At 41.1% G+C, this 71377-nt stretch overlaps 5 protein-coding genes across 8 annotated transcripts in view; 3 read left to right on the top strand and 2 right to left on the bottom strand.

Annotated features, from left to right (window-relative positions):
* itpr2 (inositol 1,4,5-trisphosphate receptor, type 2) overlaps nucleotides 1–2728 on the top strand; it is a 66226-nt gene extending 63498 nt beyond the window's left edge. For both annotated transcript variants that reach the window (XM_088297990.1, XM_088297989.1), the window contains exon 57: nucleotides 1785–2728. In XM_088297990.1, coding sequence (XP_088154116.1) covers nucleotides 1785–1865 — 81 coding nt within the window. In that variant the 3' untranslated portion in view covers nucleotides 1866–2728. The remainder of the gene's footprint in view (nucleotides 1–1784) is intronic.
* Nucleotides 2729–7985: 5257 nt separating this feature from the next.
* Nucleotides 7986–18720, bottom strand: sspn (sarcospan (Kras oncogene-associated gene)). Its single transcript, XM_088298971.1, has 3 exons — nucleotides 18403–18720; nucleotides 14162–14248; nucleotides 7986–8905 (listed from the first exon to the last, which is right to left on the bottom strand). The coding sequence occupies exons 1-3, from the start codon at nucleotides 18622–18624 to the stop codon at nucleotides 8552–8554; spliced, it is 663 nt and encodes a 220-aa protein (XP_088155097.1). The 5' UTR covers nucleotides 18625–18720; the 3' UTR covers nucleotides 7986–8551.
* Nucleotides 18721–23276: 4556 nt separating this feature from the next.
* bhlhe41 (basic helix-loop-helix family, member e41) lies at nucleotides 23277–29457 on the top strand. Its single transcript, XM_088299287.1, has 5 exons — nucleotides 23277–23480; nucleotides 23576–23642; nucleotides 23749–23856; nucleotides 23977–24088; nucleotides 25943–29457. Exons 1-5 carry the CDS (start codon nucleotides 23419–23421, stop codon nucleotides 26875–26877), a joined length of 1284 nt encoding a protein of 427 aa, XP_088155413.1. The 5' UTR covers nucleotides 23277–23418; the 3' UTR covers nucleotides 26878–29457.
* A 1504-nt stretch (nucleotides 29458–30961) lies between these two features.
* On the bottom strand, nucleotides 30962–48599 carry rassf8a (Ras association domain family member 8a). Of its 2 annotated transcripts, none has more exons than XM_088299507.1 (6): nucleotides 48283–48599; nucleotides 40969–41169; nucleotides 36074–36867; nucleotides 35761–35958; nucleotides 34255–34399; nucleotides 30962–31631 (listed from the first exon to the last, which is right to left on the bottom strand). In XM_088299507.1, the coding sequence occupies exons 2-6, from the start codon at nucleotides 41069–41071 to the stop codon at nucleotides 31510–31512; spliced, it is 1362 nt and encodes a 453-aa protein (XP_088155633.1). In that variant the 5' UTR covers nucleotides 41072–41169; nucleotides 48283–48599; the 3' UTR covers nucleotides 30962–31509. The 2 variants fall into 2 exon arrangements, with proteins under 2 accessions (XP_088155633.1, XP_088155634.1); XM_088299508.1 differs by having other exon boundaries at nucleotides 40969–41166.
* Nucleotides 48600–54982: 6383 nt separating this feature from the next.
* On the top strand, nucleotides 54983–68442 carry kras (KRas proto-oncogene, GTPase). 2 transcript variants are annotated; one of them, XM_088297513.1, is made up of 6 exons: nucleotides 54983–55332; nucleotides 56772–56889; nucleotides 60224–60402; nucleotides 60672–60831; nucleotides 62024–62148; nucleotides 66448–68442. In XM_088297513.1, the coding sequence occupies exons 2-5, from the start codon at nucleotides 56779–56781 to the stop codon at nucleotides 62141–62143; spliced, it is 570 nt and encodes a 189-aa protein (XP_088153639.1). In that variant the 5' UTR covers nucleotides 54983–55332; nucleotides 56772–56778; the 3' UTR covers nucleotides 62144–62148; nucleotides 66448–68442. The 2 variants fall into 2 exon arrangements, with proteins under 2 accessions (XP_088153639.1, XP_088153640.1); XM_088297514.1 differs by lacking the exon at nucleotides 62024–62148 and having other exon boundaries at nucleotides 55011–55332.
* Nucleotides 68443–71377: the final 2935 nt, after the last annotated feature.

Here is a 71377-nt window from a genome sequence, read left to right as displayed (position 1 = left end):
AGAATGCGATTTTAATGGTACTGTTGCTGCGTTGCTGTGATTTAATTTTCTCTTAAGGCCCCGCCCACCTTCTGGCATGGTTTACTTCAGTGGTTTGCAACCTTTTTTCAAACGCCCCCCCCGTCAAGTAGTTTTTCAGCTATGTACCCCCTAGCCAGCACAAAGCAGCGTTTGCTGAAAAAGAAAATACTTTAAACCGAGTGCTGTTCCATCAGAGTCTGTTTTATTAAACTTTCAAACTCCATTTGTCGTGGAATCTCAAGCATTATTTGGAAATAAAAAGATATAGCTAAATCATTCACTCAATGATTAATAAAGATTTGTGGTGAAAAAAATTATCCCATATGAATCTTAAAAATATATTTAATATTTGATAACCTTACCAACTGTCACCGACACCAACTATTGCATTGTTACACTGAGCTGAGTGTTTTTGCATTTTGTGAGAGTCTTTGACTTGTGCCCTCGTGGCCCCCGAAGTGCCTTCATGTGGTATGTGTACCCTCATTTGAGAACCACTGGTCTAACTTCACAGACTTTGCAGTCTTAGGCAATGTCGATTAAATCACGTAGCACCAATGAAATACTGGCAATTCACCGTATACCCAGATACTCCCCCCGCCACCTCTTTAGTCCTGACGCTGGTCTGTCTACAATATGTGGCCAAACATTAACAACAAAGGCTTTCTATTCTCTTTCATGCTCTATTTGTAACACACAGCATCACTGACTTTAGGCACGTCACAAGTTCAGAAAACGACAAATTAAAATCTTAATCCTTCCAAATAAAGTAATCACACATAATACAAATTATAAAGGATGAAAAAATACATTAAATTCGGCAAGCTAATCGTTTTCCCGAAGTGAGATTCTGCCGAGCAACAAACCCGGAAGTGTGACGTCATTCCAAGGCCAGTCAGAAATGGACTCGCAAAGTGAAATATCAAACGCATCTGAGGGGATTCACATACTGAAGAGTTGGAGGAAGAGGAGCTTGTCTGAATTATGTTCATTGGACCATATTTGTGCGAGCCAGATGCTCGGGAGACCGAAAATATTGTGTTGCTGTCAAATCATCTCTGGTAGGACGATTCGCACGGGCAGAACACCGAAAATGGAGTGAAGATTAGACTCATCGAGATTGGAAGAATAGTAAAACAAATAGGCTGGGATTATTATCTTTGCGTCAATTGAGAAGCATTGCCTTACAATGGCGACTGGCAGCTCGTGGTTCTTCATGTGACGCCATTCCCGAAGAATATCGGCGATTGCCGAACAAAAGCATTGGTGTTGCTATGAGTCCAATTTTGAATCTCGGACGTTTGCATTGAAAATATTCTTAAAATGGATTTATTAGTCAAAATCCGATGGGTCGATCTTACTTCACACTTGCTCTTTAAATTCAAACGTTAAAATTCTTTGTTGCTATACCAGCACCCACCAACCAAATGCCCCAAATATAACCCCAACTTCTCCATCCAGATTTCAGACCTTTGACAGGTTAAAAGTTAGCCTCGGGCCGTGCAGATGACTACACTGACGCAAGTGTGACTGATCGCTCCCGTCACCTGCCTCCGTGGCATGTGATCCCGGTCACAGGATTGTCCTTGTTCCTCTTGCGACAGATATGTCGGCGGAGCCTGGCGCTTCAAATAAACAACAACAACAACCTCCGTATGGCGTCATGGCTGTCACATCAAGCAGCTGATCCCTGCTATTGTTTTTATCACGTCAACTTTGTGTAAAAAGTAACGCGCCACCACATGCTTGTGTGTCCTCCACAGATGACCGAGCAGAGGAAGCACAAGCAGAGGCTAGGATTATTGGGTCCTCCGCAGAATAACCATCACATTTCAAATCACTGAGGGTCCTACAACCCGAACACGACGCAATGGATGGACTGCGAGGAAAAATGCATACGTGCACACCTAGAGTTCCTTCGACGTTGGCTGACGGATGATTAGTCACAAAGTGCCTTTTGTACGACAGCGCTGTCGTACTTCCCGATGTTAGCAATCTCGGGCAAACGAAACGGGTTGCCTGCACACTTGCATCCAGAGTGGGTCGACTCTGTGAATGGGTGAGTGGACTTGGCACGCATCAGCCCGTGTGGTGTTAGTGTGGCCAACAGAGGGTGAAGGGAATTGTTATGGTGAGATTAGTTCTTTGCTGTCTCAGCCCGAATGCCTTCGTTTTCTTAATGTCGTCCGATCTGAAAGTCTGCTACTGGTACCGAGGTCCGTGCTTCGCTGTGAGCTGGGAGGTGTCCTTATTCCTTTTAGATTTTTGGTAAGAACTTTTTTAATAACTGGAGTATTCGGAATTGTTTGTTTGTTTTTTTTTTAATTTTTGAGTTGCAAACTTTGCTGCCTTACTCATTTTTTAAAACTGGATTTGTTTGTTTAAAATGCACTTTTTCCATAAGAAAGGGAGAAACCTGGCCAGTTTGGGGATATTGCCTTTGACTAGGATGCATTTATTGCACCACATCTTTTTCTGATTCAGTCAGATTTCCACAGAGTAACAATTAAATGTGAATAAAATTGATAGCTCTCACTTGAAAATGGTTTTACTTCTAAATTGTACATGGGTATAACATGTAGTAATGACTGGAGACAATAAGGACACATTTTTATTGGCGTGTCAAAAAGTTATATACTATAAGTTTGTGTCCTCGTCTACTCTTTCTTAAACTGTGTGTCTGGTTAAATAAAGTATTTGAAATTTATATATATATAAATGTGGTGATGGCTTGTGTGACTTTTCCCCCAGTTGGTTTCCAAAACACAACGGAGCCTTCTTCATTTTGGCATGACTTCATTTTAACTCCAGCATTCGGTTACTTCTCTAATATTAGAAGTGAAACTCTCATGTTGTCTTGTGAGCCGTTTCTTTCACGCTGCCAAACAGACTCGCAAGAACTCTTGACCGGTCCAGACTCTTGAAGTCACTTGCCAGGTGTGTTTAAATGCGGAAAGTCATTTAATGCGCCTCATTGTTGCCCTGCGATTACCAGTCAACCAGTACAAGATTGTGTTGACCACATGTTCCCTTTTGTTCATTCATAAGCTTAATGAAGCACTAAGTTTTCCCAATATGAAGCCTGAATGTAGATGTTTGCCACCATTGATAGCAAAAAGTAAATGTGCAATATAATGATGAGCATATCGGCCCAAATATGGAGAAAGCGCCGCACACTTCTGACCTGGCTGCTTACAAGTGTGTCTTAGTTCAGCTTGGTTTTGTCTTTATTTCAAGCACCTCACCAGCAGTTATCTTTTCCTCTTCACTTGCCTCTACACTTCCCTTTTTTTGCCCATGGTAACTTATTTTTAACTGTTGTTAGACAGTTGATAATGTCCAAATGTGAAAGACATTCATGAATTTCTCATCAGAGTTAAAGGTGTTCATATATGTTTTAATGCCTGCATATGATTTAAAATGAAACATTCTTTTTACACTTACATGACAATTTAGACTATATCGATGTTATCAAAAATATTTCCGCTCTGCTATTAAGAATTTTGACCCTAGATAATAGTAATCCAATTGCCATTATTTAATAATAAGACTAAATAGGAGGTTGGCTGCGTCGAAGAGTGGATTGTGTCCACTTTAGCGATTCCTCTCAACCCATTTTCCTCCAATAGTGAAAAACAACTCAATGTAATTACATTTGAAACAGAACATGAGGCACGTTGTACTTTCTACCATTACAAAAACAATTTTTCACTGAAGGAAAAACATGGGACTATGCTGTCTATTTAGGATTTGACCACAGCAGAAAGAGTTTATTAAATTGTAAATGCAGTATTGAGATAGAGTATTCGAATTAGTTTTAGCACAGACTTGTGTCGCCGTTCAGAAGAATTGCACACTGCAGCTTGTTAATTAGCATCTGCATCTACAATATGAAATACTTGCGATGCTAACGCAAAGCTCTTAATGCGTCACCATCTTCACGTTTGTCCTTGTGTAACCCAGAAGATGAATGCATCCCACCACCGTGTCCTGCCGCTTTCCTTCTGCAGGGATCCCCTCCCCTCCCCTCCTGGCTTCGGTTTGCTGTTTACACCAGCAGGCCTGCGTCTGCTCCTGCTGCCCGTGACAGCCATTAAATTTAGCCCACGCCGAGACACTTTGGTGAGCAGCTGTTACTGCGTAGACGAGACGGTTAAAGTGCGGCAATCATTGAATAAGGTGGTGTAGAAAGAAAAAGCATGCCAGGTGATGTAGCAGTCAAGGACGTCATTCCGGATTACCTCACACAACGACTACCTTTTTTCCCCCTCATATAAACCACTGAAATGCCCTCTCACACATTGCTAAAACAATTTTGCGCACTTGTGAAATCTTTCACTCAAATGCAGTATTGAAATGCTGAAACACTGCATGTAATTTTTCACATTCATACGTGACTGAAATGTGCTCACAGGTATAACTGAAATACTCAAACACACTGCTTCATCACGTTTGAAATATATGAACGTGATTCTCTATGATGTGTGAGAGATTAATTTCAGGAGTGTGTGAGAGGAAAAGAAATCTGTGGTGAATGAAAGCGTTTTAGTGAAAAGGCAAAAAAAAAAAAAAAAAAGGCTCATTTCTGTGTGACCTAACACACGGTGTTAGAAGTGTTCTATAATTCTTTAGCCTTGGGATATTTTGATCAAAACATCATAGTCACCCAAGAACAATTTTTAATTGTTAAAAAAAAATAAGAATAATATTGATTAATGCATTTGATTTTATGTATTGATGATGTCCTCCTTAGCTACATGAGAGGATACCGTGCAATTGTGAACTGCTCCTTTACTGAATATACGAGTCGGTATGGTTTGATAGCACAAGTGTGCCTAATTTCGTGAAAACGACAATTGAATTTATAGAAAATGGAAAATGACTCTTTGGGATAAAACTAGGGAAGAAAATTATTTCCAAACAATGTGATTCAATGTTTTTTTTTTCTTTTCACATTTTTTGCAAAGTATAACAATAACGATTATTATTAAATATTTTTTTCACATACTGTATATCTTGAATTGACTTGTTAGACTGCACATGTATATATTTTTTATAGTCCATGCAAATTAATTGTCTATAGCACATGAGTGAGCTATAGCTTTATAATAATTTTGACTCTCCGATGAACCTAACGAATGTTTTTGGCATGAGGGTGGAAGCCGTGCCACCGTTGTAGCCAATGAATAATAAATAAAATATCCAAAGTGAGGAAGTCCAGTGCAGCAACTCCAGAAATGACGGCCGAGGTCAGTGGTTTAACATTTCAAAATGACGTATTTTGTTAAATTGTGCAACAGAAATCTTTTTCTGTTGAAAGGTTCACCGCTGTATAATCACCGGTCCCCGCAGCAACATTCTGCAGTGTTTTTGTGCGAAAAGATCAAATAACCTCACATATGATTGTTAAAGGGGGCAGAAGCTTCCTCCTCGGTGTCTTTTATAAATAAGCATGCCCCCGTGATGACAGACATGTGACTTGCTGTGTCTAAGCCTTTTGTAGTCACATGATGAGTCATGACCACAAAACAACACAAGCACAAAGGTGCCAGCCCTTGCAGCGACAACCGGAATGCACTTTTTATTATTTCCTTGTAAACCACTTTTGTTGGAGGTATCTCCCCTCCTCCCAACGACGACCTGGGTAACCAGACTTATTTCCAATGCGCCACAGTTGAAATGACGCTGAATTACCACGACAAGACAATCTTTGAGGAAACATTAGTGTGCATTTGGCCCTAGAAGTCAGACTTGTCGCTTCTCAAATAGCGATAACGATCACAGTGAAATACATGTGAGTTTGAACAAAGATCACATTGTCTCTCGCTCATGTCACACGTTAGTCATACGTTTGCGTTCAGGCTTTGAAAGCAGTGCTGATAATGAAGAAAACCACGAGGCTCTCTTTGCACTAAGTTTTGGTTTGCACGTCGGAGTTGTTAGCTACCGTACATGCAGGGCCGCTGCTCGCTAACCAAAGAACGCGCGTAATTCGCAATGCCTTGATTGGCAATGATTGCTGCATGGACTCCAGCATGCCTGCGACCCTTGTGAGCGGCTCAGATAATGGATGGATGGATATTGATTAACGTAAGAACATTAATTAGTCCATCAATTTATGGCCTGTCAATCTATTGCAGGCATAACTGACACTTTTGAAAGTGCGAGCTACTTCTTGGGGACTGCTCCATCTGACCACCTTGAGACACACTTGTGAAATAACGAATTTGCTCGAATTACCTTTAATAATATTTTCATTATGTTATTAGTAAGTGTTAATGATCACCGATCATTTTATTGATTTGCTGCAATGATCGGGACACATACCAATCATCACTTAGGAAATCACATATCAATCAATAACACTTCCAGTAAATCTTTTTTCATGATCACTATAGCATTCCTAGGAATTCGCAATGTTCCGTCACTGATAAGCTATTTTCAGAATAAGGCTGCAGGCTATTCATGTCATACATTTACTCTATTTTAGTTTCATGTATTTTTTTTGAATTATCATTTATTTAATTCAGGTTGAGTTTATTTTGATTCATGACTGCTATTAACCTTTTACTATTATTAAGGTTGTCACGTGGCTGTTGTGATACAGTTATTTTTCATCTATGATATATTTGGACTGGAGCGAGGCTGAGTTGAGGAGGGCCTCCATTTTTGGTCTGGGGCGGGCTACATATTTGGTAACAATAACATATTTCATGTTTACATTATTCACACCTCTTGTTAGGTTGTGCTAAAAGCATTAAAATAAATTACTTACATTTTTATTGCAGAAGCCTACTTTCATTCTGAAAACTGTAGACCTGACACATACTCAAACTCTTCACATAGCTATCTCAGTCCCCAGACCTAAACCCCTTTGAAAATCTGTGGAGTGAACGAAAGAGGAGAGTGCAAAGGACAGGAGGAGAGTGTTGTCCAGAAGTGGACACACCGGTCCGTCAGCCATTTTTCCATCATTATTAAAGGCCGGCCCATTGCGTCGGCGGCGGTGACATCCAATTGGTTTTGAGAATGTATTTACTATGCCTCAGGCACACAAAAATAAAAAACACACAAACACAAAGTATGGTGATTGGTGAAATAAAATCAATATTGGACAATGTCATTGTGGTCTTTAGGACCGAAAGGTAAACAACACCATTTATTTTATTTGATTAAACTCTGGTCTGCTTGTGTTGCGCATGCGTATAACGTAGTAAGTTCCGAATGTTGTCGTACGCCAATTGGCTGTTGACGACGACAACTGAATAATGATGGAAGGACGACTGACGGACTGACGTGCCCACCTCTGGTGGTGTCATGGCGTATGCATGTATCGTTGCCAGTGGAATTGGATCACTTATATTTATTAATGATGTGACTACTGTCAACAGCAGCAACATGGATTCTGAAGTGTTTCGGGCAATACTATCCGCCGACATTCAGCCAAATGCTTCAAAACATATTGGACAGCACTCATCCGAAAGAAGCCAAAGAGTTTTTAAAGGCAAAGAATTATATCTCAAATCAAGCACCTGACTTGAATCCGATTGAACAAAGTCAATTCTGAACCTTGCACAAAGAGAATTCATTGTTGCTGATGTTGCTCATGTTGTACTTATTCTACACATTCCGTTTCATGATGGCCATTATAAATTAGTAAGTATCAAAATACTACCAAATAATACCTTTGATTGAAAATAATAAAACACGGTTTATTGTGGTTGTGTTTGCACTGGTTTAACACGGACAAACCTTGACTCGCTAGTGTAGTTAAATAAGCAATTTAAGTATAATGTTTAATTTAAATTAAAATGTGAATGAATATCTCTGCCTGAAAATGAAAGCTCTTTTCTCTTGTTGAAACTCATTATATTGCAGAAGCCTTCACAATGTTATGGTCTGTTGGAGCATTCAAAAACTTTCAAGATCACAGCACTGCACGTAACAAACGAAAACTATGCAAGTCAGTGGGAGACTATATTTTGAAATGTTTCCTTTTTGCTGTTTGATCGGTTTGCGTCAACATCACACACATAGACGATGAAAAACATGTCACTGAAAACAACACCAAAATGTGACTTTCTCTCTGTGCAACTATAAATTAAAAGAAAGTCATTGATTTCCATGCATGTTTTGACCTTGGTGTGCCGAGACTAGAAATACTTTCACCATAGCATGAAAATAGTAACAGCTATGTGCCTACAGAGATGGCAATTAAACCAAAGAAAGTCAAGACCAAAATTAATATATCACAAGGTTAAACACACTACATGCCGTCTTGATGTTCTGCATCATGCTCTGTAATGCAAACACATTTAGAGCATTTACATCTGGCGATGGAATTGCACAGAGGTCAAAATCGCTTTCAGAACGCACGCTTGCTGGTGAAATTTTGCGACACCAGCTGCAACATACAAAAGTGGTACAAAAATGCATTTTTTATATAATACAATTCCCACACAAGATGGCTAAGACATCACGCTAAAGAGCCAAAGTTGGCGTGTCCGCTGCGATCCGCTGAGTCATCCTGTTAAACCTTGTTCCACCGCTGGAACGACCCGATTTGAAGGCCAGAGAAGAAAACTTGGTAGCGGTGCTTCCACATGATGAAGGCGCCCACAGCACAGAAGAAGGCTTGCACCAGGTTTAGCACAATCTCGATCAAATGGTAGAGCACGAGTGTCTCGGTGATGTCCTGACAGTCGAGGACGCCCTCGTAGGTGAAAGTGCGAGCGATGGGGTCACGTGGGTCCGACGTGCACGCGCAGCCCTCGGCGGTCGGCAGGCAGCTGAGGCTGCTGGTCTGCGCGTGGTGATATCCGGCAAAGGCCACAACCAATGTGGAGATGACCACCCCGATTACACACAAGGTAAAGTACAGCAGCTGTGGGCAAGACCAGAAGCGCATTAGTCATATTGTTAGGGTGTGAATGCTGAGAAACGTGCCGAGTCGAAAAATGTTTTCTTTCTTGCGGCACTCTGCTCTGATGCTCCTCAGAAAAAGTAAGTCATATTGGGCTTTCGGGTGGAATTGCAGGATTCCCCTATTAATCTTTAAATGTCAACTTAATCTGATCTTGATCCAACTGTTTAGTGTTGCCTTGCTTGCTGTTCTATAGCAAGAAGCTGGAAAGCGTAATTCACAACAGGTGTGTGACCCATACGACCAATACGATTCCAAGGTCGTTTCTATGGCTCTCAGCTGCAACCTGCAGATGACACTCTGTGAGACGAAGCGCAGTGGCAAGTTCCCTCTGAGAGTGTTACAAATCTAATTGAGAGCATCACAAATGTAATTGAGCCACGAAATGTATTTGTCAATTCATGGAGAGTTTAGAGAAGGTCAAATGAAAAGAGAAGAAGTCAAAACTGTTCTTTACAATAATATGTTCCATGGGCCCTGTTAGTTTCAACACGTATTCTGGTTAATATTGCGTTTTAAGCCACAAAAACAATGCATTTTTATCCAGCTCATGGGGCGACCATTTTGCTACTTGAAAATGACATCACAGTGACTAAGGGCCTAAGCTTGCAAACAACACATGACCAATCCTTGAAAATAGGTGATCCATGACGGTCGTTACCTGAGCTATTAGGCACTGTGATGTCATTTTCAGTCGACAGCCAATTGGCTGCCCCCCCGAGATCGAGTTTTTTTTTGGAGTAATTTACACAAACACAATGTTCATTAGAATGGCGTGTTTATACAAGTGGGAGCACAAAGAACTTGTGATTGCGAGTTTTCTTTTTTTTTTTTTTATCCACAACTTCCCCTTTAAGTTAGTCCTCAAAGGTTATACTGCAATTTTTAGTTTATTCTGAAATTCCAGCCAAAATCACTTATTGTTTCAAGGTGTCCCATTACTTAACTGAAGCGGGGTTCACACTTTCTGATATAATTAGGCTAAATCTGACCTTTGTGTTTTTTTCCCTCGCTTCTGATGTCAGTGAAGGCCTGATTCCTCTAAACGATTTTCCTAAGCAATTAACCTTTGGTGTGTGTTGTGTCTTATTTTTTTCTTTGTCATGCTTGCGGTCCCTCACATTTCAAAAATCACTTATGATGTTAAAAGTCAGTTTGGGTGTACCTTGCTTAACAGAACTAAATGTGCAACTGGTTTGGAATAAATGAGTGATTATTTTTTACAAACAGTTGTTGGTTTTAGAAGAACGGATTTTTTTTCTAGAAGGAGCCTTTTTTTTTTTTTTTTTTTTGCAAGACAGAAAAGCAATGAGCTCAAAGCGCTTGCCTCAAATTTTATTGCCGTCATGTTGAGAGCCCATGACAACAGTACTTCTGGGATAATATGCAGTCATGTGTCAATAAGGGTTGCATGCATTCTTTTCTTTCATAGTTTAGCCCCGAAGAAATCTGCATACATTTTAAAAGGATCGCAATTTTAAGTTAGCGTCGCTGCTCCACTTTTGTATTTGCATCGTAACTCAACGCAATTTTTATTTATTTTTTTATTACCGCCGCAAACCAGAGCTTTTATACGCTACTGAAACAAATGGTCAACTTTTTCTTCAAGAACACTTTCTCGTGCAAAGTGAAACCATCATGACTGGGGATGTTATGATAAATTATGACTTCTCAGCCATGTTGTTAGCTTGCTATGGTGTGAAAGGAAAGTTTTTTTTTTCATTTTTTTAAACTTGTAGTTGGCTTTAAGAATCGCATGTTCTTTAAAGTTAGCATTCAGATAAATTATAATTTTTTCTTTAAATATGCAGTTATTTTACAGGAAATAACTTAGTAGTAGAATATCAAGGGGTCTAAGAATACTGCACCCATGTAAAAATGGCAGAAAAGTCACTTGTATCAAAATTTTCCCTGAGATCTGATGGTGGCCAGGGAGGATGGCCAGAAAGTGACAAGGGGTGACCATGGCCGCCTCTGACCCCCACGTAGTGCTGCCCCTGGACAAATGTTTTATAGGCCTGTAATACAGTTCTGTGGTTTGGGCCCAAATCTCGCCTTTTTTTTCTGACATCTTCCCCAAAGCATGCATGAAAGGTTACTTGAAGACTGGAGATGACCAATAGTGCGAGCGGTTGTTTGTCTATATGTGTCATTTGATTGGTTGTCTAGTCCAGTCTGTCCGGTCTAGGCTGTAATCCACCTTGTCCAAAGTCATCTGCCATAGGCTTCAGCTCACCTACAACCCTAGTGGGAAAACGCGCCATAGAAAATGCTCGGATGGACTTTTTACTGCAAGACCAATGGCATAATCCTGGCCAAAAATAAAAAAAAAACCTCAAGCAGAGCCTCCTAATATTTCATTACATGGCTGTAATTTCCCTGTTAAGTGATCTACCCATCCGAGCATTTCTTTGTTTGGCATTTCAGATCAGATGGCAATTTGGAGTTTTTATTATTATTCCACGTTTATTACAGCGTTATAACATATTTATTACAGCATTATAACACATTTTAAATTGATCAACAAGCACAATTTGTGGTAACAATCGTGTTATTACGTCTCCGAACGTGTTTTTTTTTTCTAGAAGACCAAAAGAACTCTAATAACAGAAAAAATACGGTGTTCTCCATTTCCTTAAATAATTTACAAAGTATCTCTTGGCTGTGATGCTACTGAATTCACAATTTAAATGGACTCTGTTGACTCCTTCAAGCTGTATGTATGTATTAACCAGCTTCACGGTCTAGATGATTTCTGCATTCATCCATCTTACTGCATCCATTCACATGACTTGTGCGAGGGAATTGCAATTTGTAGCTGTCAGGAATCGCCGGACGGCGAGGTGGGGCAGGACCCAAAATGCGAGGAAGCAGGGAAAAGGGGTAACTTAAAGGAACTTTATTAAATCAAACAAAGACAAACAACGTGGCAGGGTGCAAAAAATAACAAAGGCAAACTAAAACGTGACTAAACTGGATCAAGGACGAGGAACAAAGATAGCGACAAATACTGAGGAACGTGAACGAGAGCAAGAACGAGATCGGTGAGCGGCCGTGACAGTCCTTAATGTAGCAATGTTCCGACCATAAGTTGTTGGAGTGAGGTGTTCATATAGTCCAGTAGTTATGGGAGCAAATGGGAGTCAGGTGTGCGAGGCTAACGGGGAACAGGTGCGTGGCTGGTGGAGACGGAGTGCTGAGGGGAAACGCCCCTACTCAGCTGACAGAAACCAAAACAACAACAAAAGGCATGGGAGACGCGAAAACAACAACAAAAACCCTGCCATGACCGACACGGGTCATGACAGTAGCCTCTAGTTTGTTGTTGTTTGCAAGCTGTGTCAGGCCCAAATCGCATGATCTCGAGTCTAAAGAATGTCTGGAGAGATTTTTATTGCGTGAGGCCCACCGAGGTCCTCTTAAGATAAAAGGTGAATGATTAGAATTTAGTGGCCAAAGAGATCCTCTTCACTGTGACCTCAAAAGTCATGATTTGGGGCATGTTATAAATTGACACATGAACCAAGCTGACCCAAAAAAATGACCATCTTGTGTTATGTCACAATGGACTTAAGCATATAGACTTAAATTACTGTGTGTTTTCTCTGTTTTCAGTCCTCTCTTTGTCTCATGATTAACTACAACTCATAAGCAGGCGTGCTGGCTCAGTGCCTGTTGCAGGTTCATTTCAAAGAGATTACCCACAATTCTACAGGGCAAAACCTGACCCCTGGCCTGTCTCCTGCTGTGGGTGTGCGCGTGTGTGCGCGTGCTTTGAGCGACCGCCAGTATCTAAAAATACGGCTGTAAAATGCGACAATGCCTTTATGATGTTTCATGCAATTTCTCAAGAGCAATAACACTTAAATTTGATCTTAATCCATCGTTTACGTAACTGCAGCCTTCATTCGCTGGCGTGTTTGCTGTCATTTCCGTCCTTCTTATGGAATTATGCAAGATGATGATTGCCGCCAAATGCCATTCATGCTAATTTTGGAACAGCCGTGAAATCTGAAGTATGGTCGGATAGAAGGGGGTGCGGTCACAGCAAATGAATCAACAACTGTTTCAATGGGCGTTCAAGCTTGACTTAGTATTTGGCGACATTTCTGAAGCATTTTCTTCGGGTTACGTCCCTTCACTGCATGCACATTTCAACATTCACGCGCAATGATATATCATCAATTTAAAAAAGACATTTTCGAATCACTCCGAATTATTTTTATTTAATTATTATTTTCATAGGCAAACCTTTGAAGCCGCTCTTGTATTAACATCATTATTGGTGTTGTTAATTCGTATTTCATAAATCCTTTGAACTCAAAACATGTAATCTTCATGAAAAGTCCTCTATGAACCTGCGCGTACCAACAAGAGCTGAATAATGAGACGAGGACTCTTGCTAGACCTCACTATGTTCAATTGAGTTGATCTACTCGAAGATTGCAACTGCATACGCTGTCTGAAGCATGAAAACTATGAAGTTATGTACATGGCTGGAAAAAAAAAAAGCTTAGCATCATCCTCTCTCTTCGGTCGGGGTTACTCGGGTAGATTGAGCTACTTTACGTTTTCAGATCACTACAAGGAGCTAATTCAAGTTTGTTTGTTTTTTTTGGGCAGAATAATATCAATTCATTTTAGGATGTTGTAACACCTCTGCAAAGAAGCAGATTCAGTGTGAACATAATTTCGGAGATATATATCCTGTTTTGTGGCACAATTTAACGCGCGCATAAATCAAGCTGAGCATCGGACATCCTCCAGCCCTTTTTATGGTGACTGGTCTTTTGGTTGAATAAATGAGATGTGCTAAGTTACTTACTTACTTGCCCGTATTGCTTTACTTACCCTGTGGCAGTTTTCCAGCACGTAGATATCCTAAATGATATATAAACCTAAATCTAAAACTAAAACTTGAATACTATGTACCTTGGTATTTGCACAATCCTCATGAACATTATGACGGAGTAAAATTAATTTCATGAGTGGAAAAAAAATGACTTTTTATTTATTTATTTTTTTTATTGATTTATTTTTTTACACACCTATCCAATGACTTCTAGCATGTGGCCCTTGCCCCTACGTTCAACTTAGCCCCGTTTCCCCTAAGCCATTTCCAAGGTTGTGATTGGATTAGAGGACCTCATTGATTTCTGCATGACGGGACGGCCAACATGAAAACATCCTGTTTACTCGTGTACAGAGTAGACCCACCTTGAAAATGAACTGCACAGTTGAGCGCTCATCTGGGTGATAGGTGACACAGTACAGGATCAATCCCACAATGGCGACCAAACATAGCTGCAAAACAATACAGGCACCTTAGCTTCATTCGATGTAATCACTTTTAAAGTTGCTAATCTTGTGCATGCGTGTGTGTGTTTTCTTTGGGTCCTGAAACACAACACATTGTTTTGCTCGCATGTTGACGACCGCCACTAATTTATTGCATATTAACTGATTACATGACTCTCTCTGACTCTCACAGAGACAGTCTTTCTTTCTCGCACTTTCCACACTGCCGATAGGGTCTTGTGACTAACGTGCAGCATCTTATTTGACACTTATTCCCAGGTTCTTAAGCACTCAACAAGAGTCTCTGGAAGATTGGATGACATCAGTGTTTTTCACTAGGATCCGTCTCGTGAGAAGCTAGCTCGGGACGGTGATGACTCGAGATGTTTTCGACAGCAGATTGCATCTTGGCTGAAACATCCACAAAAGCTGTTTTGTTCAACTTAATGTGCCCTGATTTTTTTCAAGAAAATACAAATCATGCCCTCACCAGACACTTCTACAGGTAAACCTGCACCAGCAATGGAGGACTTGAGTCACATGACTTGGACTCTGGAGTCTTCTTGAGTCGTTGCTTTTATGACTTGCAATTTGCTTGGCTAAAACCTATGAAAGAATCGACTTGACTGTGCCTTGAACTCCCTGGGCGTTATTTTTATCGACAGTGCACGTGCACTAAGCATAAAAAAACTGGCGTAGCTTGGTTTTTGCTCCGAGGCAAGTCTAATTAGCTACTCGTGTTTGAGAATTTGTCCCATGCTGTCCGCTCAGGCTGACTGATGACTTTATCTTTTACATGCCTGCTGTGCCCATGAAAATTTGGTGACAGGATGTAGATTAGCGTAGACTTTAGACCGACTTGAAGCAGGTCTAATTTGTGGTGCAGGTGGTGTAATGCGATTTTGGTCAATTTGATCGAGGCTCAGGCAGTCCGATTCTGAGTTCCGTGGATGTGTGGGGTGAATGTCTTCATATTCAGTAGGCATCTGCCGAATCATTTTTATCAACAACATGCATTCTTTTAAATAATTTAAATATACAAAAATTTGTTCCATATCAATTCCAAGTTGTTTGTTTTAATTTTTGGAGATGGAAATGTAATTTTTTGTGAGTTCTTTTGATTTTGACCGAATTGTTAGAAACTTCAAGCTTATGAGATGAGATTTGCTTGTGACTTGCTAATGTGACTTACTCCGAGTCTCACCTCTGACCTGCATCGTCTATCATCCAAAAGAGGAGCTGCATCAACATTCTGACAGATAATGTCGCTGCCAAATCGACTTTTGAGAGCATTTCAAATATTGAGTTTCTGTTGTGAAGCCTAATCAGGTAAGAAAGCGTTTTCAGTATGGTGCACCTTTTGCAAATTACAACCACATCAATAAATATAAGTAAAGAGGTTTTGCATGGGTTGTGCAGTAGTCCACACTGATGACTTTTGTGCAGTCAGTGGGGGATCAATTGTCTCTCCATGCCTGCAGAAATGTATGTTAATCAAGTGAGCGGTTGCTCTCAAGTACTCTGAACAATCCAGGGCGCGCTCTAACCTCGGCTCAAAGTCAGGTGGGATAAGATCCACGTCTACTATGATAAACAATAGAAAACTGAACCATTTTTTTTTCAGACTTGGGGTCTGATTGACTGATCTTTTCCATTTTGGTATACATTTTTGAAATGCCAGAAACATAAATGATTGCAACATATAATGTATTCAGCGATGCAATCACCGTGCCGCCCACCCAAATTTATTTTGGTAGAAAATATATTTGAATTGAGAATGGAACATTTTTATTGAAAAGATTAACTTTATTAGTGATATGTTTTTTTTAACATTTGATATCAGCGGTAGCTGTCTCCACCAGCTTCTGGAGTCACCATCGATATCAGCAAGAACTTAAGAAGTTAAGACAAAACTTTGAAATTGACCATTCAACTTCTTCCAAAGTCTGCTTTGGACCAATTCACGTCTTCCTTTAACCAACTCCAATTAAGAAAGAAGCCACAGAGTGTTAAGTTAGGGCGGGGCTCCTGGCAGGCCAGTCATACCCCTCATTCAAAAATGGCAATCTCAATCGCATCATAGCATTGAAGCATTTGAAATCGGGGAGTTATTTTTCATTCACCCTTCACAAGAATAGTAAACCAGCATTAATCAAAAGTGAAAGCATTTTTACACAGCTTTTGTTTTAGATTCTATTTTATTGAGCGAGTGGCCATGGTGTACACTGTTTATTTGTTGTGTACTCCAAGTGTGGCAGTTTGTCTTCAACTGATTATGCCGACATTCAGTTGGCCTCAAGTGACTGTGGCGCTTCTTAGTTTACATGTATAATTATATGCATGCTTATCCTCTCAATATAGAATGCTGGTTTAACTTTCTGGCCTTTATCGAGTCGGCCCGCAGAAGAAGGGTCACTACACTTGATCCTAGCAATAAAAACAGGAGGCGGAATGTGGCGTTCCCTTCTGTGGCTGGTTTGTTGGAGAAACGTTGAAGAATTTCCTCCAAACACAACATATAGATGCAATTTAAAGTCCGCAAAATCCGAAGACAAAAGATGGTTTATTCCAAGGACAAAATCCCTCGAAACAAACTCAGCAATGTTGTTTATGAAATACAGTGTAGTGAGGGGAGCAGTGACCTCTTTTACCATGGACCACTTTGGGTTCAGGGTCAGCAGTTCACATGCATCTCAAAAACAACAAAAATTCATTTGAGGACACCGGTGTTCAAATTCTGCACAGGGAGGTTTGATGATTTGAAAGAGGAGTGAGAGAAGCCATCTATTCACCATCCTCACCTGGCAACGACAACAACAACCTCCATGTGACCACATACAATAGAGCACACCCACCAGGCACATGAACAGATTTTTGGATTAAATGTCATCTATGGATCACATGTCCACATTGCAAGCTTGTATTAGATTACTGACAGTACCTTATCAAACAACTCAGGTTTAATTGGACATTCATCATTGTCAGTCCCAGAGATGGACACGTAGCCTATTTCACCAGTCCGACCCCCCCGCCCCGAAAAAAAAAAAAAAGCCAAAAAGCATGATGGAAGGCTGACGGCAGGGATTTCATAATTCCTAAATATTATTTAAAGATCATAGGATGGCTAATTTCCTATTCATATCCACTTAATATAACTACAAAACACATTTGATTAACGCCACAAATAGCCAACTTTAGTCATAAAAACAGATTTCTACATAGGGATTTCATAATTCCTAAATATTATTTAAAGATCATAGGATGGCTAATTTCCTATTCATATCCACTTAATATAACTACAAAACACATTTGATTAACGCCACAAATAGCCAACTTTAGTCATAAAAACAGATTTCTACATACATTAGCCGATTCGGATGAATAGCCGTGGGTCTGCACGTTATGATATGGGATATTGTCCGTATTACAAACACGACAGACGCTTTTTACACCCAAACAACACCGAATGCAGCTATAGTTACAGAGTGAACCAGAACTCAGACGCTTGTTGTCACACGAGGCAAATTCACAGAGGAGCTCGGATCGGGGCTGCACTGTCGAGATGGCTGTATTTATTGCACTTCATCCCTTTGCTCAAATAAAACACAATTTGAGATGTTTATTTTGGCTCTCAATTCCTTCTTCACACAGCCACGCTTATTGATTCTCTGTTTTTGCGTATACTGTCTCTCTCACTCTGTTTCTCTCTCTCTTCCTCTTTTGCTCTCTCTCTCTCACCCTCTCACTCTCTGTCTCTCTCTGAGTTGAACTCTCAGTCAAAGGGCCAGTGCACATAGTAGCATAACTAGATTTCATTCTGCTCCGAGTGCAACTATTTTAATTTTATACACATGGTATTTGACCTGGTTAGTGACCAAAGGGACAGAGGAAAACCCACTTCTGGCCTTGCTTAGTCCGTCCTTTTTAAAAAACGTCTTGATGGACCGTTCCATGCCTGGTCAGTTCAATCCAAACTACTTTGACTAGATGTACGTATTATAGTGTGACAATACCAGTGTGCTGTCAGTTGAGTGAGGTAGGGCCACTGCTGACTTGCGTGGAGTGAAAATAGAGGCACATCGCCTTACATGCACGCGTAACAAGAAACCAGAAGGGTCCATGCAAGGAATGCAGAAGGTGAGCACAAAGACGGCGCTTACAGTGATCCCAGCCCAGTGTGGCGTCTCTCTGGCCAGTAGTGAAGGGCTGATGGCCAGCATGAGGAAAGCCACCACTGTGACGGCTACCCCCACCAGCAGCTGCAACAGGGCCACAAGCAGAGGGAAGCGGCACACTCTGGACTTGCGCTCGTCGTCTGGCGCTGGGCTATCTTCGCTCCTCTTACCGCCATCCTTACGCTCTGAGGAACCTTTCTTGCCCATGTCTCCTGTCCCTATACCTAACAATCTGAACCTCTCAGTCCTCACCACTTTTTTCGGCACGGTTTGAAAACGGCAGAGCTTTGGCTGCCTGCTCGCCACCGGTCTCCCGCCCCCATCCCTCATTCCCCTCCCTGCCCAGGCCTCCTCTCACCATAGCTGCTATTTGGAAACAGAGGAGGCGCTGAACTAATATGGAAAACATTTGGAACAGATTCCTTGAACGCTCCGGTGCCACATATAGAGCAGGCAGCTTACAGTGGCGCAAAGGAAGGGTGGCAGAAAGTCACAAAGTGGGATTCCAACACAGTACAGCACAGCCATGATCTCTATTGTGGACATTAAAGAAAGGAATGTAGCCAGATGCTTCTTTATTCAATGAAGACTTTGTGGAGAAAGTTGCACTTTTGATTGCATCGTTCTTTCCACTGCCTAAAAAAAATGCTCTGATGCAAACAAATCACATGAGAAAAGTTAGACACTAAAATTAATTCATTAAACGACTTAAAGGGACGCTTCACTGACATTAACATTGTCACTTATAAAATAAGTTTGCATGTAAAAATGACATCAGGCCTAAAATGCCTGCCCTAAAAGATTCTGTAGTGATTTAAGTTTTTTGTGATGTGATTTAAGACAAATTGGCATGCCCCCCTTTGGAGCTTGGCTTATTATTTTTTTCCAGTTTCAGCATCGACGTCACAGTAGGCAGGCAAGTGAGGTAATATTGCTTGAATTGTCAGTTCTGTTGTCTAAAACTGCGACGGATCGCCACCAAAATGCAAATGCACATTACCACTCTTGTCCACTTCAACCTGTCAAAGTATAAAAGCGTTCTTTACAATAGTGAGCTCATGTGATCACCTCCACAAAATCCAAAATACCATGCCAATCTCTTCTCCATTTGCACAGGATGAAGCGGACAAGAGCAAGAATGCGCACACGAACCCCCACTGGTTTTATTTCGGACATTTAGCTACGCTAAAGTCAACTCGAACGAGTCAGATGGCGGCTGACAGCAGCCAGCGGGCAGGCATGGATCTTAATCCCCCCCACCCCCCCAAAATCATGGATAAAAGAGAAAATGCTAACCAATTTATCATACCACCATAGGTGTGAATGTAATTGTGAATCGTTACTTGTGTGTGACAAACACAGTGTAGTTGGTGGGTAGTGGTGAGCGCAGTGCTTAGGTCCGGGGTTCGAAATATTGTCTCTGACCCTCCTGTGTGGTGTTTGCATGTTTCCTGCGTGCTGGCTTGGGTTTTTTCCCCACATTCCAAAAACATGCATGAGTGTGAAGTTGATGATCCCAAAAGGTTCATAGGTGTGAACGGTTGTTTGCCCATACGCGCCTTGTGATTAGCTGCATCTGACCCAAAGTCATCTTGAATAGGCTCCGGCTCACCTGCAATCCATCCATCCATCATCTTCTCTTCACGGGTGTCGCGGTCGTGCTGGAGCCTATCCCAGCTATCTTGGGGCAGTAGGCGGGGCAGACCCTGAACTGGTTGCCAGCCAATCGCAGGGCACACATAGACGAACAACCATTCGAGCTCACACTCATACCTAGGGGCAATTTAGAGAGTTCAATCAACCTGCCACCGGTGGGGGGGCGATGCATTTCACACGTAGGCCTTCAGTGTACTTAGTCCGACTTGAATAAATCTCCCTCATATTGCCATTATTTGTGACACTACAGCTGGAGAAATAATATACAGAAAGACTTACACACTACAGACTGTTGGACGACCTAGCTTCTCTTGAAAGGTCCGCTGTGAAAATGGCCTTGAAAGTATGTCTGCAGATAAATCCACACTTTTCCCTCCGTCAGCCATTGTGGCTTAAAAAAAGCAAGGATATAGTTTAGATTTTCGAACGATCACCAGTTACAACTTCCCGGTGTGTTGCTGCCCCCTCACGAGTGAGTATCCAATCACAAGCCGCGTTCATCACCTTCATCGTAAGGCCAGCGAGAAGGCCTTACGATCATCAACCCGTGATCTGATTGGCTATCGCAACTGTCTATCAACTGTAAACACACCTCACACACACAGAATAGATGCTCACACGATTGTATCTGAAGGCCTGGGACAACTAGTGCGTGCCACTGGTATTATGAAATCTGCCTGGCAACACGTGCTAGTTGAATTCTGATTGGATAAAAACTTGATCCTAAACATTATTGCGAATAATATGATCTTTTTTTATATATTTTTTTTTATGTTAGGCCAGAAGAGAAGGACTTGATGGCTCACGACTGCCTGCCATGCATGCTTTTGGAATGTGGGAGGAAACCGCAGTACCCGGAGAAAACCCACCTGCGATCCAAGAAGAAAAATATGTTGTTGTTTGTTTTTTAATTTTTGCCACTTTGTTATCAAGAAGAAGGCCAAAACATAGACAAAAAAGAAAAAGAGGAAGGTAAAGAACTTGCACTGGTTGCTGTGCTCAATGAAGGAGTGTAATGCACGTGTTCAGGCACACAGCTGGGCTGCTGCCATGGTTACAATACACCGCATGAACGCGTGTATGCATGAACAGGAGCACACGTTTCAGGCCCATGCTCCAGTTTTTTTTTTGTTGTTTTTTTTTTACATACGTTCATCTTCCCTAAAGACTCACCTTTACTGTTTTGTTGTTCACGTGGGATAAATCATGCTTCTATTGGAGCATTGTTTTCTTTTCTTTTGTTTTTGTCCATCAGTATTCACTCCCGTGCTTTAACTTGCATATGAGTTCATGTGACAGCCCACTCTTAATCAGGGTTTAAAAGGACGTCGGTCCACCAGTACACAAAGCACAGTCCATAAAGACATGGATGAACTTGACTAACCTTCACAGTGTCCTTACCTCAACTCAATAAAACACTTGTAGGATGAATTAGAGTGGCGACTGTGGGTCGGGCCTTCTCATCCAGATTCAGTGTGTAACTTTGCAAATGTGCTTCTCAAGGAATGGCAAAAAAATAAATAAATCCATAAACTCACACCTCAACCTTGTGGAAAGTTCTCCCAGTAGGATTGAAGCTCTTGGAGTTGCAACAGGTGCACTGATGTCATACTAAACTTGATCGATGACAAATGGGAGTCCCATATTTTATAGTTCATATGCAAGTCAATACAGATGAGCAAATATTTTGGGCAATGGAGTGTGTTTTTGAAAGTTAATACAGAAATGTTTTTCGTACACTTTGTCCTTGACACGTATGCCGGCAGTGTTGTAAACCAATGATCCATTGTACAATATACACAGTTCTCACATGACGCTTTTAAGAATGCTAAAAAACACAATAACAAGACTCTCTCTCTTCATTCCATTTGTTATACAACTTCATCAACACTTTGCGCAATTTTAAATTTTGTTTTGAAACACAAGTTAGCTTCTTCACTCTTGGTCATCACCTGCAAATTATTTAACACATTAAAATCACTCCATCGTGGCAGGTAAAGTAAGAAAAGGCAAATGTTTGTACTGTATTTGTATTCATTTTCAAAACTACTTTATCACAGCTGTCTGTGAAAGTAGAAATAGTTTGAATTTTGGAGTGGGTGAGTCCCATGTTTGACTCAAGTTGATCTGCGCCTGCATCGTGCAGCAGTCTCCACATTCAGAAACAAAGCAAATGTAATTGATATAGCAAGATGACAGCTTTTAAAGGAGTTTTTGCTTCATTATAATCATGATCAAATCTGACTTTGTGGAGTTTGCATGTTGCCTGAGTGAGTTTTCTCTGGATATCCTCTCACATTTCTAAGAGATGCATGATAGGTTGATTGAAAACTCTAAGTTGCCGTTAGGGGCGAGGTGGCCACTGGGAATTTTGGGAAATATGCCAATTTTGCCAAACAGCTGGTGTATACTCTCCTGAATATCACGGCCACCAGTAGCCCCCACCCAACCTCCAGAATTAATGTGAATGCCGCAAAAGATTCTGAGAAGCAAGACACTGTATTCCACCTCCATGGCCTTACGAGAATTGTTTGTTATTGTCTGTTCCAAGAAAGAGTTTTGGTGAACGTGTTGTCTAATGCCAGCCCCCCCAAAAAACACACAAGTTCTGCTTTTTTTTTTTTTTTAAATTTTGGGGCAATTATGGCGACACGTTTTGATATAAAAGCCGGGGCCAACTTGGTTTAAAAGTAAAGTTATCCAAACAGGTATTGTAAAAACGACTGCAAGTAAAATAGAAGTAGCCTGTAAAGAAGTCGATTCCGTTATCTTAAAATTACAAGGGTAAAAAAAAATCTTGGGTAGGTTACAGAGTCTCAGTGCTATTTACGGCAATGTTATTTCCAAAAGTGCTTCATTTGTAAAGTTTGAAGTACACGTGACCAGACGTCTCAATTGATTTGATTCGAAGCTCTCATCAAGCATGTGCTCGTTTAGTCGTTGCATGAATCAAGTCTCAGAATGTTTTCAGCCTCCAGCTGTTGGCTCACCGGCTGTAGCTGCAGTGACACAGAACGCGCGCACACACACGGGGCAGGTCTTAGCGGACTTTGTGCCGTGAGAGGACACGTGAGTGAGAAGCCGTTCCCTCGCTGAGTCGCGCGTGCGCTCTTGCTGGCCACGGCTTTGCGTTTGGGTGGGGTGGGGTAGTGTGTGTGTGTGGGGGGGGGGGGGGGGGGGGTTAGCTGGGGCGGAGAGACACATCAGCCGCGGAGGGGGAAGTGGAGGTATCAGTGTGAGGCGGCACAGCTCCAAGCAGAGGACACGCACACGGTGTGCACCATCAGCCGCGCGCCTCGTGGAATAACAAACATTTGTGCCAAGGAAAGCTGCAGGAGACGTCTGATGGATGAAAGAATAGCACATTTACAGGAAAGACACTTCATGGAACGCACAGACTTTTTGGGGTGAGCGTGTTTTAAAGTCTTTTGCGAAGTCTTAAGAAAAAAAAAAAAACTAAAAACAATGTTTTTGCGGACAACTCTTCCCACTTGTACTTTAGGGTGGACTACCCCTCTCTGTACATGTGCAAACCCAAAAGGGGAATAAAGCGGGAGGATGGCGGCAAGGTGTGGATTTAGATACATTTCCAAACGTTTTATTGCATGGCTTCCTTTTGTTGTAATAACCATTACGTAACTTTGGAACGCATATCACATTTGCTTTTGTCCATAGGACGCTTATAAGTTGCCACATCGTTTGATAGAGAAGAAGAGGAGAGACAGAATCAATGAATGTATCGGTCAGCTGAAGGATCTGCTGCCGGAGCATTTAAAGCTGTCGGTAAGATCACATTTAACAACAACCAAAAATAAAACTTACCCAAAAAGTTGTTGGTTGCGCGGAGAAAATAAAAAGTATGAAACCAAAGAGTCACTAGACTTGTGTTTTGTGTCCACGCAGACGCTGGGCCATTTGGAGAAGGCAGTTGTTCTGGAATTAACTCTGAAACATTTAAATGCATTGACTGCAGTGACGGAGCAGCAGCACCAGAAGATCGTTGCTTTACAGAACGGTAAGATCGACACGCTCCATCAAACTGTATACATATTGTACATAGGTGTGGTGATAGCGCACTGAGGAAAAGACCAAATAATACTTGCACGCACGAGCGCTTCCGAGTGCAGCAGAAACGCACGTGCGCTGACACTTGTCGATCACGTGTCTTTCTCCCCCCCCCCCCCCCCCTCCCCCTAAATCTTTTGTTATAAGTTGCACTTGAAGTTGGTATACATACTGATCGTTACGTAATTCCCATTGTTTGGGTCAAATTGGTTTCGAAAAAAATTAAAATAACCGAAATATCAGCCTTTCACCCTGACATTTGATGACTTTTCAGAAACCCCAACTAGGGAAAAAAATGTCATTCTTCTGTAGAGGTATTACATCATTTATGTACAGTAATGTTGTTCCAGGGCTAAGTGACCCTTATATACAAAAACAGATTGGCGGTGCGTGCAGATAAACGGTGGCAAAGGTGTGAACAGTGAAACCGTACTTGTCATAATTTTAATGGGACAGTGGGATGTGCTCAAAAGGGAGCTTGAAACAATCCTGTGAAATGGTTGTGTTCCCAACACATTTCCACAGGGTTTTGCAATGAAATAAAAGTACTTCATTTGATCATGTACTTCGGTTGCATGTGATTGTAATGTGATCAAATCATAAAAATAATGGAAAAATAGTCTCCAGCATGCCTGCGACCCTCATGAGAATAAGAGATCAAGATGATAGATGGATGATGTTATTTCAACACATTTTAATCATGTGCAACTGATGTACATGTTCTATTTAAATATATTCAAAGGACTTTTGCCACTAGTGTATAGAAACATGCACCTGATTGCCTCTTTGAAGGCTCACGGGAAAATCTCTAAACTGTGAAAAAGAGTAATGATACAAAGAACTACAAAACATAAGGAACAGACATCACACATCGCTGTTATATTTTTTTATCCCTGACCAGGAAAATCACATTGTGTGATCTGGCGTGTGTCAAAAAAGTCATCAAACATATATTACAAATCCAAAACATAAAAATAAATGATAATAATCCAATTTTTCCCTTTGAAGTCATCCTCTTGGAGTCTAATACTTTCAGCTTTATTTGCCATGCCTTCATGCACTCCTGGAAGGATTATTCCAGTATCCTCTGCAGCTATGTCAATCGGGCCATCATGATGTTGTCCATATCTTCAAAAGTGGTCACCTTGATGACCTCCACGAGCTTGGTTGAATGCTTAGGGCATTGTGAGCAGGCACGTTGTCACGTCAACTCTTGCTTCTTCTCGTGCACCGAACCACACAAACCCCGCAGGATCACTTTGTGGATGCTGGTTGATTGGCTCAATTGAATCGGAAAACTCCAAGTTTGATTTTGAAAAAATATGTATTGTGACACCAGTTCGGCACTTTTCAAACTCACCTCAAAGATGTTTTTATCCAAAAACAAGTGGTGCACAAAAAAAAACACTTTCCCTTTTGTAATAAACATTTATTAAGGATTAATCGTGTGTTAATGTCAGACAGCTATTAATACAATTTCAAAACAGTTGTAAGCAAAGGATGGCAATTTTATTGATATAGCATACAAAATAACTCAAAGACACAACACCTACAAGCATTTACAAATACAACACTTTATGACAGCAAAGCAAAGCAAACAAAAGTACCTTACAAAAATTACTCGAATGTATTTTGACAACATTTCAACAGAAAGCTTTTAAAAACAGTAAAATTAAGTGTAATAAGTGTACAATTGTAGTGGAAAATTTGATATCGGGAATCACTACAATGACACTCTTGGTTGGAATTGTGCAGAGAAAGTGAAGAGTGTGAGGGTTTAACATGGTTCTTTTTCGTTCAACAGGGGACCGGTCAATGAAGTCGTCCATTCACACTGATGCGGAAGCGTTCCATTCCGGTTTCCAAACATGCGCGAAAGAAGTCCTACAGTACCTGAGCCAGTTTGAGAACTGGACGGCGCACGAGCAGAGCGGCGCACAGCTCGTCCAGCACCTCCACAAGGCCCTGGCCCGGGTCCAGTCCGGCTCGCTATTCCCCCCCCAGCAGCAGCAGCAGCAGCTGCCCGCCGGCGTCTCACCAGACGGGCACAAAGCCGACAACCAAGCCAACTGCGTCCCGGTCATCCAGAGGACCCAAGGCGGGGATCTGACCGAGAATGACACGGACACGGACAGTGGCTACGGGGGAGAGGGAGGCAAGGACAAAGAGTGCGAGCACAGCAACACCTTGCAGGCGGCCAAAGGTGTGAAAATCAAGCAGGAGTTTGGAGACAATCGCCCGGCCAAGAAACCAAAGATGAACTGGTCCGGGAATGGTTCTGGGGCTGCCGATGTGTCGTTCATGAACTCTCTGATGGGATTAACCGGAGTGGGACAGCAGACGCCAATTTGCATGCCTTTTTACTTCATCAACCCATCAGCCGCTGCCTCGTACATGCCTCTTTTCGATAAAAGCAACATGGAAAAGGGCATGTACCCGGCGGCGGCGGCGGCAGCAGCGGCGGCCCTGGCCTCCCCCTTCCCGTGGCTGTACCCCGCACAAGCGTCTGCAGCTGCGGCCGCGGCCGCTGCTGCAGCCTTCCCGGGCTTGTCTGCGCACATGGGTGCTTCGTCTCCGAGCAAGGACCCCCAAATTGCAGACGACAGTGACCCTCGCGATGGCGAGACGAGCTCACCCGAGGAACGGGAGGAAACTCCTTCGAGTGACGAAGGTGACGATGACGAGGAGAGCGGGATTCACGGGCCACGTGACCAGTCGCCCGTCTGTCAAAGCAGCTAACTTGTCTGGGTGGGGTCACCATCACCCTGGAGGCCATGCACTCTTATTAGATACATTTATTGTGTGAATGCTGAGAGTCAAGCACCCCTAACTTAATAAATAATACGATTATAATATATGTTATTACTACAGACTGCATTCTCTTGCGGTGCTCCAGCTTTCTCCCAAGTTGCAAGAACAGTAAATCTCGACAGGATCAAGCCTCTATTAATAGAGCAAAATGCAAAGTTGGTCCCAGAAACACTTGAAAAATCATCTTAAAGTCATCTTACATTTCCCTACAACAGAAATTGCTCAACAGGTGATTTGATTTGGAAAAAGTGAGCATTTACATTCTGTCATTTGAAAATTTTCCCAGATTAAACACAAATTCCAAGATGCATCATTTCACCAGTACTTCTGTGAAAGCACATACTGCTTTCCTTTTAGCCAAAGCATTGGCGGCATCTTGTGGTTTTGCATAGGGAGCACAAAATATGTGAATAGGTGATTCCTTACAAGCTTTCTCAACAAAATTAATATTTCGGGGTATGAATCAAAATGTACAAATACAGTATCAATAATTTATGCATTTTGCGTCTTACAATAACACTACTATTGTTTAAAAACTGCAAATCCTGTTGCCGAAATACTTGAGTGCAATCAAAGAATGTGGCGATCATTGCCGAGAGCCTCGCAAATATCCACACTGACTTCTTCATTTCTTGCCCGTTTCCTCTTCTTTTATTCTCCTAATGTAGCTCCATCAGCCAACGGCATCCGTTTCCTCGTGGACAATCGGCCCCATGTTATTTGCGGTTCCCAAAAAATACTGGAGTACTGATGACCCTTCAAAATGTTTCTCAATAAAAGCACCAGGGGTCACAGTTCTCCAGTTGTAGTGAGTTAGTCATGTGCGCGAGGGTCAAAGTGTTCAATCATTTTGCTCTGATGTCATCCCCTAGTGGGGCGTGCTTGCACGATATGTTACGCTGTGATTCATTCAGAAGGTAACAGTACTCCAGTGTCGTTGCATCTCTCAGCATTCACACAATTGGTGAGGTAATGGCAATTTCTGAGGATGTGGCCTAATGTCAACGATGTGGGTCCATGGAGGAGATTTTCGTGTATTATAGCGTGCTACTTTGACGGAACACTTACGACAGTGTGTGCCTTTTGCACTTATGCTAGATTAATTAATCTGAATGCTCATCGACGATGATTGGCATAAAAGCAGAAAAACTGCTGTGTCGCACTGCAGTTTGTTTTGTATTCGCTTTGATAAAATATTCTCAAATGGCAGCATTGATGCCAAATTTTGAGTACTGTGCGCAATATCCCAATCATCTAGTCGCTTTGGATGTAAGACGTCTCCAAGGATGATTTACGAGGTTTGGAACATCTCGTTGCATTTGCTCGGACTGTAAATCTTCAAACCCGAATGCTAGTCGGGTTAATCGCGATGTAAATGTGCACTCGATGGCTTAGATGGCCACAATACCTCACCCCCAGCTTTTTGCGTGGGGTACTCGGAGAGACATAACGCTTCCTCTTGAAACACAAGAATTATCAGATAAACACACACACATAAACACTACATCCCCAAATAAAACCAAACTGAATAACAGTTATATTTGGCCCAAAGTCAGTCATGCATAGGGTCATTCAAGTCCTTAACTAAGATAATGGAGAAGCCTTTCCTCCACAATTGGCTGCATTTCGCCAGCTCTCCCAATGGAGGCATTTCTGTACTGAGATGCAGGGAGGCCCTTTACCTCCTGGAAGCAATGTAGGATAGCACCTTATAGATCTTTGATATTGAATGTAGCTGTATTTTCCAAGCTGTTAACGTTTGTATGTAGGAAGAACGTTCATCTCTGAGATGTAAAGTGCACTTTTTCTGCTTTTACTCCCACCCCCTGACCCCCAGAAAATTCATGCTATCCTTGACAAGCCAATATCTGTAATTGACCTTTTGTGTTGTTGATGTATTGTTGCCTTGAATCAAACGCGTGATTTCAAGTCAAACCAGGATCATCTGTCACATTCACAATGGCTTCATGCAATGGAGTGAGAATTCTGGCATTTGCCCACTTTAGTGATTATCCATTTTGATCGTTTGGATCCAAATCAACTTTCAGAACTCTCACTTCTATACACATCTGTTATACTATATTATGTAAAATGTTGTTTTTCTTTTTTAATGAAAAAAAAAAAAGAAGCTCTGGTCACCTGACTGTCATTTGAGAATAATTCCTGCAACTTGAGTGACGTTGAGTTTTAAAAAAAAGTTTTACATATGATTAACTACCCATGATTTACTTTGTATTTTGCAAACATGATGTTGCTTTTGTAGTTTTCTTCAGCTGGTACAGCCTCAAATTGGTCATCAACTGTTATAGAAAGTGGCATGTATGTCTGTAAATATTTTTTGGTGAATGTAATATAAAATACGTCTGTCAATGTTGTAGAAGTCTATGGATTTTTTTTAAAGAAGGAAAAAAAAAATTCCCTGAGCAGTTGTTGCACATTTTGTTGCTTTACACATTATGCTGTTATAAATTATTGCTAATGAATTGGAAAATAAATATGAACATTCAACACGGCACTCTTTTCCTCAGTGAACGCAGAAAGATGTGGAGTTCATGAAGGTGATTGAACAAGTAAATCCAGAAGAAGACTTAAAAAGTTTGCTACTAAAAGTGGGCAAAGTCTACATGTTGTCTTCGGAGCTCGACAAACACGTTGAGTAGGTGAAAAATGTATTGCAGTCAAGCAGCTCCATTTAAGATGACAAGTCATGCCTGAGGAATGTACAGTAAGCCCATGCAGGCTTTGAACTCAATGTCATGTGATAGAACGATGGTGGAGAGATGGAAAAACAAGGATCCCAGCCCCGCGGGGATACACCCTTTGGTTTTGGAACTCCAAGAAGAACTCGATTATTGTAGAGCCCCCAGTGGTCGATTTCATGCAATCTAGTGGGGTTGACAACAAACAAATCCAGTTATTGCTAAATTGGGGCTTTTAAAGTAAAAGTCATTTAAACTTGCGTTTTACATTCACATTAAAGTCTATATGGGATGAATAGTATTTTATGCACATTAATCTTCATTGTCGTCTGAGGCGATAGAATTGTAAATTTCATTTTTGAGTCAATACCCCCATCTGCTGGAAAAAGCATGAAACACATTTCCAATGTATAGGCACAAGTACTCCGTCACGTTTTGTTCTTCTGTCAGACGGTTTTATTGAATCATGCCATTATCATCTCATCAACAGTTACAACCGTATATCTGTCAAGGTGGAATAAAAAACATGTAGTAACACTTGACATCTTGCAAATCTCAAGAGCATTGTAAACAATAATCACAGCTATATCTCATCCACAAATCCACCCTTATTTTTCATATAAAAAAGATGGAATTAAAAAATAAGTGTTTTGTAAATAAATGTAAGATATACATTGGCTATAATATTTTGTATAGGATTTGTACAAAGTGACTGATGCTAAGACTGCAAACATCAACAGAATTACAGTAACTGTCTAAATAAAGTGTCAAGAATGTTTTGAGTGGGTTGAATCGGAATACTCACATTTTTACAGCAAATAAATGGCGATAACAGATTAACAACGTGGGAAAAAAAACTTGCAGCCACAGCCACGCAATCATTCTCTATGAACTATTGGCAAGAACAATTTAAACTCATTGCCATGCTATCAGTGCAGCAATGTGGCACTACTAGAACTACCCAAACTGCAGACTTATCTCAATATCACCACAATATGTTCATCATCACTCACTGCCCATCAAATACATTAAGGCACTTTGCTGTTGTTAGCAGCTGAGATACAATCCAACATTAACACATATTGTACATTAAAGAGCTGTAGCATGCCACAAGTGAATCACTGTACTGTTGGTGCTCTGCACATACATGGCTATAAAAACATCACAATCATGCGCTCAGAGCTGCTTCTCTTTGGCCACAAAGCAGAAAACTTACAACAAAAAGCAAACAAAACATCTTGAGAATTAACTTGATTTTATGAAGCCAATATTACTACAGAAATTCGGGCACTTTATTCATCATTCATCAATTGACTAGCGGAAGAAAAACATTTTATATTTCAAAGGAGGAAATAAAATGTAGAAAGGAACCTATTAATGCATAGTTTTTACAATTCAAAGTTACAGGAAACTAAATTATAATAGGTTTCTTGTATCCTTCATAATTGAAGTCATTCAGGCATCAGGCGGAGGAAATGGGTCAATTGCATAACTACTAAAATGATGTAATTCATTGATTCACATTCTTTCTAAAAAAAGGCCATTGTTTGGAATTATAGTACCAGCAAGAAACCAGTATAAAGCATTCAGCAGCTACGAGAGTCAATAAAATGGCATTTCATGGTTGTGTTTTAAAACACGTCCATGGCAGCCTGATCTGTGTTTAGAAATGATTCTAAGTGCATGTTTACCACAAGAACATTCGTTGTGCCAAAAATCCTTCATGTCAAAGTTTAGCTAATAGTTGCCTTATTAGACAACACTGTACGATTTGTGTTATTTGAGGTATGCTGTCCAAAGATGAGCCAAGAAATTAGTCATTGTGCTATAGTCCCAAGCACCAAACGTGTGTTGTGGAGCCTCAAACATAGATGCCCTCAGGGTTCAGGCCGGAGCTGAGAGGACTTTTTAAGACCCGTAGATGACTGGACAACGGTTGCAGTGACACGGGACGCTTCAGGGAGCCAGTTAGTGGAACCGAATCTACAAACACAAACAGGAAATAAAAATGAATTTTGCACATAATACATGTCCATTTTAATTTTACTATGATCCAAATCCACCTATGCAATTTCTGTAGTGATTGTCCTTATTAGGATCACGGGTGAGCTGGAGCATATCCAACTGATTTTGGCGGAGAGGAGTGGTAAAGCCAGAACTGGTCGCCAGCCAAACACAGTGCACTTATGACAAACAACTATTCATATGCATATCCACACCGCTAAACAATTTCAAGTCCTTCATTAATATAACACGTTCTTGGGAAGGTGGGCAGGAGGAGAACATGCAAATGCCACTCATGATGCTCAAGCGAAAGATGACAGGGGGAATTCTAATCTGCAAGCCAGATATAAAGTATTATTCCGATTTCCACCATGTGCCCTCAAGCCAAGTCAAAACTGTGAACCACAAGCACCAATAGGAAAAATTTAAATAAAATAAAAAATACATTACTAAATTGCACCACCAAGGGGCAGTGCTGAGACACAAAGCGCATTTTTTGATCTGTTCACATTTGACACACATGCAGCCTTAGAATAAGTTTAAAGGAAAGGACTAAGAAAGTTCACGTGTATAATTGAAAACCATTATCACGGGGTCAAAGGGCACCTCAGACGGTCCAATTCAATGTACTGAAAGTGAAAGGGAGCAATATAGTAACATTTGATAAACATCTTGTGTTACTATCTTTGCGTCTAGTCTTGCATTTGCCAAAACAACACGCCTGCAATCCTCCAAGTTAATATTAATGCAAGGCGCCATACTGGGAATGGATGTGACGTCACGTCGTCCACTGGGCCTTCTAACGAGTGAGACGCCACATTGTTGTTGTTGTCATATCGTGCTTAGGGGCTGGACTCAAACGTTAAATTCACAATAGTTGTTCATTAACCATTTAACCACAGAATGGTGCATCCATTCAAATAAATTACTAGACAGTCCAAAATATCCAATCCTTTCAATCTTATCATAATGGTAAATCCAAATGTTGTCCAAAGTGCTTTACCAAGACTCAAGTTCACTTTTTTTTTTAAAACATATCATGCATACATGCATCAACCTTTCATTTAAGAAGTTAGTTATTTCAACCACCAGGATCCCCCGCTGTAAACTGCCAGCAGCCAATCGCGATCCAGACCCGCCTTTCAATGGCACAACGTCACGGTTCCTCTCCCAGGAACCAAAAAGGAGCAAGTATGTCTGTGCACATTTGCTGAAATGGCTTCTTGAACAGAAACGTACTCCCAGTAATAGAATCTTTTTTATTTCAATCAACCCGGTGCAAAGCAAAACATGTTTAGATGCAATTTGCCTTGATAAACCAAATAGATTTTTCTTTCTGATCAACACGGGTAGACTTTAAGTGAAAAGATTTATTGGTGTTAAGCTTGAGTATTGATTTGGATACTCTTCAATCTTAAAGTTGTTGCTTACTGTCTATTATAAAACGGTGGTGTGAGTGGTAAGCATGTCTGTTACAAACCGGACAGAAAGACAAATGGTCTCCTTTCGTCCAGATTTTTCCCCTTGCCAACCAAGGATGTCAAAATTTAATGTTAAAAAAATAAAACTCTCTGTGCACCTAGCCATAGGCCACCGAAGCTTCGATATTGCATGGAGGTGCAATACATCTGGTTCCACGGTCACTTGTAAATTGGTGCATCAGAAGCCTAACAGGATTTAGTCAACCGTGTCTTTCAGACAGAATTTGCCATAGCAAGTGTGCACTCAGTCAACACACAGCGACAATTGCTTCCAACACAAAGAGGCGTGGGCCGTGAGTCTCGGCTGTTCAACTTCACACTCTGCTCAAGCCTGGCAGTACTTAACCTCTGTTATGTCTCTGAATCTGACTGAGATGGAAAAAAACAGGGTAGCTGGTGAGAGAGTAAAATTGCTTGTGTGTCAGTCATGTGATTGACTGGGGATGAATGCAGTGTGCGCCCAGAAATCAGGCCGGATAGCCTCCAGCATCTCTTTGACCCTAGTCAGGATAATTTGTTGATAATGAATGGATGTTTTCAATTATCATTAAGCAGTCATCTTCCGGAAAGACAATTTACTGGCTAATAGAAATAAAACTTTTCTTTGACTGTGATTGAATCCATGTAATTCAGTGCTTCTTGTCTGTTTGTCAGCTCTTTTGGAGGAAGGCAGTGCTGAGTGCTGTGGTCCGATGAGCCGTCCCCAGAAAGTGCTGAGTGTGCGATAGAGCACGTGTGTGAAAGAGGCTCACGAGGGGAACGGAGGGTAAATGAAGGACTTGAAGTCAGCTTCTCTGGCTGTCGGCATGGAGACTACCCATGGCGCACTATTCCTGCTAAGGCACCTTGTACTCTCACGTATGATTACACTATAATGCATGTCTGAGGTCAGAACCATTCACATGGGTCAAATATAAGTGAGCCTTGAATTACTGACTTGCCATTTCCACAAGGTCTGCTCTCTGTTTGACATTTAACTTGACAGTGGCAGCTAATATAGACAGCAATGCTTAAAGCTCTCATTATTCAATGCACGTGCTGATCATTTTTTTAATCCTTTACAGAGCACAGATGAGTATATCCACCAATGTATATCTAGCAATTAAATGAGAAGAGCTTACTTATTACACGACTGGTGCTTATACTTTCGTCCTCCGCAGGTTCAGCCGGCAGCACTGTGACCTTGGTGCCAGTTTGCTTGATGAACTGCTGCAGGTTAACCTGCCTGAGCTCCTTGGTTAGCTGATCCAGCTCATGCTGCATGTCCTTTAATGAAACAGTATAGTATCATGAGGATACAGGAACGGGTAAAACATATATATTTTATTAAACGAAAACATGAAACATGGGCTGCATATCGTCATTCTGTATTTTTTTTCTTGTGTGTGGCAGAAAAATCACAGAGTTGCTTCGAGGCTGGGAGAGTGAATTTCAATTTTCTGTCCCTGATTTTAAAGCATCCAGTGATTGTAACCTCACCCTCATAATGTGAGCAGAGATACAGCAAAGTTGCATAATGATAATGATTCACCAGTACAACAATGAAATCCCGGGAGCCACTATGCTAATGTTCTCAATTAATTTTCTCCATACTGATATTGAAGCTCTGAATGGGCAAGTGTGTTGGATCATGTTGAGGTTGGGGTTATCAAGTTCTTCCACACCTAATTCTTCTGAGGCCCAGTCATACTGGACGAGAAAAAAGCTTTGAAAGCATTTAATTGTCAAAAAGTCTGGGGAAGATGAAGATTTAAAGTGTTCATTCCAAACCCTGTTCGGTTAATGCAGGGATTAATTAACTTTTGGTCCATATCATTATGTCTTCATCCTGGAGCAGTAGCTTTATATAGGAGGTCCGCAGTTTAATTTCAAACTTATGGCGTCAAAGTAACCTGAGTTTGTGTAGTATCAAAGTCATAATTCGTGTGTACAGTGGTGCCTGGAAATATTTAATTCGACCAGTGACTATGCTGAGTTACCTTGATTAAGAAGTACGGTACATAAATAAAACTTTCATCCCTTCCTCCTAACTCAAACACTCACTTGTATCACGAATCATGTTTCTCCATTGAAATGATTGGAAATGCCATTAATCCGTTCCAAATACCCTAAAAAAATTCACTTTGTGTTTTTGAATAATGAAAAACAGCACTCTAATAATGAGACTAGTAAAAAAAAAACAATAATAACATAATTACAGACAATGTAAAGCGTAAATTACGTTTGTGCATCATGACTTAATACTGCAATTAATTCACTGTACTGCCCGCCCTGGCCACTGGCAGGCAGTATAAAAAAGTCCAAAAACGAAGACGGGTTGTACTTCTCCCAGTACTACTGGAAGTGATTAAATAAAAAGATAAAGTTATCCTTGATTAGTCCCACAATGAGGAGATTTGCAATAAGAGTATAAAGTGTGATAGTCATTTTTTCATACCTGTAAGCAGTGTTATGCAGTATTGCAACTCTACATACAGTATGTTGCTTTGCATGCTTTCTTGTGTCGCATGAAAGTGTAAGCTCACGCCGCGGTGTAAATGAATTCACGACCATGAAATTTCGAAAACGGAGGAATAATTGACTTTGCCGTTTGACTCAAGGGGACAATGATGATATATTTGTCTCACCTGTAACTTCTTACTGCTTTGTGCCAGTGACCTGTCCACAGCTCTGCAGCTGCTCTCCATCTGGACAGCTTGTCTTTCTTGTGCTTTCAGTTCTGCTTTGATCCGGAGCACCTGAGCTCGAGCCTCTGCCTCATTGAGCCACTGGGTCTCCTGACGCTCTCTCTGCAGACGCATCTCCTCCAAACCAGTTTCCACGCTCTGATGGAACAGAAGACAGACATTGTTATGTTTGCAACAAGTCAAAAAGTAGCTTTGAGCTCTTCATTTGAGTATTTGTGTTCCGAAATTGCTCTTCTAGTTCAACAAAACACACCTGCACCATGGCCAGTTTCTCCTCAATCTCCTTTTCGCAGCCCTGTAGACGACCACGCAGCTCTTCCAATCTCTCCTCCAGCTGCCTCTCACTCTCCAACTCAATCTGCAACTCAGTGGTCCAAAACTCCTCCTCCTCCATCTCCACCTCAGTCTTCCTCAGATGCTTCTCCAGTCTCAAAATCTCCTCCATTAGACCCCCACCCGAGTCCCCAATGAAGACTGGAGCTCGTCCTGCTCGCACATCGGCCCAGGCTTTAAGCTCAACTTCATAAGCCTCCAGTTTCTTCTCCAGCACACTAAGAGTTTCCCTCTGAATGCCCACCAGTCGAACCAGGTCCTCCATGCGACTGGCCCACAGGCCTTGCGATGCACTCCCAGTGGCTCCTCCAGCATTGTGGTAAGTCCCACCACTTCCTAGATGAAGTCTCCTCTTTGCTTCAGCTTCACTTATCCGCCCACCGCTCAATATTTCCCTCAGATCTCGGGGCGCTCCTGTAAAGGTGAGAGACTTGCGCCGAGGCTCACGGCGACAGAGGGAGCGCTCATTGGGATGGTGAAGCTTTGCGAGTGGAGGGAGGCTCTGTCGGTGGAAACCGCGTTCAGGCCCCCTCAGAGGGGGCCCTTCGGAAGGGGGTCGTTCAGTCAGGGAAGGGCCTGTCCGAAGCAAAATCAGCTGGACATCACCTGCGTATTGACCCCACGTATTAAGAGAGGCAACTGGGCTCTCATGAGGGGCTAGATGACGCTCTGTGTCCCGCCATTTTTCTACCAGAGTGTATCTCCCAGTCCGACCTGCCACCAACACAATAGAGAAATGCTTTTAAAGCTTTTGTACAAAAGAAAAATGAGCTTCATGATGAGCTTTCAAATTTTTATCATCACATGGACAAAATACAGGCTTGAAAATTAGCAGTGCTCAACACCACGTCACAAAGCATTTGTGTTAAAAGAAAAGGAAAAGGCAGAGGAGGGGGCTCTGCTTTGTCAGCTTGGCAGGGGAGAAAGGGATGAGTCATACTTTCCCTCCTCCAACCCTGTATTTGTGGGAAGTGATGTCAATACAGTCTGCTCAAGCACTTCTATTACTCACAGAGCCGTGTGTGAGTGTGTGGGTGTGTGTGCGGGTGTGTGCGCGTGTGTGTTAGGGTAGCACCGCCACACTTGTCTGTAAGGAATTGCCAATAAAGCCATGATGACCCACTGAATCCCAGCAGGAATATCATATAGAGGTAGATTAATAAATGTGTTTTTGTTTGTTAAACGACAGATAAATTGGTTGATGAGTGTTTTACAATATACTTTACAATACAGTGAAACCCCGCTACTTCGCGGTTCACCTTTCGCGGGTTCAGTGCTTCGCGGGTCTAAAAAAAATATTCAAAAATTAAAAACTTCTTTGCCCGGGCACGATCGGGGCTCTCCATTCGCTCCGCTCCGCGGGGCATTGTAGTTTCACCGAGCGGCACGACGGGCGCTGGAGCGGTTAGACGGCCGGCTTGCGCCGAAGAAGAGCGTGGGCGAAGACGAGAGTGGACAAAGAAGAGCACGTTCCCCCGGGCACGATCGGGGGCGACGTTTCGCGCGGTTCGGACCGTACCAGAGCTCCGGCCGGTGTGCGTGGCAGTTAAGCCGAAGAGGAGCACCTACCGCCCGGGCACGAGCGGGGCGACAGTTTGCTCCGTTCGGGACCATACGAGAGCTCCGGAGGAGGCCGGCCGGCGTGCGTGGCAGTTAAGCCGAAGAGGAGCACCTACCGCCCGGGGCACGAGCGGGCCGAAATGAAACCGAGTTCAACCGAACGGAGACACGCTTCGGGGGAGCAGGTCCGGCGTGCGTGACAATTAAGCCTAAGAGGAGCACCTCTTCCGCTCGGGCACGAGGCTGTCAGTTATGAATGAATAAATGAATAAATAAATAAATGAAGAATGCCACCTTTCATTTCACTGTCATGATCCGTGCCTGTCATGCCGCGTGTGTTTTTGTTTTTTCAGCTGTGTGGGCGTTCCTCCAGCGATCGTCTCGCGCCATGCCATCAGCTGCTGCGAGACGTGTCCACCAGCCCCGCACCGGATTCCCATTCACTCACTGATTACACTCACTATATAATCCACCTACACTGACTACCTGGCGTCGGATTGTTATCTTACTTGCTCATGCTCCCGTACTTCGATCGTTATCTTGTTCAAGTGTTTCTTGTTGTCGCGTTTTTCTTTCATTTCGTTATCAGCTACAGCTCGGCTCGTTTTCTGTTCTCTTTTTCTGTCGATGATTGGTCTCCTCTTATCTTAAGCAATATTCGTTAGTCATTCCTTGCCTTTTTGCAAGCGTTTTTCGTTGTATAGTTATTCCCTTTTCCTGGTGCAAGTGTTCCACCAGCGCTTTACGTTCTTTCCGCCGATAGACTGGTATTATATATATTATAGCCGATAGACCCTCATAGTCCTAGTATGTAATTGGATACTGACTATATTGTGATTATAATAAATATCTTTGTATCACCACCTTTTTTCCCGTGTCTGCGTTTGGAAAGTCCTGCTCAATCCTCCAGCTCTGCTGGAGGATCATAACATTCACAGGGCACACCGGACGGCGTACCAGCAGGTAAAAGTCGAAGTAATTAAATAAATACAAAAAGAAGTAATTGAATAAATACAAAAATAATGGCTGGGGAATAAAAAATAATAAGTTTTAATAATAATTTGGGTTTTTTTGTTATAACATGAATTCCACTCTCTCTCTCTCTCTCTCTACCCGTATTCTATATGGTGTACTGTATACAGGGGGGTATACTGTATACCTGTATAGGTTTTTCTAAGCATTTTTGTAGGGGCGCCGCTACTTCGCGAATTTTCAGTTTTCGCGGGTGGTCTCGGCCCCCATTAACGGCGATAACCGGGGTTTCACTGTATATATTCTGGAAAATCTGCATTGGGAATCCTATTTCCCATTTGTGTTTCTGTTTTATTTTATTGGCTAGACTATCATACGTTGGAATTTTTGTTTGTGTTATTGTTGGTGCATGCAGATGCAAATCCCTATCAACACAATATAATCACAATGCCTAAAAACATTAACAACATGTTTATATTGTATTTATTTAAATCCACTTCAAGTGGTAAATTGAAATAAACAAGAACAAGCATTTGTTGAGAGGCTAAACTGAGATAAATTTGCAACCATAAGGGAGACTATGATGTCTAGTTTGAAGCCAACCCAAGCTCAATCAAGCAACTTTTTTCGAGATCAAAACTAGTACATCATCATAACATCAGACAGACTCACAAATTGTCTCGATGAGTGGGTGGGTGCAATAAATGCGCTACATCCAACCTTTCAACTGCCATGCGGAAAAAACATTTTTAAGCAAAACACTTAGTTTGTAAAAAAAATATGTCTTCTACTTTGCTTTAGTCGCATGACTGCTGCTAAAGGTGAATGAATGTCAAGTGTCTAGACGTAACTTTTGAACTTGTGCATAACTCCTTTTTTTGGGTGCACCAGCACTTAAGTTCGTTGCACTCGAATTGAAATCGCATTCACAGCTGCCAACCAGTTGAAATTTACTTCCTGAACAAGTTATCAGAATTTTCACATTTTTTAAAATTCTTTCAGGAACATTACAGCGTCACTGCGCGAGTGATTCATTTAATATGAATGCTTCAAATAATAAAACACACCACAGCTCACATATATCTCATCTTGTGGAACACCAATTCTAGGAGGGTAGATCAATTCAGAAAAATAAAAGGAAGGAAAGAAGGAAAAATCTTTTTCAACATAGTCACAAGGTCTGTTGACCTCTTCCTCAACAACTCCACAGACAAGTGGGTGCAGAAGGGAGGGATTTGTGCTGTGCAGTGGTTTCGAGAACACACTGGATTGGTGACACAGCTCATCAGGGAAGCCTACAAAAATAAGGGTGACCTCACAGTCATGAAACAGATGAACCTAAGGTAAGGCTCCAGTTACCCTTGAAGTCCATTGAAGAGAAGTTCAAGGTCACACAAGATCATTTGTAATGTTGTACAGAGACACAGCAGACCCAAAGGTGGTGGTCTCTGCAGGAGTGGTGGTGAAGATTAGCAACAACTACAGTGATCTGATGGGTATGGTGACTCATGCTCCCAACACCTCGGCACGGGGAGTGCAAGGGAAAGGAAACATGGAAGCAAAGTTTGGAAGAGGTAAGGGCTGCATTGGAGGAAGAAAGATCAAGTAGAGTGGCTGCTTTGAGGCCTGGATGAGTCGGGAGCTGGCAATGAACCGAAAAGTCCCTTGGATGGACCTCCGGCAGACACACACACTACATATACACACAAACACTATAGCGTTTACAGGTCATTTTTTTTTAGATCTTACAAAATAGACAACTTAGTTTTAAAAGTCTAAAGAAATAAGTGCAAGGAGTTCCCAGTCTCATCTGCAGTTCTTATAATTCACTGAAAACAAACATCTCTTTAAAGTATACTTTGGCAAATAGTTTTCTTTTAGTTGTGAGTTGTATAAGACTGACATTATTAAAATTTCGGCAAAGTCTGTTTATTGTTACCTCCTGTAGTGCCTGTGACTCAAGGTGAAAAAGCAAACAGGTATTTTACTGCTGATTGGCTGCTACCCACGGCACAAGAAACCAATCACCATCTATTTTTCATTAAAGTGGGCAACCTGGAAACCATTTTAGCTGACTTTAGGGGAGAGAGACTGAGTACACCACAGGTCGCCAGTCGATCACATACAGCATAGTCAATGAACCATTCACACTCATATTTACACTTATATGGACAATATTTCGTCTTCAGCCATAGGATGAAGCTAGCGTACATGGAAAAGAAAAAAAATCACAAAGGCATGATGAGAATGCAAGATTGTGATTTATTGCACATCCAACCTTACCTATCGCCTGAGCCAGCGCAATCACCACTTCCTGGCAGGTGGTCGATTCCGTAACCCCACACACGACCCTTTGAACTCCATCCACCCAGACCTTGAGCTCCATTGTGGGTCAAAAGTGTCGAGGCTTCCTGAGATGTGTTGGCCCCAACATTCTTGAAGACAACAGATGCGCAAGGGCAGCTGAAGCCCTTCTGGCTGCTTCTTGAGAGGAAACACAAGAGGAAACAGGAAACAGCTAGTGAGGATGTGCTCAAGGATCACTTATTTTAAAATTTAACTCAAACCGTTGTTATTTGGTACCGTTAATCATCTGGCTTTTAACAGTTGCTCACTGTGAAAATATTGAGTGCAGTCATATCCTTTATTAGCAATGCCAAGACCATCTGGCTGTAACACTTGTTTTGCACGTAATAGGTAATGTCGAGTGAAAAGCTGGAAAAATAGTGCCAGCAGACATTCCCAGGCCCAGATCCTGCTTTTGTAAGACAAACTAGGAAGCCATGAGGATGGAGGAGGAAAGTTATTTGTGACATAACAGAGAATGAAGCAGCATGAAAATGTTTTGTAGCAAAACAGGAAGGTAGAGCCAGAGGGGATCAACAATAGAAGGAAGTGACAAATGCTTTTGTTTTTGATGCCATTCTTCTTTGAGCTACACTAATTAATCCCATCTGCTCATCAGAACATGCACAAGCTATGATGCAAGAAAGTACGGCATGACCAAAGGATAGTCACTACAATTATGCTATTACTTACACTAAGTCAGTTGTTTGAGAAATTGTACGTGTCAGAAAGTCATTTACGTCAAATTTCAAATCTCTATACGGATATCAAAGCAATCTGCAGAATATGACATTTACATGTAGTTTTCATCCCGGCAGCTAGCTGCCACGGTCAGATAAACGGGATTTAAGACTCACGACTGGCTCTGCAGGTTACTTAATTAAACGGAAATGAATGACTTTTTTAAATGCAGGACTGACAGCTTCACTACCCTGTGGAGGATAAATAGCACCAATGGATGGTTTTCTCCAAACACATCCTCTGAAACTGGCAATGCTGGTAAACATCACTGCTTCTGAGGGAGCAAAAGCATATCCGCAAGATTTGCACAAGGATGGAGGCAAGCTCTTTTACATAAGCTGCGCCCGACTTCCATTGATTCTTGTTATGGTTTAAAAGAACTTTGAACAGCAAGATCAGAAATCAGAATCAGAATCAGAAAACCCTTTATTGTCAACAAGATTAGAGAGCTCCCCTCTCCAGTGCAATACAACAATAATTAAATTAACTATATAAATTAGATTAATTAAAGAATTAAATAATTAATTGGAAAATAATACAAAATTGGATATATAAAAACACATAAAAAAATATATATCAAGACAATAAATCAGTGTGTGGATTTTGGATAGAAAAAGTATACACGTTAAATTCAATTGGATCCGGAACTTGATTTCAGTTACAGTTTACGTTAGCAACGAGAATTGCCTTATCAACTTAAAAGTATATTATACATCCATCCATCCATCGGAGCCGCGTCTCCTCACAAGGGTTGCGGGCATGCTGTTAGTTAATTAGTTAATTGATTGTTAACATTCCCTCATTGTTGATCAAGTAAATGTAATTGCTTTCCCTATAATTATGTTTATTGGTCAAATGCTTCATTAAAACACCTGACCTGATGTGTTAGAGCCGGCACGGTGGCCGACTGGTTAGCATGATGGCCTCACAGTGAGAGACAGCATCGGGCGTGGGTTCAATCCCGGCTCCGGCCATCCTGTGTGGAGTTTGCATGTTCTCCCTCTGCCTGCGTGGGTTTCCTCCGGTTTCCTCCCACATTCCAAAAACATGCATGGCAGGTTGATTGGACACTCTAACTTGCCCCTAGGTATGAGTGTGAGCGCGGATGGTTGTTCGTCCCTGTGTGCCCTGCAATTGGCTGGCAACCAGTTCAGGGTGTCCCCCGCCTACTGCCCGAAGATAGCTGGGATAGGCTCCAGCACCCCCTGCGACCCTAGTGAGGAGAAGCGGTACAGATGATGGACGGATGGATGGATGATGTGTTAGAACTGTGAGGAAGTCACATAACTTACACAAGAGTGAGTGGGTAAATGTGTGTAAAATGGCGAGGCTTTGATCATTTTACGGTGGCTGAATTCACTTTTTGTCCTGAATTTAGACTTCAAATGAAACAGGCATAAAAGAGCTGAGGGATGCAGGGAACAGGAAAAAGGTCACATTGCAGTATTTTTCCTGCAGGCACCCAAAACACAGTAACAGCTTTATAAACCTCTTTCCCATTAAGGCCTCGATGCAAAGCAGCCTTTAAGGATTAGAAATGAGGGGGAAGGAGTGAAGAAAAAAACCCACAAAAACTGTTCCTGCTATGTTGACCCAGTGAATGAGACGTGTTTAAGCAACACAGCACAACCCGGTTTAAGGCATTTTACACACATTTTTGTAACCCTGAAAACGTAGCCGATTAACAATCACTTACATGCATGAACATTAGATACTCCCTTAGGTAGAAACGCATTTATATTCATAACAACAGCAGAAAATCTGACGATTGGAGGAGAGCTTTGTAGGGCAAAGAGCCATCTTAAACTCAGCACGCTCTATTCCTCTGGCTCGTCCGAGCCACAATCTGGGGAGATGCCCACTCGCTGATTTGTGCAGATCATCTAAGCCAAAGAAGCATTTCATGAGATTGAAGACGGCTTAAAATCCTTTGATATGATCAACCGCAGCAAACATGTAAACCCTCGTGAGCGAATGTGCTGTTGACTCAAGATGAATTTCCCTGAGAGCAGAGAGGTCTGCGTGCCCGTGTCTAACCTCCAGGTCGAGTTGGCCAGAGAAATGGCTTCAACTGGCCACTGCTGTAAACAACGCACCATATGCTTGTGTGGGTGTTTCCTAGTGGTTTACATGGTGCTGAAACTCACACCAAGGAGAAATGCTGAAAGAGCTTCACACTTGCACTGGTTTTTCCAAAGATTTACTGAAAATGAAGCAATCACAGAACGACCTTGCAAGAGTACAGTTGAAAAGATTGACGCTCGATCACTGAGGAATTATCTCAACTACATCAAACACAGTGAACCATATAGAATACTGATCTCACAAAAGAGCTCTCTCTGTAGCTCATTGAATTAAAAAAAAAAAAAAAGGAAAAAAAAAAAAACTAAATACAGTCTTGGTTCTGTTTGACATTGAGTGGGGTATTATGGTTAATTGGAATGTTCATGGAGCACTTCTGACACACCAGAGTACGTCATAGTGCTGACAATTTTCAACAATGGGCCGTTTCTTCCAGGCTGGTAGCCTTGTTTTAATGCGAAAGCGTTCAATCCATTTGCACTTTATAAACAGAAACAGATCCTTGGTGAAATAGTGAGCAGGGAAAAAAGTAGTTCAATAACCACACTGCCGTCAAAAACTACAACTGTGAGGAATGTGAACCGGGTAGGGTCACGTGGAGTCTTATGCTTTGGAGTCACTAGTTTTGAAACGATGCAAGCAGTATGGATTTTACTAATTGGAAGCAACCAACAGAACTTTATTATTTCACTGACGAAACAGGCTGCGAAAATAAGAGCAAATCCTTGCGAGTGAAACTGTTTGAATCTATTTTTAATCTATAACACAGATGGATGGAAACTTGAAGGAGTGAAGTTTGCCAGTCTGGTGGAGTCATTACAGAATGTCTGTATAGAACTGCACTCACTTCCGAATAGCTGTTGACACCCACTGAATAGCATTGACGCATTCACTGAACATGTCAAATGCTCATAATTCTCTTCAAATAGTTCATTACAATAGTAGGGTGCACTTAATTTTGGTCAATGAAAATGCAGAAGTATTTTCTGTTCTGCTTTCCCAACGCGGTTGAACACTTTCTTTCGTATTCGCTGATATGCAACAGTAATGTATCGAATTGAATTGGAATCAACATGGACTTGCATTTGTGTACGACCGACAAATCACTGCGCTCAAAAGGCAAGGCTCTTGTTTTGGGAACAAGATAAGAACGGTTCTCATCTACAAGAATGGCACCGGAGAATTAGAATGCCCTGTGAAGAGTAAACAACGGAGCGCACGGCAAAGACTGTAACCAAAAACGGGCCTTGATCTTAAAGAGTCAGCGCTGATAACATCCTGGGTATACATTCCTACCCTGTGAGAATGCAACAGCGCATGACCAAAAGATAAGGACACTACGGGAAACTGTTCTTCGTTATCTTGATGCTTATGTGGCAGTCAGTAGCTATGGTAGGCATGGGCAAGTGACGGGCCGCAGGACGCATGTGCAACCACGCTCTGAGTGGCCCCTTGAATATTTTTTTTTTCATTTATTGTGAAAAATGAAATACATTAATATACTAAAATGTTCAGTACATTGGTTTAATACAAAACTTCTTAGTCAGTGCACGGTCCTATTGTGTTTGGGCATGCACAAGTGCGTCACAACCAAAACAACAATGACGGCTCGCAGGGCTCGTGCAGTGCTTGAGCTGATAAGGCTTATCCTGCAAAGTCTACATTAAGCATCAACATTGTGGTGTTACATATATATATTGTATATCTAATTCGACACCATACATAAGCAGACAAATGGTATTAAAAAGATGCTTCTGGATCAGACCCAAGTTGATGTCACGTGTCGTCATCATCATGTATTGGCTTGGCTCATATATTGTGTTTAAAAAGGGATTGTTATAACAGTGTTGCCATCTATACAAGACAGACGGTACTCAAAATTGCAAAGCAGGTTTTTTTCTTTTTTTTTTTTTTTTTTTTTTTTTTTTTTATGGTGTCGTGGTAACATTTGTCTGACATGGCTTCAAGTTCTCACTCAGTGACTTGTGAATATGAGCGCTAATGGTCGTGTGTCTCTATATGAGCCCCCACAACCTACTGTCGACTTGTCAAGGATGTAGTCGGCCTTTCGCCTGAAGTCACCTGGTTTCGGCTTCAGCTCCCGAAAGTGGATCAGCAGTGTGGAAGAAGGACGGATGATTAAATGTAACCTCTGCATGCATCAGCCAAATGTGCAATAAGTATGATTTGCTAAGTATTTTATTTGTTTATTTAAACGAGAGTTTGTGTGTTGTTCCAATATTTAAATTTGAGTCTCCTTCTGCCTCTCGAGTTGGCTGGTATTAAAAACTATTAAGCCCTGAAGCAGCCTCCACCACTTAAGATGTCAACGCTGGCAGCGACTTGAACATCTGGATGGCACATTTGGCCAGGCAATAATGCTGCTTTTGTTTCCATGCCATATGCATCGCTCACTGGCCAGCTTTGAAGAGGCAGCAGGGACACAGCAGGCAGCACGAAGCCCCTGGACAGGCAGGCTTGAAATGTTTCAGTACTGTAGCTGGTGATATATCATCTGGTGGTGAAGCTCACTCGTAAGCTAAACATTTATGCATCTAAAACTGTTTCATAGCAGGCCTACTAAAACTTCAGATTTGTTTAGTCAGCATGTCTTTAAACATCCCCTTTAATATTTTCTTTTTTATAATCTTTGCTATCCTAGTATCGTGTTTGCAATACAATTTGGTTTTGAAATGAGCAGGATGCCTGTTTTTCCACGCTATTTCCTTGGCCATAACTGTGATTTTGAACAGTCTGTCTTTGAATAATATTAAAAAATGTTCAATATGTAAATATTACTCAGATAGCGTCTCTGCTTTCCTTAACTCTGTATGGAAACAGCTTAGCTCTGATTGTGCGTGGCCAATATGTCTCTTCCTAATTTATTTATTTTAAGAATATATTGATACATATCTTTCTTAACCCTCTTTCCCTGTTTGGGTGCGCATTTAGCAACCACGGAATGGCGACGTACGGTACTTAAATAATGAGTCACAACGGTGTCGAATTCACAACAAAGTGTTTTACAAGCCTTTGTTGCCTTTCATCTGTGTATCAGAACCCCAAACTCCATAGATGTCACACTCAAAACGGGTCACAGACTCATTTTGATATGTTGTGCATTACAGTGGAAACATTTCATTATAATGAAAGGGCATTTTTAATCTAAATGGTCTTTCACTTGCATAACACTTTTCCACCTATTAAGGCACTCAATATTGCTACCTACTGATGACAGAGCACCAGGAGCTGCTGGGAGTTCATTATCTTGCTCAAGGATACTTCAACACGGTCACTATAGCCGAGGGTCGAACCCACAACCTATCTAATAGTACATGTACTAATTGATATGGCTTGGTACTTAGCAAGACATGCCGTGCTTTGCTGGCAAGCATCAGACTGTGATTTGTGATTCAATGTTACAAGATTGTTCGATGGGCTGTGTGATGACTGAAATTCGACATTATCCAAAACTGAATTGATAGATTGCTATATGCAATAATTGTAAATAACAATATTCTCAACCAGTTTTGTCATCTTACATCCTACAGCAAAGTTTAGACGCACTTATCTAAATGTGATCATATTTAATGGACATATATGCAGCTGAAAGAGATAGCCTTCAATGTGACATGTCAATATAACATTAGAATCATTGAGGCCTAAATAAAAATGTTTTTTTTTTAGGAGAGGTGGGGTAGTTTTTGTCCTTGAAGTCAAGTAAAAAACTTTGGGGTGGAGTCATCTGATTAGTTTTTATTCCACAAACGTAAGATTAATCAGAAAACCATGCTAAGACAAACATGGCACATTAAACATATTGAAAAGAAAATTATTCCATTGACGTCCGCTTCAGTGCCTTTTTTCATACTTGCATTACTTTTACACATCAAGGACATCAAGAAGTTTTAAAAGCATTACTTTTATATTTTTTTTACTTTATACGTAAAAAGTTGAAGTTGATTCTTCAACTTCTACCGAAGTATTTTAAAATCTCAAGATCTACTGTATACTTCTACTTGAGTAATGAACGTCAATACTTTTCACACCTCTGTTGAATTCTAAGTTAATATATTTTTTGTACGCAAGTACAGCAATGGACTGATGAACAAAAGCTGTTTGATCTTTTTACTGTGAGAGGAAGCGATTCTCATCTCGAAAAAACATGTATGGAAACAAATAAATCAACGCCAAAGGCACACTTTGATATTGTTGAAAATGGAAGAAAAGCATCCCAACACAGCAAGCATATAACGGTAATCGTTTGGTGCTTTTTTTGTAGTAAAGTTGAAATAGTTGCTTCAAAGCCATAACAATGCGTCATCATTTGGTGTCTGAAAGCAAGAGAAACTACCAGGAGAAGCATTTCTCAACACAACAGCAGTGGACAATAATTCCACTATGATTACCGCCATGTACTGCTCTTACCTTTATGGCGCAAAGAGGACTCGGCTCACTGCTCCTTTTGCGAAGTGAAGTTTGCAGATGAAACATTCGTGGAGGTGAAAATAGCACAAATTGTGTCCTTCTTCACCATTGCCCCCCAACGACCCACGACAAAGTGCTGTTGGTCGTTTCGGCGACAGAAATAAACGACAAGGACGTTTGAGCACCCCGTCCCAAAGTTTCAGTCGGTCTACTCGGAATGTGCTCGTGTTTTGCTCTCTCGCCAGTGAACTGCGGGGAGAAAAAAAGCCCCTCTCCCCACACTTGTCTCCTCTCTCCTCCTGCAGGCGCACACATCGCATTGGAAGTGGGGCACCGCAAGGCATTGTGGATCGTTTAAAGGGAGAGGCCACCCTGAGCCACAACTCCCGCATCCAGGACATCTGGTCACGAAGAGGCGTACCTGAACATCCGCGCGTACTGACCTTCAAGTCGGCTCACCTCACCAAGAGACACGATACCCACGGGTCATTTGGGGAAACGTCCCGCCACGCCAAAATCAGTGATTCTTAGTGATGATCTGCGATTAACAATTCGCAATCCCCCAACTCTGCGCGACTATAAATAGTATACATTTGTATAGGATGGCCGAGTGGTCTAAGGCGCCGCGTTCAGGACCCAGTCTCCCCAGGAGGCCTGGGTTCGAATCTCGAATTTCCCCTTTGTGGGACTAATAAAGGGAATATTAAAAAAATATTTTTATAACGTTATTATAAGTACAGCTCTGTATTATGAATCATTCACATTAAAAAACAAAAAAGAAATTAAGAAAGATGCATCAGAGGATAACTTTAGCGTTTATTTACAAGTCTACAGAAAAAGAAATAAGTGCATTAACTTGCCTGTAATAATTAAATAGATAAAAATGTGCACCACTGTCATGCTCCCCAGTTGAGATTTGCCCACCGCGGCATTGCACCGTTGCTCCCCAGGCAGACTGCCCCATTATTTGAGGACTGCTTTAAAGTAAATGGATATGGGAAATTAACACGCACAATGGCCTCACAGTGCAGAGGTCATGGATTCGATTCCGGCTCCGGCCTTCCTGTGTGAAGTTTGCATGTTCTCCCCAGGCCTACGTGGGTTTCCTCCGGGTTGATTAAACACCCTGAATTGTCCCTATAGGTGTGAGTGTGAGAACGAGTGGTTGTTCGTTTTTTGTGTGCCCTGCGATTGGCTGGCAACCAGTTAAGGGTGAATCCTGCCTAATGCCCGAAGACAGCAGGGATAAGCTCCAGCACGCCCGACCCTCGTGAGTGGTTGAGATAATGAATGGATGGATGGAAATTAACAAGCAACCACCTACTTGTAACAATACCAGAATTTTGGCAAGAAATGAAAACTGCGGAGGGGCATAACTATACAAAATATATAGGCTACTGCACTTTATAGGGCAGTGATGGGCATCTGGCGGTCCCCAGGCTTCATGCGGCAAGCATCCATACACAGGATGGTTATTGATTACTTTTGGGAAGTTATAAAACACATCACTTTTCGGTTAAATTAACTCCGCTCATCACTAGATAGCAGACATTGGTACCTAGTGCTTAAACCACCAGAGAGAGAAAGTGTGTATGCCATGGTAAAAAACTGGAAATTGTGTCTTTCACATAAAATATGAAGAAGATTATATGTTCAACAAATTTAAAGGAGAGTCGATGCGCCTAATTTGTCACAACACATTGTGTTACACAAAGATAAATGCAAGACGTACATATGAACAGAAGTTATACTCTCATGGCCATTTTCAAAACAAAAGTTCAAACAACATTGTATTTGTCATTTTAGTACGCAGTACAATGTGGACCCCAGGTAGTGCTGATGGAAAATTGACCGTGCCCCCCTTCCATCATTTAAGTAGCCAATGCCTGCTTTAGGCCAGAGTACTATTCTAAATCCATCACTCTTTTCAGGTATATTGATTCACCATGATGGCACATTTAAAACAATCATGTTAGGTTATTGAAAGTGTTAATGTGAGTATGAATGTCTCAGTATGTGCCCTGTGATTGGCTGATGGCCAGTCCTGGTGTACCTCATCTCTCACCCAGAGCCAGCTGGAATAAGCTCACCTGTGACCCTGATGAGGAGAGGAGGTATAGAAAATTAATGTATGGATTTTGAAAGTAAAAACTCTAAATCAGGAACACATGATTGTTTGGGTTATAATTTGTGCAACTGGCACACACACAAAATTGCTCAGGGGATAAATCTAAAGACCACAAAATAGATTTTAGGATGTTTGTGCACACCCTAAGACTAACAATCTGCCAAAGCACCTTTTGCAATACGGTAAAGCTGCCTCACTATTGCGAGAGAATTGCTTTTTTTTTTCTCGACATAACACTCTTTAATGGAAAGTCATTGTCACAAGCTTCCAGTGAGCTGAGATTGTTACTAGCTACTGGGCTCTGACTGGGCCAATCCAAAAATTGTATTTTCTTCCAGAGATCCCATCTATCCATTTTCTATATTGCTTGTCCTCACTTGGGTCACATGTGAGCTGGAGCCTGTCCCAGCTGACTGGGAGGGAAGCGGCGTACACCTTGAACTGGTTACCAGCCGATTGGGCACATGATACAAACAAACAAATCATACCACATTCACAATGATGCGTTCTGCGAGAGAAATTTACAGTAGTCTTCAATTATCTAATGTGAATGTTTCTGGAATGTTGGAGGAAGCACATTGGCTTGCTGGCTGACTGGTTAGAACATCCGTCGTACAGTTCAGAGGTCGTGGGTCTAAGTGTGGGCTCTGAGATACGTGTGTGGATTTAGCAGGTTTGACCTTTTCATGTGAGTTTTCTCCAGGTATTCAAGTTTCCTCCCATGTTCCAATAACATGCAGAGTAGGTTAGTTGTAGATACAAAATAAATTGTACGTAGGTGTGAATGATTATTATGATTAGTACCAACGTGCTGACCAATTTATCACCATGATTTTGAGATTCCATGTGTAAAAAAATATATAAAGTATTTTTACCCGAATATTTGTGTTGAAAGGCAAAATATATGTACTTTTCACTTTTACCTTCATTGACCTTTATCGGAAATACTTTAGTTTAACTTTATTTTTTTAACAAATGTGCGACTATATAAAAGAACCACACATTAAAACCGGAAAACATACCAGTATTCAAACAATACATAGACAGGACGTTGAATTAATTAGGAATACATGATCCGTTTATATTAAGGAAGGTGGCAAGGGATGCCTTTGGGAACATAAAATATAAATTTACTGCCCCCCAGTGGCAAGTTTGAATATCTATGGAATGCCGTGTTGAAATAATACCCTGAGAATGTGTTGTTTGTTTGAAGACTGCACTTCTGAAAACTATGCCACTAAGCACAGTTTTTGTCCCTGGCTACCCATAAAATTTCTTGCTTAATTCACAAGGTAAATAAGAGAAAAAACAGTAATGACTCAGAAATATACAGCCACCTAGACTGGTTCTCCTGGGTGTAGTTCAGATTCAATTCAGTAGTTTGGCATAAAACATGGTTGTTCACATGCTGTGATTTCAACTTTAAATATACGCATTAGCAACATAGTCTTTATATGTAATGCAACAAAGATATACATGAACATTGTTTGATTCACAAATATTTTTTGCGTTGCATAAAAATGCAAATTGAGCCAAAAATAACCAATTTAATCATATTGCTTTAATGCACTGTGACTGGCTGGCAACCAGTTCTACAGACGTTATGTTTAAAATACACTTAATATTTGGCTATTTTACATTAATTACATGATATTATTCAGGTAAACCTGTTACAAGCTTCACAAAAAATTCCATAATTAATTGCGATCAATCACATTTTTCAACTAAAATTTTTTGTGAAGCTTGTAACGGATATTTACTTGAATATTATCTTGAAATTAATCGAAAACCACCAAATATGAAGTATATTCAAATTCAAAGACTGCTCTAATCACTTTCTGTGATCCTTGAATATGATCTAAACGCTGTCCTCTTTACAGGTATTTTCCTTCGAAACAATTCTCAAAACTTCGACAGTACATTCGGTTGTAAGCATCACATTCCAGCAGTGTTGATTTGCAAGGCCCAGTGGTAATTTGAGCAGGGTGTTTTGTTTGGAGATGATGTCCTAAAGGTGTACAGTTAATGTGGTACAGTATTTGAATTTGGCATTGCATAGTATGGAAATTAATTTTGAAGTCAATCCAACTGAGTTAACTGAGTTAAAATATTTAATCATATCTTACGTTATTCAAATGCTGTTCAGGTACTCAGAGTCGAGTCAACTAAGAGGATAGTAAACAGCTGTCAAACTTCAGTCGTTCCGTCATAATTGTCCGCTGCAGGGCCTTTAAGCTTGATATTTCTCCTTCATTTTGCATTTTTAAAGTTAAATTTGTCATGGACCAAGTATTTAGAAGGTTGGGATCCATTTCGGGGAGGGTTTGATTTAGCGTAATAGAGGCGTAAATCCCCCCCTTAAATAAAAAAAATTAAATACATAATACTAATTAAAACAAAAAGTCAACCTCTACTTTGCGGTTTTTCTCTTTACGCTGATAGTTAGTCCCCATTAACTGCGAAAAATTAGCAATTACATTCTATACAGAGCGAGAGCGAGTGCTACGGTACCATGTAGAATATTATGGTTTAGCATATTGATAAAAGAGGATGCATATATCAACAGTTTGGTAAAAAACATGATGAAAACAGTATTTGTCATAAAATGAACTGTAGGCTCAACACGTTTGCCGCCGGTTACAGATGGTGACTCTCAAAATGTGGTATTACAGATTCCCTCTCATGGTATATTAAAGAATAACTGCCTCAATATGGGTCAGTTTTATCATTTAAGTTAAAAACATTAGCCTTTTTTACATTTAAGGACTGTTTGTTTTTTTAAACAATTTTACGTAAATTTGAATATGTATTTGGTCGGAAGTGGTGAAGAAGGAGCTGAGCCAACAAATAAAGCCCTCGATTTACCGGTCGATTTACATTCCTACCGTCACCTATGGTCACGAGCTGTGGGTCATGACTGAAAGAACAAGATCTCAGATACAAGTGGCCGAAATGAGTTTACTCCGGAGGGCTCTCTCTTAGAGATAGGGTGAGAAGCTTGATCATTCGAGAGGGAGTCAGAGTCGATCCGCGGCTCGTCCACATTGAGAGGAGCCAGATGAAGTGGCTCGGGCATCTGATAAGGATGCCTCCTGGATGTCTCCCTGCATGGTGAGGTGCTCTGGGCATGTCCCAGGAGGCCCCGAAGACGACCCAGGACACGTTGGAGAGATTATGTCTCCCGGCTGGCCTGGAAATGCCTGGGGATCCCTCTGGAAGAGCTAGCAGACGTGACTGGGGAGAGGGAAGTACCTGCTGAAGGTGCTTCCTCCACGACCCAACCCCAGATAAGCGGCGGATAATGGATGGATGGATGTATATGTATTCTAGTCAACTCATTAATTAACTACAGTTAATGTGAGTACGAATGTTGGTTTGTCTCTGTGCACTGCAATTAGCTGGCACCTAGTTCAGCGCCTCACCCAAAGTAAGATGGGATCGGCTCCAATAGACCTGCAAACGTTAGTGCTTACTAGTGGCACATAGACTCGATGGATGGATTTAAGTGCAGTGCCAGTGGCATTGTGTGTCTTCTTGAACACCGCTCATGCGATAGAGGGTACTGAAGCCTAACCCAGCTGAGTTTGGGCGAAAGGCAAACTACACCCCAAATTGGTCACCACCCGGTGATAGGGCACACAGACACACCATCACTGAGCAGGAATTGATGCCATGCTGCCCGCATACAAATCAGGGGACTGTACCACTACACCACATGTTGTAACGGTGTATACTGTTACACGGGCTTTGTAGGAATAATAAGAATAAAAAAAAATAGATGTACTGTTCTATTGTATTTTAATGGTCCTCCTGATGATGGTACTTCAAAAGTTAAGTCGTTTTTTGAGGTGGTACTTAGAATCAAATCGCCCGAATAGAAAATGGATTGATTGATGAATGGCAAATGGAAAATAAAACAGAGTTACTACAGAACTATAAAGTTTTGATTTAGGATTTCGATAAGTAATCCAAGTCAACAACAAAATGTGGGCTCAAGACATTCTGGCCATTGGCTGAATGGGCGGTTGAATTGGTCCAATTTGTACTTGTGTTATTTTTGGCCAAACAATGGCATAAACACAGCGCAGTTTCGGGAATAAACATGTTCTATTTTAAGGCCACGTTTTACGTGCGTGCGTTGTGTAAAATGTGTCTGCGTGTATGCAAATCCAGCGCGCAGGAGGGATCCGAGTGAACGCGTAGGGAAACTAACAAGGGCTTGCCAAATCACTTCCCTGCCTTGGAATGACGTCCAACCGGGACTTTGCAGTTATATTTAGAGCCTATATATAGTGGAGTCGCCCCCTAGACGTTGTTGACTGCAGCAGGGCAGCAGCACGGCAGCTTGTTCTGAAAGTCACACCACGTGACCTACATATTTACTTTCTACTTCTTTCTTTACATAAATAGATACTTATAAGTCTGTCTGTTATAGCAACGAGCAGTAACATATTTCAAAACACCTAACCATTATTTCAGGGGAGGAGTAATAAACGATATGATGTCTATTTTTATACATTAAGCATAACTAAGTACACGCGATGTTTATTAAAATGTTATTTCAGTCCTTTTATTTATTGTTTTTGAATGGTGCTTGGGTGCTGCGGGCCGTGTGGGCCAAAGTGGACGAGTCACCAGCGATGCTTTGTGGGTAAAGTGCGTCCCGGTATCCGCCCATATTCGCCAAAAGGAGGCCAACCTGAGCAGCTAGGCCGGCCGACGCTGGAACAAATGGAAAGTTCAATCGATTAGTTTGTTCACTTGTTTTAGGCCGTTCCTGCGTGTTTGTGACACCAAGTCGACAGGTTTCATGCGGGCCTTTCGTCGTGGATCAGGCAATGCAGACATCGTGTGAAACGAGAGGACGATCAGCTTGACTCATTTTGTCGCCACTTCACACACGGAACTCCGTTCGTTTAAAGGTAACACAAATGGGGACGAGACACTTCGTTGGCTTCTTTTACGCTTTATTGACACACGATGCGGATAATTCTAACCAGTCGTTGAATGTGTAAATAATGTTGTATTTTTTTTTGGTGTGTTGTTCGGAAAGTAGGCTCTCTTTTCATTGTAAACGCAAACTACGCCCAGTTGTGAACCTAATGTCGGCCCTGCAATGCAGCCCTTTAGGCTAGCTTGTCAATGGCGGCTTCAAATTTTGCACCATTTATCCACTTTAAACACAATGAATGACACCGATAAATCGGGCATACCAGGCGCGGACTGTGGCTTTCACGACTTGTTTTCAGGAATTACTCTGCAAACGGGCGACAATCTAGATTTAAGATCGCGGGTTAGCTCCAAAGCTAGCCTAGCCAGCTTTTAGCTCACTGTAGCCTGGTTGTTCACCGGGTGTGGAGGATTTCAGCCTCGCTACCTTGCAGGCTCCCACTTTACGTTTAAGTCAAATTCCTTCGGACGTTCCAAACGAGATTTGGGTTGCAAGTTTGAACTCCGACGATGTACTTATACTCAAAGAGCCGAGACATGTTAATTATCATTAGTCGGACGCTCAGATTCAATGCATGTAAATAATGTAGAGATAATTGATAATATTGTCAGAGGGGCGGGACCCTAAAACAATATACCGACATGTGTATACAATACTATATGACACCGAGTCCTGAATGTAAATTGTTACATATGGTGTCTGAAGATTTTGGACCCCCCAAGACCTATTGCTGTTTTAAGCATAAATTATAGCTGTCATGTTGTACTTGAGGACCAAACCGTAAAAGCTCTGAAAGCACCACAAACAAACAAACAGTATTTCGTGTCATGTTTTTACTTCTGTACTCCGGCTGTCACTAGTATGGTGGAAAAATATAAATTGTACTGTACAATGCCTTATATCCCCCTTTCATTTCTTCATAAGTACAGCTTTGTATGATGATTGTAGTTGCCACTAAATGCTTATGTTTAGCCATAAAATGTGAACTTGTTGGTGTTTTTCTCAAGATTGTGTTAGAAATGGCATTTGTCTGCCAGAACCAAACTTAGAAAAACACATCGCCACAATGTTGATGCAAAGATGGAAAGAACATAGAGAAACACAATAGTAATGAGTTTATAATAATAAACTGGAATGAAAAAAATACCATGTCATGTAAGTGTGCATCTGCTGGGTGATGATTTCACTCTACAGAAAGTGGACATTGTGCTTGTGTGAGTGTTCCAGCCTGACATTTCCCAGAAAACATGCGGCTTCAATGCAGTGCCCAAATATCAGCACATTCAGCAATAATATAGTTGCTTTGTGCCACAGTGCAATTCAGGAAGATTCAAACAACTTAATTATCCATGCAGCAGGATTGCTGAAATAACTTAAGTTTGTGATGATATGCTTTTTTTGGTCCCGCAGGTGAATCATGACAGAATATAAGCTGGTTGTGGTCGGAGCTGGTGGTGTTGGCAAGAGCGCACTTACCATTCAGCTCATCCAGAATCACTTTGTCGATGAATATGACCCCACCATTGAGGTATGTGTACACGTATGGGTGTGAATGTTCAGTATGTTAATATATCATTGTTGTCCTGTGAAAAACACTTATGTCCATTTATTTCATTTTTACGTTGATGGGGTTTCTGTGTTAAAGCCACCCCATTAATGTGAAAGGGGGAAAAGAAAAATTGGACATGCAGCAATATACATTTTTGTTACGTCTCCTGTTTGTTTTCAGCTCATTGTGTCTATTTTGGTGGGAGGAAGAGCAATGAGAACCTCCTCTGCAAAAGTAGTTGTAACACGTTCTTCGAGTTTAAGTGGTAATGACACCAAACGGGTTTTTAATGTCCCTGCTATCTTTCTTAAAGGTTGAGTCTATTTAGGTAGTTCAGTCTCATATTGATGCCGGTTATTAAATTTATGTAAAGGTTAGCTTTGCATGTTTAATATGATCACAGAATAATTCGTAGTGTTTTTGTGTGGGTGTGTGCTTTTGGCCGACATCAACTTTGAGTCCTCTCGAAAGGATATCCTGACTTTCTGTCAAACACCAATACAAATGTGTTCATTGACTATTTTTAGTTTAGATAATCTAATTATTTTCCATTTTTTTCAAGATTGTATTACTCAGTTCACCTTTGTTGTGACAAAAATGAGCCAACATTTTTTTTCCTGTTAATTAATTCTTAAGCAAAAGTGCAGTCATTTTTTTTTTATATTTATTTATTTGGCGCCTTGTTTTTCTCTTGATACAGCCTCATGTTGTTTTTCCCCGCTGGCTGTATGCCTTGTCTCGGCGTGCATGTTCCCCAATGTTAATCCGGGTCAGCCGTGATGTAAACATAAGCATTGTGGGACTTGGGAGGACTGTCAAGACTACCCAGTGTTAGCAACACAGTCCTAATGTGACAAGCACATTTCAACCACAAATACTTAAGATGCAAACCTCCCATTTATGGCAGCACGACAATTCTCGATCGTCTAGAAGGGAAGCACATTGTGGCTGATGCCTGATTTAATTTATTTCTGACACGTTCAGTCGTGTCTGGAAACTAGCTGTAGTTGGCACACACAGGTTACGGTGTGTGTTTGATGTAACATTGGAAAACTCACAAAAACACAATGTCCGTTATCGTACCCTAACATGTTGTAGTGTCTACCATGGATTAAGGAGGCATTAGTCTGCAAACTCACATTTATTGACAACTAAAATGGTGTGTGTTTGTCCATGTTTGACATCAAAGGCGAAAGATTTCGCACATTCTCTTGAACTGAATGTTGCGTTCATGAACTGGGAAATATGGGTATTCAAAGTAACACAACGTGTTTGCCACAAGCCCTCATTGGCATCACATAAAAGTGAAGCGCATAATTAAGTTTGTTGCAATATACTATGTCATGCTGCTAAAAAAGGATATTCCTCCCAGTATTATTCAAATAAATTGTTTTTTTGGTTTGTGCCATGTGCATTGATTTTGTAAATCAATTCATTAATATTAAATTCGGCATACTTGCGAAGAAAAGCAAAAAGTTTTGGATAAAGGTTAAATAAAACACAAAATTAAAAACAAATGCAAGTCTTTATTTTAGTTTTCTTTAGCATAATGCGTTTTCCTAATTTACTACCGTACTCGAATTTCATCTCTTACATTTGAAAAAAAGTTTTCGTGCACTGGAAGAGTATTTCTTTTTGTGTTTATAGATAGTTTTGTCATAGGCATGATGAATCGAAATCTAATTGAAATCGAGGTTTGACTCGTGCAATTATCTAAACGCGAGGCAGTGTAGTTTTATATAGTTTTTCTCCCCAATGTATTGTTTTTATTGGCAAGGTATTTGGTTCAGAAGCATAATGTTGGTCAAAGCTCACCCCTTCTCACATTCACCAGAAGAGGCCCCCTTACTTATAATCAAATATTGACATTAGAGTATTGCATCGTTATAATATTATTAAAATGACTTGTCTGAAATTTAACTGACTCACAATTGTAGCATTTCAATGTGTTTAAAAAAACGGCGATATTGGTCTGAAAAATCGCAATCAGGGTTTTTTTTTATTTTTTTCCAAAATTGTGCAGCTCATAGCGTATAGTTTTGATTCCATTTTAAAATGCTCTAATCAATTACTAAACATTTAAATTGCACCATCATTTATAAACATCTCAGAAATGCTGGTACGAACTGCAAACTGTTTAATCAAAGTTGAATGTTGGGTCGTTTTAATTTCTCAAAGCTTAAATTCAAGATGTTAACTAATTATGGTTGTATAAGAGCAGCTGCTTGCTGGTGCGAGATGCCACAATTTACATGTGATCTGATTAGTCGATTTAATTATGGCTACTGTTGGTGACTAGTCGACTACCAGAATAATTGTTCCTGGCAGCCCTAATTACAATATGATACATAGATAGTACTATATAAAAAAAAAAATCCATCATGTCATATAACTATACTTTTTATAATGTTATTCTGATGTGCATTGGTGTAACTGTGGCGACTCCTGCGCCGTCCGAACACCAACTACTCGAGCTTCGAAGTTGCACTGCCACCGCATCACTCGCTTGGTACCCCAGCAGCCAGCACCCACTGTGAGGCTTTGAAGAGTGAGGTTTCACTCCTGTAGAATCACGCAGCGCAAGCTGGCGGCCTTTACATTGGAGTAGCTCTGTTGCTACGCCAACCTACTATCAGACCGTTTCGCTTCACAGGCATGACAATTCGATTTTCACTTAATACAACTGTTACACTTATGTAAATGTTTGTTTATTCTTAGTTTGAGTGTTCATGCCTGGACTGGGGCCGATTGATTGTTTTGTTTTCTTTTGCCAACTACTGTATACTACTTTGTGTCATAACACGACGGCACGAGTTGTCAACGGATGATAGAATTAAGTAGTTCTGTCTCATTTAGCACACTGCTGACAGCAACGTCAGTGTTCCGAGTGCTAGACAATCATGGCAAGACTTTAAAGCGGTCAAAAGTGTGATGGCATTTCTCAAAGGTTGATATTAGAGACAATGCATGTGTCTTTGCCACACGCGCAAGTAATTAAAATGTCAGAGAGAGAAACACAAGCAAGCTTAACAAACATTACAAACTGTGCAGTGTGTACCTCACTGAAGTGTTTTTTTCAGCCTATTTGCAAGTACTATCCTTGTTGCTGTACACCGTTTTTTTAAAAATGCTAAATAATTGAAGTAACAAATTAAACAAAAAAGTACCAATAAGGGTACACTTAAAGTACGGGATTGGTTAATAATCTTTAAGAGTAGAAGTAAAAGAAAGTAGCATGCCAGTCACATTGTCAATCATTTTGTTGTCTTGCGAAGTTCTTATTAATCCATTTGGTGGCCTTCTCCTCTTTCAGGACTCTTACAGAAAGCAAGTGGTGATTGATGGGGAGACATGTCTACTGGACATCCTGGACACTGCAGGTCAGGAGGAGTACAGCGCCATGAGAGATCAGTATATGAGGACAGGAGAGGGCTTCCTCTGTGTCTTTGCCATCAACAACACCAAGTCCTTTGAGGACATTCACCACTACAGGTGAGTCAAGTGGTGGCTTCACTCGAAATGTCATCCTTGCAAGTGGACATGTTGAGAAAAATTGACTTCACCTATCATATGGACCACACTCCGCGTGCCCACGTTTTGGGACGCAGTGAACATCGTGAAAAACTACCGTTGGTGCCGTTAAATCGAAGCTTCTCCTTGATTTCAATGTTCTTAGAATTGGAGAAGAGCCAATATTTGTGAACGGGCCTTTAGTGTCCAAAGCTTTTACTGAATTAAAATCAATCACTGTCAATGTCCAGAGAACAAATAAAGCGGGTGAAGGACTCCGAGGATGTCCCCATGGTGCTGGTGGGCAACAAGTGTGACCTCCCGTCCCGGACTGTGGACACTAAACAGGCTCAGGACTTAGCACGGAGCTATGGCATTCCCTTCATTGAGACCTCAGCCAAAACCAGACAGGTATGAGTCCAGGCACTTGCACATGTACACACATGGACCTTTTTAATCCATTTTATCCGTACCCATTGCAGCTTTCTTCATGTTTTCTCATATATGGTACTCCTCACTTAGGAGTATTTCACAAGCTTGTTTTTTCTCAGAAGCAATGCTTTTACAGTGCTGTGCAGGATCTTTCATTGTTCCATTAAATTAAAGTAGGCGTCCACGTTTTGAAGTAGTAAAATCATGCCAGATTATCATGCTGCTACGACCATATTTTATTGTTTGCATTGTTTTTTTAAAACATTATTTTTTACAATAATTAAAAAAAAAAAAAAATCAAGTGGTTACTTTTCACAGCGTGTGTAAAACATGTCAGGGTTGTGGTTGCGTTAAAAGTTGATTTGTCAGAGTATACTCATACCAGGCTACTGTGATTAAACGCGTGAGATTACTTCTGGGCCACATGTAAAGTGGCCTGTTCATTATTTATCAACAACTCGAACTGATTGATGTCTTTTGATGAAGATCAGGGTAATTATGGTTACTGCAACTGGGTGTTGGAATATTTCGTATGTTCTCATTGGGTTCATCTGAATAGTTTAGTGTCGTGATTGGTGACTGAGTGGCTGAAGCAGTGAGCCACTTAGTTGTTTGGGCTCTCTGACTTGGTCCGTTATGGTGAAATCAACAATAATTTCAGACTCCTGCTACCACCCACCCGTCCCTCCAATACTTTTCCTCCACAAGGTGATGCTGTTTCACTCTATTTTTAGAAGTCGCTGACTTTCGCAGGCTGCGCCATGGGTTGTTTTCCTTGTGGAGTTTACTGCAACGTGGATGATTAAAAGTAGCAATTAAGCGACAGACAGACTTTAAGACCAAAACAAACTATGTTCTGCCTTTGAACGATGTTCAGAACTTGAATGCTAAAAGTCTTGATGCACAGTGTGCTACAAATACGACCAGTGAATTTCCTTAATAAACAATGCATTGTGGTGCCAAAATTGATCAAACTAAAGATAACCAAAACCAGGAGGAGGTAAGTCTTTAGTAACTCGAATAGCACTTGAGTTGCCTGCTGGTTGACCCACCTGAAGCCACGGGCCTGCTTTGCACCTTCTTTGTCTATACGCTGTATGAAGCTGTACAACTTTGCCCCTCTCCCTTTTGTATGGGTCACTACTGAGGAAAGTTGTGTCTCATGCTGCAGAGAGTGGAAGATGCCTTTTACACTCTGGTACGGGAGATCAGGCAGTATCGCCTCAATAAGCTCAGCAAGGAAGAAAAGACGCCGCGCTGTGTCAAGCTTAAAAAGTGTGTTGTGATGTGAATGGGGTAAGTGTCAGCGGCCTCGTCCCCCCCACCACCAGCTCTTCTGTCTTTGTACGTTCAAACTGGATTGTGGAGACTAAGGCGGAGTGGTGTTGTATTCTCCATGCTAACGTGCAGATTTCTGCTGGGGCTGTGGTGAGGTGCTAATAGGCGCTGTGGATGATTCCTGCCTGCGTCTGTATCTCTGTGTCATGGCTTGATGTAATCTGAAGTTGGTGGCACTCTGACTTGGTATCATTGAATTTTCTTCTTTCACGCTTGTATACTCTTGGTCCAATCTGGGGTTTTCAATTATTTCCACACGCTCACTCGCCATGGCCCATGACGTTAGGTACATGTGCACAATTTAATGAAATATCAAACCACAATACATCCATTAGTGTTCTATTGCCTATTTTGTCCACAGTCACGGGTAACTTTTTTTGAGCGAGGAGGGATACTCCCGTTACTGATAACCGTTAATTAATCACTGGACACAACCACTTGCACACATTCATACTTACGGGCATTTTTAAATACTTTTAAATAACATGTCAAAGGAATGGAGGAAACTGGCGGACCATGAGAAATTGCATACAATGATAGACGCACGTGCAAAGAGTTGAACTGAGAAATTCCTGTCATGCCGATGTGCTTGCCACATGCTCTGATGTGCATTCAATAAAAATTACACTGATGGATCAAAGGTGACCTTTCATAATGGCAGAATATTGTTCTTGTATTGGCTCCCTTGGGTTGTACAGACGTACCTAATTTTGTGGCTGGTGACTTAACGGTAATTAGTGTCACAATGCATGATTATTTCAATCAAATTACCTGTTATTTTTGGGGGGGATTAATTAAAGCATCAGAAAAAGGAAATAATTGATTTCTCAAAAATGGCAAATTTTACAGGTTTCTGCAGGAAAATACCAGAGCTTTTAAATTAATACATTATAAATAGTTTATAAATCAAAATAATTATAACTGTTGACTCAACAACTGATTGCTGTGCAGGATGCTCGTCCACTAGTGTTGACCGCACCTAGTGAACACTGAGGCGTAAATAGAGGGGCTCAACAACAAAAATTTCAGTCTGATGAAGAATTTTGGAATGATGGTGAAATATGTTCAACAAACAATAACAGGCTAGATTCAACTTTTGCACATTACCATGAGGCCTGGACATGTTAATTTGAGGGCAATACGCTGGCCTTAACATTTCTGGCTATAACTGTTTAGTGCATTTTAAAATGGAACCCAAAACGATACACCTCGAAGTTGCTAAATTAATACTATGTAGTAATTCTTTTTTGGAGGGGAATTTATTGATTTTTTTGGATGATGCAAGCAGTTTTGTTTAAAGGTATTAAATAGATATACAAAATCAAAATGCGGTAGATACCATTAACTTTAAAAAAAAGTCCATTAACCTTAAGGTGATTGTACCGTATTTGCACAACCATAAAGTGCTCTTAAGTCTTACATTTTCTCCGAAATGGACGGGATGACTTATAATGCGGTGCGCCTTATATGCACATAGAGTTCCCGTATCTGTAAATGTTGCTAATGCTAACTCAACGTTAACTGTATGTTTCTGTTGTGTCTATGTTCATAATGTATAAAGCACAAAATCCAAACATAACTCATGTTTGAAGCTCTGAGATGACAATATCGTAGAGAAATGATGGGTTGGAGTTTAGCAGTGGAATCGCTGATGGAGCAAATGTCGACTTCCTTCTTTGCACAAACCGCAGCTTGCGCCTTGAGGGCAGCCACTCAAACTCCGGGAACAGAAAATGAGCAAAGTCTCCAAGAATCATGTTGGCAACTTTCATGACCTGTTGCACAGAACAAGAAGAGATCTCACGGTCTGGCCAATAATTTTAGAACATAACACATTTGTTACTCTGCTCAACTCCGGTCGGTTTTCTCCTGAGACAAGAGAATGACAGATAAATAAATGAAAAGGCGAGAAAACTCTCAATAAAGGACTGAAAGAAATGTCAGGATTTTTTTTATTTATTTTTTTTTTTTACTGACATTGAATGCCTTCAGATTCCCTCAAAGATATAGAAGGCATTTTCCCAATTTGTAAATCCCAGCAGTTCTTTACCTAGTGTCCAGATATTTATACTGATGAACCACCTTCATAGTTTGACTCTGGATGGCATAAGTATAAAATACTACCTCTGCAAGTTGCTGCTGTTTATTCGAAGACACAATCATGTCCTTAGTTTTATTTATATTGAACTATAAGAAGAAGTCCACACACCATGACCACAGATGGACCAGAGAATAGGGCTGTGTCGTCGGCAATCGAGACCAAGTAACTGTTTGGCTAAGTCGACCTACAATCCATCATCTAATCATTTGAATCAGATGTCTTGGAACAGGGTCAGATAGAAACAGGCTGGATAGGGCCTCGAGGACCGTTCTTGGAGACCCCTGGTGTCCAGAATATACAAGCTGGCAGATAGAACACTCCCCTGGGGGGGAGCCAGCGGACATTTAACAATAGACAGTTCACTGGCACTTTCGGTGACCCCCTTATGAGGAAGCTGACGATCCACAAAACAAGCTGATGCTGGGTTAACTTCTCCGAGAGAATGTGAGGCCGCATGGTGTTGAAAGCAAACAAAAAATTGGCAAACTGCCAGTTGTCTGACCCCAGATTCTTGTGGACAACGTTAATGCCATCTCGACTAGTCGACTAATCTTGGCAGCCCAAGTTTGCATTTTACTCAGGTGTCCACATTCCAAAAACACTCATGGTAGGTTATTGAAGACACAAAATCATAACAACAATGTGGCCAATGGTAAATAATGAGTTTGACACCCCTGCCTTCGATTGTCCGTAGGTGTGAATGTGGTCTGCCATTGTTTGGCAAATAACGAATATTCACACAAAAACACTGTGGCAACATCGACAAATAATGAAACAGTGTACCGAGTAATTTATACCTGGGAAGTTCACATAATTTTAAGTTAAATTCATACATTTCATAAAAGCCACAGTTTGTTCTATGACAGCGCACAGGCCCTCCCCATCATCATCGCCAGCTTCTGGCCAAACTAGTAGTGTCAAAGCACAGCAATGTGCTGAAATCAACATACTGAAAGGTTTCTGGGCTCCTAAGCCAACCTGGGTGATTAATGGAGATCACGCCGAATTTGGGACTCAATCGTTGGCTGAGATCTTTCCGTGAAGATGTGTGTGTGTGTGTGTTTCGGCTGTGATGAAAAGCTGGCACACTTGTGACTGGAAGTTAAAGCGTGTGCTTGTTTTTTGTGACTTTCCCCTGCTGACACAAATTCCTCTTGGTAATTCCCTCTTTTTTTTCCCCTCCTGTCAACCTGAAGGCACCATACAATTGTTACATTATTAACACTGTTCTCACTGAAATAGCTGCATTTACGCTGAAGGTGTTTATTCCCTTATAGCCATAGTACAGGCTATCGTTTCAAAGCTATAGTTCCTGTACACCGACAACTTGCAACAAGTTACGTTTGATTTTCTGGCTTTTACAAGTGAGCTTAATTTGACCTTCCGTCAACTTTTGAATGCATTTTTCCAACTTCGTTTCAATATTTTTGCACAAGTTGGTCTTCTCTAACAAAAAGCAGGAACAGGTGTTTGATCCATGAATTGACCAATGTATTTGCTGGTTCATTTGGATTGATTGATTGGATTTTTATGGTGTTCACATGTTTGACATGGTCAACCCATAGCTCACACCCCAGTTGCAAATTTTGCTCTTCATCTACTTGTTGGAGAAGAGCAACTTATCCACTGAAACAATGAAAAGTCTTGTCTTTATTCAAAGGTTCAGAGGTTAAATTACTCTGATTAGTAGAGGTCAGAGTGGATTCTAAGTCAATCCTGAAATTCCACCCAAAGCTGAATATCCCATTTTTTTTTTTTCGTAAGTAGTATACGGTAAATGTTTGTAATGTTCCAACAAAGTTTAGCTAGCACCAAATCAAAGGTTTTAACCCAAGGAAGATGCTTCACTCCCCTTTCAGATTTCGTATTTCGTACTTTTCCAAGTGTTGTATCAGTTCTTGTGGACATTAGTTGACTGAATTGGACACGCAGCATCTTATGCTGTTCCCACAAAAACCGCACACACCCAGAAGAGTTGCGATCACTTAATGCATATTGACATTTTATTTCTTAACCGTAACTGCAGCTACTTTTGTGATATCAGAGTGGAAACGGTTGACCTTCCTGCCTGACAATCAGCTATAATAAAATTACCTTTGAATTGCGTCTTCATGTATCACGGCACGGTTATAACCTTCTTTGCATTCTTCTTGCAGGGAGTCGACGATGCCTTTTACACGTTAGTACGAGAAATCCGCAAGCATAAGGAGAAGATGAGCAAGGAGGGCAAAAAGAAGAAAAAGAAGTCCAAGACAAAGTGCACACTCATGTGAATAATCAGTACTTTTGCAGATAGGAAAAAAAAAAAGAATCTATATTGAACAGGAAAAGTAATAAATTTTGTACATCACACTAAATTATTAGCCTCTTTCTCAATCCCCCTGTAACCAATACTAAAGCTGACCCACTTTGTCTGCCTTTTTATTCTTTGCTACTTGGACACCAATAAGCTTTATTTCCTGTTTAGTGCCAGTTACTCTCACGCATTGGGTTGATTTTTATGGATGATGTTGATATTACTTCCCCCCCCCCTCCCCACTAAGATGTTGGTCAACTGCGTCACAGCACATGCTTGTCAACCTTTTCCATGAATATTTAGTCCTTTTGGCAAAAAGTTGTCATGGCATGCCCAAGAGCGACTATTCATCCCTCAAATGTGCTAATGTCACTGATATGTATGCATGAAATACTTTACTAGTCGTCAAATGTTCTAACAACTTGAAATAGCTATTAACGATTTGTTTGTATATTGTGGGGAGTGCCCTCTTCACCCATGTTGTTTTTTTTTTTTGCATGCATCTTGTCTCGGATGACATGCGTATAAGGCCCATTGGGTGGGCAGCATTGACTGTGGACCCGAGTCAACATGAGTTTAGTTGATCAAGTCTTCAGTAATGTTTGAGTTGTCGTTTGTACATGACTAATTATACGACCTGTGCTTTAACGTCCACAAAAGTAACACCTTATTTTGTATGTACTATTAGTGTTTATATTTTAAAGGTCTGATTGTAAGATTATTTCCCTTCTTAATCTAGTAACTTTTTTTTGTTACAAGCAGTGAAATTATTTTTAGGTAAAATGAGATTTTGCATTCCCTAGTAGACCCTCTTCAAAGACCTCAAACTTAGAAGTGAAATTAAAAGCAAACGGGCAGTGTTCTGGTTGCGGGCAGTATGATACAGTTTCCCTATGTGCTGCTTGTTCAAGGAGTCTTGAAATTGAAGTCTCTTTTGGACATGAATCAGCCAGCAAACTAATTGTTCACTTTCTGTGGCAGGTTTGTAATCTCTTGATGAAACTGATGCTTGTAAATAAGGCACAGATTGTCATTAAACTACCCTCTCTTGGGCAATATTGTTTAAAAAAAAAAAAGAAAAATCCAAGTTTCTCTTGTGGGTCAGCTTATAGTTTGCCTTTCCATGTTTTTTTTTGTTTTAAGTTGATTCCCTTAAGGAGATGAATCTGCCTTCCATGTATGCATCAGATGCTCTGTAGATGGCAGGGAGAGCCAAGACATGTTTCGATTGTATGTGCGCTGAACCTGCACACAAGACTGTTAGAACATTTCAGAATTTCAATGAGCCCTTTTCTTTGAATTCTTAAGTTTGTTCACACAAAGCGTTCTCATTGATGGCACCCGGTTTAAAGACTTTCACAATCAGTGTTTTGATGGTTAAAAGTTAGTGGCCCATTATGTTTACTAACGGCACAGGCCACTCAGGGTGTTGCTGCACCAGTTAAGAATTCTGACCACTGGGGGTCAGTCTAGACATTTTGAAAAGGTGTTAAAAGGTTGTCTTTTACTAAATCTGTTTAAGTGTTTTGATCTCTGATTATTGTGTGCCAACAGCTGATTTTATTTCTCACAAGAATCACTTAAAACCTTGATCACATGTTAACAACCTTTGTATATTTGTGATACTGAAAGGTGCATATTTTGTAAATCGGTGTGTTTCTTGCAGAATGTTGCTTTAATGGACTTTCTCTGCGCTTGGTGTGTGTGACTAGTGTGTCTGTGTCCAGGGTTAGGGGAGTGAATGAAGGGCCACTTTGCAGCATTTGGAGTGGTGATCTGATCTCAAATGCGTCTATTTTTTTGCCATGAATCTCACCACTCCTATTTAATGTGTATTAAAGAACATCAAAAGGAAGCTGACTCATTTTTTTATGTTGCAAATTATACCGTATAATTAATTACCTGTAGGCGCTGGACAAGCTTGGCTTGAAATGAAAAGGAAATAAAACATTTGTGTCAAGTATTCATGAGCGTCATTTCAACTCTAAAATGAGCTCCAATTTCCCCAGAAATTTGTCTTAAAAAGGCCATCCCATTTTCCGTTGCCTGATCATATTCTATAGCCTGTGACTGAATAACTTGAGTACACTATTGTAATGTGTAACGCTAAACTAGTTTTGCACGATCATATTTGGCCAGCAGGGGGCAATGTTTATACAGTCCAAAACACAAGTGGAAACTAAAATGAAAGCGATGAATTCAAATCTAAAAAACCTGATTAAATCAGTTAAATTTAAAGTCTGAGACTGCACGTGTATACACACATCGTCGTGCCCATCTCCATGTAATCAGTCGATCAAGACTGAGGCAGCAACCGACTGTGGGTCGAAGCATACCCCCACACAGAGACCCCATCTTCCCACCCAAACCTTGCAGTGAGACAGCATTGCTATCCCCACCCTCGTTAAACACTTTATGAAATAAAACTGGAACATGATGCCTACAAGATCCCGTTCAGCAACACCAATGTTACTGGGTATACCTGGAATAAACAAAATGTTTACATTTTTTCCATGTTATGAATTTTAAAGTCTAAAAACAGGCAAAAAGGTCAAACTTTGTCCATTGTTACACTGCAATTGTCTGTTTCTGTGCTGGGCGGTGTGCGGCTAGAAGTGGTAGAAGCATTTTGACTCAACATAAGCACAGAGAATGACTGCGACTGCCATAAAATTCATTGCTGCAGGGCGACCCCTGTCTGCCTGTTGTTTAGTTGGCTCGTGGAGATTCCCCACACCATCGCTGGCAACGGATGTCTGGTTTAGTCAGTGGACGGACCCATTCAAGGCTAGGTGACAAAGATTTTGGCAGCGTATCGTTTTCTTCAGCAACTTACAAACGGCATGTAACTTTGTCTGGGTGTCACCTAAAAAACTCAAAATTGTTTGTGACAGGCATCCTCCTGTGCGTGCTATACACATCGAAATACATTCGGTCCTTGGGTCACACGGTACTCGACGTATGCCATTTCGACACCCAGGTCTGTCTACCATTTTAGGTTCACCCTGAAGGCGAAGGTGATGCAGATTGTAATTTTTTGCCCGTTTTTATTTATTTGTTATTTAGTATTTTTTTGACTGTCTGAATGGCTCAATTTAGATTTATTTATTATTATAAATCCGACCTGCACCGCTTTCCAATGTGGGCCTAGATCGTAAGGCTGGGCGATAGGGCTGAAAACTTAAAACATTTTTCATATTGCTCAGCCCTACTTTGTCAGCAATTTTTCTCACAATTTATGTACGTGGTCTGCCTGCCCTAATAAACAGGTTATTTCCACATTGATAAGCGGTGGAGGCATTGGGTTGTTCACAAATAAATTTGTAGTGATCGAGTGCACCAAAGTCTGTTCTAGGCATTTTCTTCCTCCTGATGTACTTATACAGCCGTCAACCACACAAGGGGCGCCATTTGTTGAACTCCCACTGCCGTCATTTTGACACTTCTAAGCTTCATGTGTTGTTACTCTGTTTGTTCCTGTCCTTTTAACTTTCCCCGTCTGTATATTATTTCCATGCTGCCATTTAATTGTATTAAAAAATATATAAAAATATGTATGAGTCCTTATTCCTCTGCCGGGTTTCCATAGCAACCGCTTTTCGAGAAAAGTCACCATTGTCAATAAAACTAATACAGTAAAGGAAGCATTACATCTGTTCAAATGTTGATGAGGCTGAGTCTAAAGATGATTCAGACGGCAAGTCCGACCAAGAGAAGCCGCCCGCCAGTGAAAAGAAGCTGTACGGCGACACAGTTCAAGGTCTTCTTCTTATTATTATTAGTTTATTGTAAAATATAGGCTGTGAGATGTGATAGAGGGTCCGAAGCACCACCACCTCACCCATATCTGTCTGCCTCAGCGGGGGATGGATGGAACTCAGTGGGCTGGTGGTTTGAGGAGAGGACCTACATAACTTACATTAAAATATTTTCACTTTCAATAAATGAAGCAACTTTAATAGCTACTCAAACAGGGAATAATAATGATTTTAGGTGATGACGTCTTGGCCAAAGCACAAGCCATAAAAAGGATGATCTAAACTCGTTATGTGGAAAAAGAAAAATGTGACCAATTCACATGCACATCTCTCCGTATGCCTACATTAATCTCTGAAAATGTAAAAACAATCGCCACACTACTTGGAATTTTATGGGCATTATTGAGGTTCACTATGGAGATATTAGAAAACGAAGACCAATTGCCACAAAAATTGACATTCTCATCGCCGGTTACGCCCACTTGAACCTCTGAAAATATTAAAAGAAATTTTCAATAACAAGCTCAATTTCTGTATTATTTTATTAGGAAAGTTATATTAGCTTGCATTTTTCAATTATTTCCATTTGTTTAGGAGAAATCAGTGAATAACGATTTGAAAACCGCCCCCTGAAAATAAGGCATATGGCCACGCCCACTCTCCTCCTTCCATGTCTTGGTGGGAGTCACACCAGGGACTGATCACAATTTGAAACAAAATTATAAATACGTCGCGAATAACGGCGACCAACTGGCCCCAAATGTACGTGGACATCTCTTCTAAGGTCCACTGTAATGTCTGAAAACATGACAAAACCAGAAGCCTTTCCATGGCTGACATAAAGGAGAATGAGGAAATGAGCAGCATGCCTTCTGGCCATCTTGCCTGTTTTCTCACCAAGATACGCAAAACAATGTGTTCTGAGAAGGTTTTCGTAAGATTAATTGCAGAGATGGGCATCTCAGGGACAGAACAGTTTGGCCGTCCGTCCTGGCTTGACGCCCATTTTTGGGACGGAGGCTGGAGGAAGAG

Source organism: Idiotropiscis lumnitzeri, chromosome 6 (genome assembly GCF_059441095.1).
Source record: "Idiotropiscis lumnitzeri isolate Australia: NSW breed Sydney's pygmy pipehorse chromosome 6, RoL_Ilum_1.0, whole genome shotgun sequence".
Taxonomy (NCBI): domain Eukaryota; kingdom Metazoa; phylum Chordata; class Actinopteri; order Syngnathiformes; family Syngnathidae; genus Idiotropiscis; species Idiotropiscis lumnitzeri.
This window is presented reverse-complemented; position numbering and strand designations above follow the sequence as displayed.

Coding starts and splice junctions, on each gene's coding strand:
- sspn (XM_088298971.1), bottom strand. CDS start 18,624: ATGGGCAAGAAAGGTTCCTCAGAGCGTAAGGATGGCGGTAAGAGGAGC. Junction 14,249..18,402: donor CACACTGGGCTGGGATCACT/GTAAGCGCCGTC, acceptor ATTGTTTTGCAG/CTATGTTTGGTCGCCATTGT. Junction 8,906..14,161: donor CTGTGCAGTTCATTTTCAAG/GTGGGTCTACTC, acceptor TCTTGCCCACAG/CTGCTGTACTTTACCTTGTG.
- bhlhe41 (XM_088299287.1), top strand. CDS start 23,419: ATGGATGAAAGAATAGCACATTTACAGGAAAGACACTTCATGGAACGC. Junction 23,643..23,748: donor AGCGGGAGGATGGCGGCAAG/GTGTGGATTTAG, acceptor TTTTGTCCATAG/GACGCTTATAAGTTGCCACA. Junction 23,857..23,976: donor CGGAGCATTTAAAGCTGTCG/GTAAGATCACAT, acceptor GTGTCCACGCAG/ACGCTGGGCCATTTGGAGAA.
- rassf8a (XM_088299507.1), bottom strand. CDS start 41,071: ATGGAGCTCAAGGTCTGGGTGGATGGAGTTCAAAGGGTCGTGTGTGGG. Junction 36,868..40,968: donor TGCGCTGGCTCAGGCGATAG/GTAAGGTTGGAT, acceptor TGTTGGTGGCAG/GTCGGACTGGGAGATACACT. Junction 34,400..35,760: donor AAAGCAGTAAGAAGTTACAG/GTGAGACAAATA, acceptor GTTTCATTAAAG/GACATGCAGCATGAGCTGGA.
- kras (XM_088297513.1), top strand. CDS start 56,779: ATGACAGAATATAAGCTGGTTGTGGTCGGAGCTGGTGGTGTTGGCAAG. Junction 56,890..60,223: donor AATATGACCCCACCATTGAG/GTATGTGTACAC, acceptor CTCCTCTTTCAG/GACTCTTACAGAAAGCAAGT. Junction 60,403..60,671: donor GAGGACATTCACCACTACAG/GTGAGTCAAGTG, acceptor GTCAATGTCCAG/AGAACAAATAAAGCGGGTGA.